At 42.7% G+C, this 72089-nt stretch overlaps 1 protein-coding gene across 2 annotated transcripts; it reads left to right on the forward strand.

Annotated features, from left to right (window-relative positions):
- Nucleotides 1–21152: 21152 nt before the first annotated feature.
- Nucleotides 21153–53371, forward strand: SIAH2 (siah E3 ubiquitin protein ligase 2). Of its 2 annotated transcripts, XM_078147492.1 has the most exons (3): nt 21153–22194; nt 50850–50930; nt 52726–53371. In XM_078147492.1, exons 1-3 carry the CDS (start codon nt 21715–21717, stop codon nt 53281–53283), a joined length of 1119 nt encoding a protein of 372 aa, XP_078003618.1. In that variant the 5' UTR covers nt 21153–21714; the 3' UTR covers nt 53284–53371. The 2 variants fall into 2 exon arrangements, with proteins under 2 accessions (XP_078003618.1, XP_020836544.1); XM_020980885.2 differs by lacking the exon at nt 50850–50930 and having other exon boundaries at nt 21163–22194.
- Nucleotides 53372–72089: the final 18718 nt, after the last annotated feature.

Here is a 72089-nt window from a genome sequence, read left to right on the forward strand (position 1 = left end):
GGACTCTCTTGAAAGGAATTAAATTCCTTTTCCCACAGGCTTTGGCTCCTTGCAACCCTTCCTCTTCTACCTTCCCCCTCTGGGGAGAAATTCCTTGTAGCTTAGACTTGGTTCATTTCTAGGGTCTTGCCTAATGGAGAAGTAGAAAGTCATTTAATGTATTGAATGAGTTCTGTGTTGGACGACAAGCCAAGAAGACCCAAGTTCAAATCCTGCCTCAGATACTGTGACCTGACCCTGGGCAAGTCACTTAAATTTTCACAGCCTCAGTTTCCTTATCTGAATAATGAGGATATTGATAGTACTTACAGGGTTATTGTGAGGATCAAATGAGCATATATAAAGCAAGTTATAAATCTCAACATGATATGGATATATGTGTAATATATATTTATTATCCATTATTTCCTCTACATAAAATAAATACTTAAAAACATACAAGACATACAAGTACACCTGTCAGAAAGACTTAATGCAGGATACACCAATTTATAACTACCATTTTGCTCTCCCAGGATGTTGAGACTTAAAACCATCACAATACAAAACATCGTATGGTACTGCTAAAATACATTTCATCTCAGCTCTGCATTGTCCAAACATCCCTCCTGATGCTGAGCCACTTTCCCTATTAGTGGTGCCCTCTAGACCACAGTAACTCTTTTTACCGCCTGTCAGCTCTAGCCAAGGTACCCAGACTCTGTATCAATCAATCAGTATTTAGTAAGCCCCTACAATGTGCCAGGCACTGTGCTAAGTGCTCTAAGTTGCTTTGCAGGCTGAACACATCCACCAGTCACAGCCTTAGGGAAGGAAACACCAAAGGCAGTCAGGGGATGGAAGATCCAGGATCAATTTGCATAGTCAAGCACCTGCCACCCAGGAGCAATTGCGGTGCTGCTGAGGGGAGGGGGGAAGGGTACCCATCCCACTTTCACTCACATCCCAGGAAGGAGTCTAGGAAAAGAGAGCAGTTTGCCACAGGGACAGACAAGGGAAGAACAAACAAGCCAGAAGCTATATCTCTTCTTTTTAAACTAATTCATCCCCTCGGTTCATCTTCTTCCCTTCAAAGCTGAGCCAAAGTGTGCGGTCCAGTGGAAGCAGCTCTGCCCATGCTCCACGGGGTGAGATCCCATTTAAACCTGCATTTGCTACCCAAGCATCATTAGTACAGTGGACAAGCGGAGGGGGTATGGCATTTCATATTCTTACTTCAGGAACAAAATGAGGTAGTTACAATACTGGTAACACACTTGAAGAAATCAGGGCTCAGGTCTAAAAAATACTGAGTAAAGGCAGTTTCTCTTTCCCTATCATCTTCCCATTGGCCTTATTATCCATTACTCCCCTTCGTGAGCTCTGCAGTCCAGCCAAGCCGCCATCTTGCTGTGGCTTATGCATAATACTGCCATGCCTTTGTATATGTCTATCCTCCACACCTGGAAGGTTTTCCCAGCCCATCTCCTCCTCTTAAAATCCTGAGCTTCCTTCAAAGCTTAACTCAAACTTCATATCAGACAGAAGGCTGTTCATGATTCCCCTCTTGCTCCCCCTAGTTGTTACTGTCAGAAAAATCACCTTGTAATTTTTGGTATATATCCTGTGTATATGTATCTATGTGGATTTATATATTTATATGAATGTATGTGAGTAGTTAGGATCATAGACATAGGTTTAAAAGTACCTTAACTCTAACCTTATTTTGCAAATGAGGAAACTAAGGCCCAGAAAGGGTTAACGGACTCACTCAAGGTATTGTGGCTGGGTAGCATAGTGGATAGAGTGCTGGACGTGGACTCCTGGGAGACTTGGAGCATGAGACATGAAGGCAAATTCTGCCTTCATGGGGATGACATGGGGATAATAACAGCACTTACCTTGTAATATGTAAAGTGCTCTGTAAACCTTAATGTACTATATAAATCCTGGCTATGAATAAATGTCTAAGCAGGATTCAAACCTGGGACTTCCTGACACCCAGTCCAGCACTCTACCCATTCTGCCATGCCTCCTCTCATGTGTTGTCTCTCCCTATAGAACATAAGCTCCTTCGGGGCAGAAAAATTTTCTTTTTTGTCTCATCTCTCCAGCATCTAGCATTGTTCCAGGTCCATAGTAGGTTGCATGAAGGAATCCCATCAGTTTTGTGCCTGATGCTGTAATTCATAGAGGAGCATGCATGGTTAAGATGGGAATAACCAGAGGTCTTGGGGGGTTTTTCCCCTGAGGCTGATGAAAATCTGGGGATGCATGAGGATATTTTTATCTTATCTGCAAAGCTGGCTTGGCTCACAACCTTGAAAGAGCCGGGAGAGGTTACAATAAGCCTTTCTCTTATAATACTAACCAATCCATTTGACGGGCTCAGTGTGCTCCCAGTAACTCCCAGTAGCTCTTCCGACTACACAGAGACCCTTTATTTCCATAAGTAATAAGATGTATAAGCAAAGCAACCATTATTGCAAGAATGAGAAAGAAGACAGGAGTCTCAGGAACACTCTTATGGTGTCAAAGTGAGAACAACCACCCCAGTGTTTGACTCCCAGGCCACTGAAACATACTTCCACTTGGGTACAGAGACCTGCATTTACCATTTAGAGCCCAGGAAGCCAGCTACCTCTGGAAGGTTTTAATATAGTGTATGGCATAAACCAGCAAATAACTTATTATCATCTTGGGCCAACTCATGGTTATTTTTAAACTAGGGGTTTTTGTGGTTTGTTCTCTTTTGACCATCCCCTCTTCCCTGTTAGTGGTTTCAGAAGATGCTAATGCAATATACTATGTTGCAGAATCATAGGATTTATAGCTGGAAGGGGACTTTGAAATCATCTATTCCAAGGGTATCTATCCAATATGGGTCTTACCCATGGGCCACTTGCAGCCCACAACACTTCCAAGTGTGGTCAAAGCTGATTCAAATGTAGTTCTTATCTGATTTTAATGTGTTGGTGTGTTGATGAAAGAAAGAAAGAAAGAAAGAAAGAAAGAAAGAAAGAAAGAAAGAAAGAAAGAAAGAAAGAAAGAAAGAAAGAAAGAAAGAAAGAAAGAGAGAAAGAAAGAAAGAAAGAAAGAGAGAGAAGAAGAAAGAAAGAAAGAAAGAAAGAAAGAAAGAAAGAAAGAAAGAAAGAAAGAAAGAAAGAAAGAAAGAAAAGAAAGAAGAAAGAAAGATGTGTGGTCTTCTAAGACCCTCAACATGTGGCTCACAGGAATCCTTAGGTATGGTTTAGCAGCCTCCATTTTTGTTCGGGTTTGACATCACTGATCTAGTCCGACTCATCCATTTTACAGCTAAGGATTAATAAGGGCCCAGAGAAGCAAAATAATTTGCAAAAGAAACACAAGTAGTTTATTTCTTTTAGGCCTGAGGCACATGTTTCCTTTTACTAAAAAACAAAACAAAACATCCCAAACAGGTGGTAGAATTTTCTTTACGGTAAACATTAAGTTTACAGCAGCTGGGTGCAGTGGATAGAGTGCCCACCTGGAGTCAAGAGGACCCGAGTTCAAATCCAGCCTCAGACACTGAGGTCATTGTGTGACCCTGAGCAACTGTTTACCTCAGTTTCCTCCTCGGTAAAATGAACTGGAGAAGGAAATGGAAAACCACTTTAGCATCTTTGCCAAGAAACACCTAAAAAGGGGCCACAAGTAATTGGACATGACTGAAAATGACTAAACAAATAAAAAAATTAAGTTTAGAAGAGAAAATGTGGGTAGATTGGAATTAGAATCCATGTTTTCTAATTCTGAAGTGTTCTTTTCACTAGATCATGCAACCTTAAATCAGCTAATATGAGACAGAGGGAGAGAGAGAGAGACAGAGAGAGAGACAGAGAGACAGAGACAGAGAGAGAGAGAGAGACAGAGAGAGAGAGAGACAGAGAGAGAGAGAGACAGAGATGGAGAAAAACAGAGAGACAGGGAGATAGAGAGAAGATACAAAAAACATTTTTTTATCCCATCTTGTTGCCAGGTCCTCCTTAACAAAGATTTCAATTCTCAGTGTAAGTTGTTGGGGGAAGAGGATTCTACTGTCCATGTATTTCTAATTAGGAGAATTGTGATTTTATCGGTGTGCATACTCCTTCCATTAATGCAGATGTAGCCCCTCACCCAGTGGAGATTTGATGAGGCACGATGATGGGCATTGCTCAGAATTCCCCTAAGTTTCTTAGGCTTTTGATTTTGTAAGAAAGTCCATTCATCAATAAGTCACTATGGCCAACTGCAAAGATGTCTTGGGGAGAAAAAAAGAGGACAGCAAGCTCTTCTTTTCTCCCATGCTTCTCCTATCAAATGGAAAGGAAACGATGTGTTTAGGAGGAAGGGAGGAGCAAGCAGAGCTGGTTATCTCACTCCAATCCATTCTCCATTCAGCTGTCAAGTTAACCTTCCCAAAGCACCCCCGTCCCCCCACACACACCCTTCCACTCTATTCAATTAACTCCAGTGGCTTCCTGTTACCTCCAGCATCAAATGTAAAGTCCTCTGTTTGGCATTCGAAGCTCTGCATAACCTAGCCCCTTCCTACCTTGCTTGTCTCCTTATACCTCATTCCCTTCCTCATGCTCTGAGATCCAGTGATGCAGGTGTCCCTGTGGTTCTTCTGTCAAATCTGGCCATTTTCATGGGCTATCCCCCAGGCCTGGAACTCTCTGCCTCCTCACCTATGCTTCCTGCCTTCCCTCAAATCTTAACTGAAGTCCCACCTTCTTCAAGAAGCCTCAGTCCTCCTTAATTTTAGTACTTTTTCACTGAGACTGTCCCCAATTTATACTGTATGTACTATGTTTGTACATGATTGCTTACTTATTCTCTCCCCATTTACTGAGTTCCTTGAGAGCCAGGACTATGGTTTACCTTTCTTTGTACGGCCAGTGCTTAGCACAGTACCTGGAACATAGTAGGCACTTAATCAATGCTAGCTAGCTGATTGATTATGCTTTTTAAAATTTCCATTTAAGTATATGTCCATTTATAATTATTTGGTCCAAGCCTATAAGTTCACAGTTTAAGACTGAGAGAGGAGGAATTAACAAAAAAAAAGAGGAAATTTCTTCAGCTCAAGCTGAAGTAGGGGTAGAAGCCTGATGAGAGAGAATTTTTGTAGTTTTAGTCATCTTTGAGCTTATTCCTACTCCAAACTGTTTTATGAACCTGGAGAGAGACTTACTTAACAAGGAAATGAGCTAGTAAGTCTTAGGGATGGAAGTTGGTGTGGATGGATGGGAGTTCAGTAAAGCAAGCTGCACATAGCAGCAATCGAAGTCCTACTTGGCTATGGAGATAACAATTATCTCTCCCCCTTTCTCAATGTCTTCTCAAGTCTATGTGTGTTGTTCTTGGCTGCCTACCCTGTCCTAAGAGTTAAGGGTTTACATTAAGGAAGTGATTACAACACTTTACTGAGGGAAATGGCTAAATCACGTGGATTTGTTTGTAGAAAACAGAGGAGTTTACCATAGTGCTAAAAAAATAAAATAAAATAAAAAAGATCTGGTCATTCCCACTATAACGTTTCAGAGCCCACATTTATGGATTGATGCAGATTCTACAAGAAAAAGGTAGAAACTCTGAAATACCCTCTGTCAGAAAAATTTAGCACCTAAAGGAAATATTAAAAGAGTGTACAGGTGGCCACAATGGTCCATCAGATGATCAGGAGCCATCAAAAATTAAGTCAGTCAAGTATCATTTATCAAGCACCTCCTATGTGTCGGGCACTATGCTAAGCACTACAGATACAAATAAAGGCTATTTTTAAAATCAGCCTGAATGGGTGGGGCAGGGCCAACAAAACTTTAATTGCTGCAATAGTTTTCTTTTCTTAAAAATATTCTTTTTCAATTTCTTTTCTCTGTTTCTGTGTGGCTTTTTATTATACATGAGGACATGGTTTTGCTTCTTAGAATCTTGTAGCTTGCAAGTGCATCTTGGCACATAGTAAGCACTTAATAAATGTTTATTTATTAATTGATTATCCTTCCTCTGGGAATATAAATGAATCAACATTTCTTAACATAAAAAATATACTCACACACATTTATACATCACTATATTAATAAGTAAGGCCTTCATCTCCTTGATATATTGGACATTATTACCCCTCCCTTATGAAATTTGAGTTAGTATTTCTCTTGTAAAATCCCAAGGTTGGGGTGAGACATAGGCACCTCTATATGACCTTCCATTCTTCAGTTGAGGCAATTATCTGAGACCTTTCTCCTGGAACAAGCCTTTTAATTGGCCTATATCTCTTAAGTATTAATTGTGTCTTTTTTGCTTTACCCCTAAAACCAACTAGTATGTACATAATAAATATTTGGAATGGTACATTGAGGTAACCAAGTTTTATTGAGAACTACATTGTAGCACTGCAGAGACAACGTTAATAAGAGGGTTGGCCTCAACGTCAGCCAAGTCCTGAGGTGTTCAAAGTCTAACTCCAACACACACCAACTGTGTGACCCTAGGAAAGTTATTGGTACCTATGTACCCCACAATGCAGGAAAATCCACAGGTATATAAATACCTTGTGGTACAAGAGATCAGGATAAATTGAGGCATCCTAGACTTAATCTATCAGTGTTTCCCTTACCTTCAATTACTCCCTGTTGGGCAATCCTTGCCAGGGAATGAGCTCTAGGGCTCTTCCTAGAAGGAAATCAAGGAAAAACAGCAGTCTTTAATCAAGAAAGTCTTGGCTTCCTTTGAGATTCCCCCATTTAAAATACTAAGCTAAGAGAGGGTAGGGTGTGGCTATTCACCCAGGTTTTTTTGGGGTCCACATCCAGAATCTCATTGGCATAGCAAAACCAAAGCCAAAGTCTGGATGAGGATCAGTAACTCAGAGAGTTTGAGTTTCTTCCTGAAGTCCTGAGAGGTTAAATGATTTGCCTAGGGTCATGCAAGGGATGTGTCAGAAGGACTGCCTTGAAGTCAGGCAGAGTTCAAACTCTGCCTCTATCATTTTCAAAAAAGTGTCTCTCTATTCACACACATTTTTTCTAAGAGTGAAGGGGTTACCTTATTAATCATAACAGAGGCAACACTGGACCTATAATTACATTGACATATGTAAACCAACCAATGCACCAGATGACACTTTTTCTGCAATGGACAATCTTGGAGAGTTGACTAGAGCACCTATCTGGTATGAATTAAAGGAACTTGGAGGTTCCACATCAATTTGGCAGAGATGATCACACATAAAAACAACAAGAACAAGAACAAAAAAGCAAAGGTGAAAATTGATGGCGGAACTATGGGAAAAACAGGTGCACTAATGCACTGTTGGACAGCTAGGTGGCATCATAGTGCACAGTGCGCTGGGCCTGGAGTCAGGAAAATTCATCTTCCTGAGTTCAAATTTGACCTTAGGCACTTACTAGCTGTGTGACCCTAGGTAAGTCACTTAACCTCTCTCTGCCTTAGTTTCCTCATCTGCAAAGTAAGCTGGAGAAGGAAATGGTAAACCACTCTAGTATCTCTGCCAAGAAAACCCCAAATGGAGCCGAGAAGAGTTGAACACAAATGAAATGAATAAACAACAATGCATTGTTGGTGGAGCTGTGAATTTGGTACACACATTCTGGAAAGCAATTTGGAACTATAACCACAAAGTCACTAAAATGTGCATACTTTTGGCTCAGTACTAAGCCTGTACCCTATGAGATGCCAGAGAAGAAAAGGACAAATATATAGAAAAGTATTTATACCATCTCTTCTTTTGGCATAGCAAAGACCTGGTAAGTAAGAAAATGTCCAACTAGGGAATGTCTGAACATGGAATGTTATTACAACTAAGAAATTTTGAAAGGGACAATTTCAGATAAACCTGCAAAGACTTTGAGAAATTGATGCAGAGTAAAGTGAGCAGAACCAGGAGAATAATTTATTCATGAGAAGAAATTTTGAATGATTTAAGAATTCTGTTCAATGTAATAGCCAACCATGATTGCAGAGAGCCAGTGAAAAACCTTGCTCCCTGTCTCATGACAGGAGGTGATAGAATCAAGCTGCAGGATAAAATATACATTTTCAGACATGGCTAATGTGAGAATTTGTTTTGCTTCACCATGCATATAGTTACAAGAGTTTTGTTTTTCTTTTCTTTCTTTTCACTGGGGAAGAAGACAGGGGCAAAAGAAGGGGTAAAAATTGTGTCAAAAAAAAGGAAAAAGAAAGGAAATAGAAAAGGGTCATGGAAATACTTTTTTAATGTACAGAGAAGCAAACAGAAGTCTAGAAAGAATCAGACAAAAATAAGAGCTTTCGAAGTTAAATGCTAAATTGGATATGTATTTAAAAAGAAAAGTTGTACATAAAGATTCACAATTTCATGGACAAGCCTCTTTTCTTTATTCTGCCAAGCATACTGAAAATGTTCATTTTATTTGGTGCTTAAGTTCTTTTTTCTTATTTAATATTTTATTTTTTCCCAGTTACATACAAAAACAATTTTAACATTCAGATTTTCAAATTTTGAGTTCCAAATTCTTTCCCTCTCTCCCTTCTCCCCTGTTCAGAAAGCAAGTGATTTGACATAGTGTTATATATGTACAGTCATGTAAAACATATTTCCACATTTCTTTGAAAGAAATCATAGACAAAGAAAAAAAAGAAAGAAAAATAAGGAAGATAAAGAAAAAATATCTGATCTACATTCAGGCTCTACCAGTTCTTTCTCTGGATATGGACAATACCTTTTATCTTAAGTCTCACAGAATTGTCTTGGATCATAGTTAAAATAGCTGAGTTATTCATAGAAGATCATACAATATTGCTGTTACTATGTACAAAGTTCTCCTGGTTCTGCTCATTTCACTTTGTATCAGTTCATGTAAGTCTTTCCAGGTTTTTCTGAGAGCATCCTACTTATCATTTCTTAAAGTACAGTATTATTCCATCACAATCATATACCACCACTTGTTCAGCCATTCCCCATTTGATGGACTTCCCTTCAATTTCCAATATTTTGCCATCACAAAAAAAAAACTGCTATAAATATTTTTGTACACATAGGTCCTTTTCCTTTTTTTTTTTTAATCTCTTTGGGATACAGACTTAGTAGTGGTATTGCTTGGTCAAAAGGGTATGCATGCTTCTACAGCCCCTGGGCATAGTTCCAAATTGCTCTCCGGAATGTTTGAATCAGTATACAACTTCACCAATAGTACATTAGTGTCTTAATTTTCCCACACCTCCTCTAACATTCGTCATTTTCCTTTTCTGTTATATTAGCCAATCAGACAGGTATGAGGTAATAGCTCAGAGATATTTTAATTTGCATTTCTCTCATCAATAGTGATTTAGAGCATTTTTATATGACTATAGTAACTTTGATTACTTTGCCTGAAGACTGCCTGTTTATATCCTTTGACCATTAATCAATTGAGGGATGGCTCTTATTTCTACAAATTTTACGTACCTTCCTATATGTTTGAGAAATGGTCTTTATCAGAGAAACTCATTGTATAAAAGGTTTTTTTCACAATAATTATTGCCAATTATGTATTTCCCTCCATCCTATTTTCCCCATTTATCATTCTCTCTCTCCTTTTACCCTATCCATTCTCAAAAGTGTTTCACCTCTGATTTTTACCTCACCCAAACTGCCCTCCCTTTTGTCAGCTTCCCTCCCCCACCCCTTCTGCTATCTGCTTCATTTCCTGCTTTCCTGTATGGAAAGGTAGATTTCTGCACTCACTGAGTGTGTATATTATTCCCTCTTTGAGACAATTCTGATGAGAGTAAGGTTCATGTGCTCCCTTCCCTGCTTCCCCATTTTCCCTTCCACTGTAAAATCTCTTTCAGGACTCTTTTGTCAGATAATTATTCCATTCTACCTTTCCCTTTCCCCTTCTCCTGGTGCATTCTTCTTTCTCATCCCTTAATTTCATTTTTCTAGATAATCATACCATCACATTCAACTCACACCATAGCCAGGTTGATCCCATGATCATAGAACTAGAGATCTAGAGGGGAGGGGAGCTCAGAGGTCATCTAGTCCAACTGTTTCTATTTATAGATGATGAATAGAAATCTCCAGAGAGATTACCAAGGTCATCCAGTAGGAACAGACCTCAGATTGAAACCCAGTTTCGCCAACTCCAAACCTTGTGCTCTCTTCTTAAATGCATTGCCCTTCTTTTTTATCTCTCTCTACCCCTCATTTAGTCATATTATTCTCTGGGTGAAAAAGCCTCCAATGGGTTCTTTTTGTAAATACAGGCTGCAATTCTTCAGCATGGCCTCCATGCTGCTCCATAGTTTCCAGATCCATATGGACCTTTGCCTAGACCACTGCTTTTGCCTTTATCACCCTCTGAACTAAATATTTAGTTGATGACAAGTGCTTCTCTCTCCAAACAGCATCAGGACTATTAAAAAAAGTATGCAGTGACATCCTTTTAAGTTTAATTTAAATTATTAACTCTCTCCATTATTAAGTCTGAAGAAAAATAAACAAAAAATCAAGCCTGATCTGTCTATCAATTTCTGAAGTGTAAATGCTCACAATGAAAATTTAACAATAGGTTCTAGAGATGGGTTTCCAACTGACTCCTGTACCTCCCTACCTTCCAGTGACATCAGCCTCCTTGCAGTGCCTTGAACAGGCCATTCCATTCATTGGCTGGTTTCCAAGGTTAGAAAGTTATCCCTCCTCACCTCTGCCTCCTGGCTATTCTGGCTCTTTTTTTTTCAAGTCCCAGCTAAAATCCCACCTTCTCCAAGAAACTTTACTTGATCCTCCTTATCACTGGCAAGAGTGATTTTTCCTGTAAGATTACCCTGTCTACACCTTGTTTGTACATGTTGTGGGTTGTCTCTCCCTTTAGACTGTGAGCTCCTTGAGAGAAGGAGTTATTTTTTGCCCTTCTTTGTATCTCCAGCATTTAGCACAGTGCCTGGCACATTACAGGTGTTTGCTTAGTAAATGGTGGAGTTCTTGACTTGATTTCAGTACATTGTTTAGTTTTCCCAGCATTTAGCCAGCAGAAAACTGTCTTTGCCACTACACCAATATTTTAACATAAGGACTTATAAAGCTCTAGCACTCTTTGGTTAGCTAAGTTTCTTTTAAGGAGGTGCTTTCCCGAAGGTGGTAAAAGTGTTTTTAACCAAACCTTCACTGCAGATCAAATTCAGACCTTCCTTGGGGCTTACAGGAGTTCAAGTGGGCAGTACTTTTGTGTTCCTTTGTGACACGTGACTTATTTTTACAATTCCAGTAGATTAGAGGTTTACTTCTTTCCTCTTACTCCCACCCTGCCCCTTATGACACATTTTTCCTTAGCTGGGTCTTCCCCTCCAGACTAACTTTTTAAAGTGTGGTTTGGAGGTTATAGTAAAAGGTTTTTTTTTATGTCAGAATGGGCTGTAAAAAAAAATCACAGATGAATACCTAATTGTACATTAACAAGAAGAGCAGATGAAATGCCACCATCTCCTAAGAAAATTTACTAATGACAATGATAGTAATGATGACGCTATTGCCATCTTGTAATGAGCAAGTCCTTGCCATGGTATATTGACAAACTGGGCAGGCAAATTTGTGTGCATTTGCAGAACAAAATGGGCTGCTTTTCCTTCTTTGGTTTAAAGATGACTCAGTAACTCAACAGAGTTTGGTCTGGTAAAACTTCTGATCGGGGAAAGCTCCTGGGGAATTTAGAAATGTCTGTATGACATCTTTCCTTATATGTCATGGTCTTTTTTCTTTAAAATATTTAAATGTTTATGTTTCTTGGGCAATTTCCCTCACATTCAACAATTTCTACAACATTTCATGCCCCATACGTGTTCAGTACATACCATGTGCTTATAGCCCCATGGTAGGTTCTCATAGGGGAGGGGGTGGGGACACAAGAAGAGAGATGGAATAGGGTTTCTACTTTCTGAGTTTAGAGCGTACTTGGGGAGACAAGATATACACACCCAAAATAGTTTATCACATACTTATTATTTAAGTGACAAAATGAGTGAAACAGATGGTGCATGCTATAGGAGTTCAAGGTAAGATCCCTGGGAGATGGGATTTGAGTTGGACCTTTGAAAATGGACATGTTTTGATCAGGAGAAAGGGTAAGGATGGTAGAGATGGGGGGGGCAGTCAGGGCTGGGGGGAAGTGGTTAGGATTCTGGGTCTCGAATAAAAAAATACTTGGAGGTAAATGTATAGTATTTTTTTAGGATAGCTTGGCTAAATCAAATGGCTGCTATCGGGGGCAGTAAGAAACAGTGTGGAATAGATATGGAGCTGTCAGACACTTTCCTGTCAAAAAAGAACTCTACTCCAGACCGAAAACCTAAAAGGATAAGGAGGAAGTACTAAAGACAGATGGCTTCAGGGCAGCATGCTGATGAGGTTATTAATCCCGGAGAAATGAGTTTTGCTACTTTACCATCTGCATATCCTTGAGTAAGTCACTTCCCTTTTTCTGGGCCTCAGTTTCCTCATCTATAAAATAAATGGATTGGGCAAGATGATTTCTAAGGTCCCTTCCATTTCTGGATTTGCTGATCCTAAACCTGAGTACCTCTTGCTATACTGCTTCACACAGCAATAGCTGTATCATGAAATCACACACCCTTGTGGACACACATCCTGGGTCAGCATAGAGGAGTGAGGGACAGAAACAAGAGAAAATATATCCTCATTAGGCAGGGATGTCTCCCAGGCAAACAGTCTCTGTTTTATCTTTTGGCAAAGAAAACCCATCTATCCACTAACAGCAAATCCCTAATCAGTGCTCTTGGGCCAGGGAAAAATCACCACCACACACAAATTAAAATAACAGCAACAACTAAATTTAGTTTTGGGGGTGTTTTTTGTTTGTTTAAGAGAGGAAAATAGAAGGCTTAGTTTGGTTTTTAAATTAAGAACAGAGAACATAAAATTATCTTCCATAAGCACAACAAATATCTTAAAATAAACTGTAATTTGCACATGGTCAGGGAAGGGAAGGAAAATGGAAAGGAAAAGGAGGAAGAGGGGAGAAAAGAGAATAAATCTTTTCTGAAAGGCTACCACAGAAAGGGAGAAACATCTGCAGAGAAAAAGGGGGAAGGAAATAAGACTTATCATAGCATCTACTATGCTAACCACTTCACAAATATCTCCTTTAATCTTAACTCCTTGACAGGAATACTGTTGTCCTCATTTTACAGTTGAAGAAACTGAGGCAAACAGAGGTTAAAGGACTTGCCCAGTATCACAAAGATCAAATTTGAACTCAGGTCTTCCTGACCAAGACCAGTACTCTATCTATTGTGCCACCTGGCTGCCTCAGAGAAAATGGAGCAGAAATATAGTTCAACAAGCATTTATTAGGTGCATACTGTGTTCAGAGGACTGTACTGGAGAGTACAAAGTTGAAAACTGGCAGTGTCCCTGCCCTCAAGGAGGTTAATTTCCCTAATGCCTACCCTGAATTAGATTATTAAGTCCTGAATATAAATAAACGTTGACAAGAGATAGCTTAAGATAGAACAAAGAAGCCCTCCAAAAAAAAGGAGAAAAACCTCACTTGGATCTGGAGGGGAGGTTGTAGAAGAGCATTGAAGAGAAGAATTTCAGTGGGGGCAGATGAGGAGAGATTGCATTCCAGGCCTGGAGAATGGCTGTTTAAATGCCCAGAGGTGCCTGAGAACAGGATGAGATGGGGAACAAGTAAATCCGGTTGGTCTGGAAGGTGGTCCAACTCCTAAAGTCTAAGTCTAAAGAAGTCTAGTATTAAAAATCATTTCAAATTAGATTGCGGAGGTTTGTAAATACCGAGCTGAGAATTTGTATTTTATCTTGATAGTAGCAAGGAGCCACCTTGGACTTAGGGACAGCTAGGAGGCACTGAAGTGGATAGAGTGCTGATCCTGGAGTCAGGAAGATTCATCTTTGAGTTCAAATCCAGTCTCAGACACTTACTAGCTGTGTGACCCTGTGCAAGTCACTTAACCCTGTTTGCCTCAGTTTTCTCATGCTTAAGATGAGCTGGAGAAGGAAATAGCAAACTACTCCAGTATCTCTGCCAAGAAAACCTCAAATGGGGTCACAAAGAGTTGGATACAACTGAATAATAATAAAGAGTTTAGAGGAGAGGGACCTCACCCAGATTCATTATGTAAATATGTAAGGGTGGTTTGGCAAAAGCAGAGGCTATAGGTGGGGATCACTCATGAGGTTACTACACTGATCCAGATGAGAGATGATTAGAATCTGTACTGGGAAGATGGCACTGTAAGAGACACTGTATGATTAGAACAATTTTGTAGTTGTTGTTTAGTCATTTTTCAGTTGTGTCTGACTCTTTTCTAAAAAAAAATTATTTTTGGTGAGGCAATTGGGGTTAAGTGACTTGCCTGGGGTCACACAGCTAGTGTCAAGTGTCTGAGGTCAGATTTGAACTCAGGTCCTCCTGACTCCAGGGCCAGTGATCTATCCATTTCACCACCTAGCTGCCCCGTGACTGACTCTTTATGACCCTATTTGGGGTTTTCTTGGCAACAATACTGGAGTGGTTTGTCATTACCTTCTCTAGTTCCTTCTACAGATGAAACTGAGATAAACAGGGATAAGTGACTTTCCCAGGGTCACACAGCTAGGAAATATCTAAGTCCAGATTTGAACTCAGGTCTTCCTAAATCCAGGCCTGGCACTCTATCCTAGCTAACCTAGCTGCCCCAGATTAGAATGAATAGAATTCAGCAACTAATTGATTGGCTTTTGGGGGAAGAGAGGAGAATGGTAAAGAAGATGAAAAAATGAAAGAAGAAAGAACTCTTGAGGCCCAGTGCTTGGGAAGAAAGTGGTGCCACCAACAGAAACAGAGGTTTGGAGGAGGGGTGGGTTGGGGCTAGGCATGGGGTGTAAACGAGTTCCATTTGGGGTAGATTGAGTTTGAGGTGCCAACAGGACATCCTGATGGAGAAGTCTAGCAAATAGGTGGAGATGTAGGACTTGAGCTCAGAACAGAGAATAGGGCTAGAATATCGATTTGGAAGCCTTCTGTGTAAAGGCTGCTGCCATGGGATCAGATGACTTCACCTAGAGAAAGAAAGGGGATGAAGAAAAAATGCACAGATAGAGAGAGAAGGGCTCTCTAAGCACATTCTGAAGAGTATGTGGAAATAAATGTCTCTTGGGCAGTGGGATTCTAGACTTGGAGCTAGAGGGAACCTTAGTCTAACCCTTTCATTATACAGATGAGGAAACTGAGGCTGAGAGAAGGCCAGCTGTTGAAGTTTCAGGGTGTATTGTAGGGGTTGTCATCTCAAGGAATTCAATCAGACCACCTCTAAATCCAAGTATAGGCATTTAATGGGAATGACACCTCCAATGCACTGAGTTCCAAGAGGAACCAGCAACTTAGTAAGGCAACACAGGAAAATTTATAGAGTAATGATGCTAATTATACAACAGAAGTTATGAATATTAAAAAGGCAGGAGGGGTTTGTCAAAGGATTAGGTATTGGGGGAGGGGTCCCAGTGGATCTGCAGTTACCCACAACGCATACAGAAAAACACACTGGGAGGGGTTTGTATGTATGATAATGATATTATAATAGGCTTCTCTACATCATAAGTTTATGCTAGGTCGTCTCTTTACTATTACTGCACAGGTGCCTAATTAGGGAAAGTATCCTCTATTGTCTTGGGGTCCACATTCTGCTCCTGGTGTCCTGGTGGTGCTGCTTTCTGATTGGCTGACTGTTGTGGTCCTGTCTGAGACTAGATGGATGTAGTTGTGGCTGAGTGGATAGACATGTGGGAAATATGAGGAATGGGTCTGGGGGCAGTGACTAGCTAGAAGCAGTGTCTGGGATCCTATCACATGGACCCACCTGCGGTTTCTGTGAGAAATATGAGTTCATGGGCATACTTGCTGTTCTAGTGAGCAGTGAGGCATATGTGAGGAAGTTAGGATATTGAGTGGAGGTGGGGTGGCAGTGGCTAGGTAGGGGCAATGGGCCTGCTATTCACCAAAGCCTATGATTGAGCCTGGGGACTTGTAGTGTGGTTAAAGCCAGGTTGTGTGGCTAAATCAGGACATGCCTGTTGTTCAGCGAGGCCCATAAGAAGTTAGAATATTGGGGCTAGGAGCTGCTTTATTAGGATTCCATCACGGTGATTCACACGCATGCAGGTTAACAAGTAGCAAAACCAGAATTCATTTCCAGATGACTCCAAATATCCCACACTCAGTCCCCTGAACCACAGGGGATTTCAAAGGGTCATCAGCACTTTAACTGCCATGGCTCCAAAGAAGGCTTAGAATGTATATTCCTTGCTGAACTAACATGACATAGAAGAGTACACTGGCCTGGGTCATAGCCTAAGCCCTGCCATTAACTGGGAGCCTCTTTGAGGTGACACGGTGGATAGAGCACTAGGCTTGGAATCAGGAAGACTCATCTTTCAGAGTTCAAATCTGGCCTTACTAGCTGTGTGATCCTGGGTAAGTCACTTAACCCTGTTTGCCTCAGTTTCCTCATCTGTAAAATGAGCTAGAGAAGGAAATGGCAAATCGCTCCAATATGTTTGCTAAGAAAACCTCAAATGGGATCTGGAAGAGTCAGACATGACTGCAATAAGTCAACAACATCTGGGTGAGCTGGGGACAGTCATTCCCTTATTGGCATAAAAATGATCCATTAGATTAGGCTAAGGCCCCATCTAGCTCTAATGGGAAGCAACGTGGGTCATTGGAAAGCATACTGGTTTTGCAGTCACAGGACCCAAGCCCCCATCCCTCAAGACCCTTGGGTAGCTTCCCCCTCCACAGGCCTCAGTTTCTTCATCTGTAAAATGATTGGATTGAACTAGGTGACCTCTGAGGGCCCTTGTGACCATAGGTCCTGTGCAGAGGGATATTGTGTATATACCATGTTTTTATCTATAAGGCATAATATGCTTTTCTCCCCCTCTTCCACCAAAATACCATTTTGTTTTGTCCCTCACTAATGAGGCATACAAGATACCAGCCTTCACGCTGTTGAATCTGACAAGGTCCCTCCCCTGCTCAAAAATCTTTGGTAGCTCTCTATTATCAACAGGATACAATATGGTAAACTCTCAGCTTGGTATTCACAGATCTCCACAATCTAGTTTCAACCTGCCTTTAATGCCTTCTTTCCTACCACTTTCCAGTCTAACTGGATTTATTAGCTGTTCTTCACCTCATCCTGCTCAGTACATCACAGTTGTCTTGTAAGAGTCCCCGTAACAGACTGTAAGCTCCCTGAGGGCAGAGAATGTGACTTGTCCAGACTCTCAGGGCTCAGCACATCCACTAAGAGGTGCTTGATGGATGTTTCTTGCACAGTGGGTCATTGCACTCCTGCCCAGCCACATTCAGTCCTGTGGCCACTGCTGGGGAGACTCTATGTCTGGCACTTAGGACTGTTATTACTCCCTTCTCTTGGATTTTTGTTTGCATTTTTCTTCAATGGAAGGTAAGCTTTCCTCAGGCAGAGATTCTCTCACTTTTATCTTTATATTGCCCTAGCTCAGCACAGTGTATATAAAAAGCATTTAATATATGCTTCTTTATCTACTAACCCCGAGCTCTTCCTATGAATGAGAAAGCCAAAACAATCCCCTCTGAGTTGCATCAGCAGTGGCCTGAGGAACAAGATCTTGGTTGTGCAAGGCAGATAGGTCCCACCCAGTAAACACTTATGAAGCTCCTACTGTATACACTGGGGTATGAGTGGGTATGAGTTTAGATAAGACAGTCCTGACTACAAGGGTCACAGTTATATTCTAGTTATTAGCAAAGCCAGATCAGAGCTCAGGTATCCCAGCTCCCAGAAGAGTACACAGGACAAGCACCAGCCCTGAAGTCAGGAGGACCTGAGTTCAAATCCAGCCTCAGACTAAACATTTGACAGTTACTAGCTGTGTGACCTTGGGCAAGTCACTTAGCCCCAATTGCCTAAAAAACAAACAAAAAACAAGAGTACATGGGACAATACCCTGCTTACTTTCCCCATGTCTTCTGACTCACCGTAGCCAAGAGAGAGAGCACCCTATTCAAAACAAAGGCAACTCCTCATCCAAGCCCCAAGGCCATGGGAATCCTTAGAAACTGATGCAGACACATCACACTCCCCCAGCATTTTCTCAGAGGCAAGACCCCTTGACGTTTTCCCAGAGGCCTTCCCACAATCTTTTGAGATCTTCAAGACTGACCTGTGAACTCCATACAGAGAATGCCAAGACTATCATATCTCCTTTTAGTTATCTGGGTTGGCTAGGTGGCACAGTGGATAGATTCAGAGGACCTGAGTTTGGAACCAGCCTCAGACACTTACTGTCTGTGGGACCTTGGGCAAGTCACTTTAACCGCTGTCTGCCTCAGTTTCCTCATCTGGAATATGGGGTAACAATAGCACCTACCTCCCAAAGTTGTGAGGATTAAATGAAATTATAATTCTAAAGTACTTAGCATAGTGAAATATTAGCTATCAATCCAAGGTTTCAACTCCTTGGTCCTTATTAGTGCATAGTATTTAGCCAATCAAGTGTCTGGTATGGGCCACCCTAAATCCAAGGTATCCTTGCCCTGGAGGAGCTAACCTTCTATGGCAGGGTTTTGGGTTTTTGGTTTGCTTGTTTTTGGGGGGTTTTTTGCGAGGCAATTGGGGTTAAGTGACTTGCTCAGGGTCACACAGCTAAGTGAGTATCATGTGTCTGAGGCCAGATTTGAACTAGGGTCCTCCTGACTCCAGGGCTGGTGCTCTATCCACTGCACCACCTACCTGCCCCCTATGACAGGGGTTTTTAACCTGCATCCATGGACCTTCAAGGGTCATGAACATATTTCAAGGGGACCATGAACTTGAATGAGAAAAAAATTACATCTTTATTTTCACTAACCTTGAACTAAATTTTAGCATTTCCTTCAATAACGAATGTAGGCAACCAACTACAGTAATGGTTGCAGGACCTGTGACTTTGCCACCAATAGAAATCACAGATATGTTCATATCACATTACATATTTGTTCTATTATCTCTTATGATATAATCTTATTATTTCTTATCTCATCTCAAAATATCATAATTACTTTGAGATTGCTGCTGTTATTAAACCTACTTGCCGGGTCACACATGATTTCAGTCTTCTTGTCTACAGATAATATTTCAACATAATTGGTTTTCTATTTAATCCTATGTCTTTTATTTTATGCATTTAAAAACATTCTTCTGAGATGGGATCCAGAGGATTCAGACTGCTAAAGGAATCCACGACACAAAAAAAGCTTAAGAATTTCTGCTCTGTTGAGATGGGGGAGGAGAAAGGAAAAGGGATACATATGTAATAAACATACAAGTGTAAACTGAATAAATATAAGATAATTTGGGGAGGGGAAAAGAAGCACTAACATGGGAGGAATCAGGAAAGGCCCCATTTAGAATGCAACACACGAACTGAACTTTGAAGGAAAGTAGGGATTCTATGAGGCAGAGGCCAGGAGGGAAGTTCCTTCCAAGCATGGTGGAGGTGGGGGGGGGGAGGGGGGCAGCCATTGCAAAGGCAGGAGCCTAGGAGATGGAATTCCATGTGATAAACATCAAGGCTGTCTATACGGTCTGTGAAGGGTAATAATGTATAATAAGGTTGGAAAGGAAGCTTAGAGCCAGGTTTGGAAGGACTTAAAATCAATGCCTAGCAGGTTTTGTTTTAGATCCCATAACTAACATCCTCAGAAGGTTATTGAACAAGGAGGTGACATAGTGGAAGACCTGTGCTTTAGGAATATCACTAGTGACATAGTAATGATAGCTTTTTCATAGTGATTTAAAATTTCCAGAGCACTCTGCATCCATAATCCTATTTGATCCTCACCACCACTGGGTGGTAAGAACCACAGAGGAGTTAAGGAACTTGACGGGTGGTCCCACAGCTTTTAAATATCCGGGGTGGGGTTTGAATGCAAGCAGGGGTTTGCTACAGCCTGGCTCTGAGACTAGTGAGAGCATTTACACCTGGGAAATAAGGAAATGCTACAAATGACTGACCTGTATCAATGACTTGATTTATTGTTTTCATTGTCTAGACTGAAAAAAAAAAACAAACGAGAATACGTTAATGCAGATTAAAGGTTTTTTTGGAGAGCTGGTTTTTAAAAATTTACCAGCTCACCCCTGAATGCAAGCCTTCTTTCCCCATGAGGCCCTGAACTCTGTCCAGTAGGCACCCAAAAAGCATTGGTTAACACTGAACAGAAGTGGCCTTTACCGGGTTGACAAACCAGCTGGTTTAAGAAGTGGAGGGTGGGGCTGCTGTTTCAGCTCCTTTCTCTGGCCCTAGCCTAGCAAAAGTGCCACTGCTCAGAAAACTGGTCAAATTGCAAAGAGCATTGCCAGTCCACACTGGATGGCCACGTGGTCCAGGGTCAGGGAGCTTGGTGACCTCATTACTTACACAGGCCGCGTTGTGCTTGCCAGCTGCGGGCTCATCTCCTCCACGGCCGCCAAAACCAGTTCCCACATGTGTAACTGACCTATCAGGAATGCTACTCCCCTCCCACAAACCTTCCACAGGGCAGCCGAGCCCTCTGACTACTGTCAAAGAAAACCTCCATCCCCCTTGACAGAGGGCCTAACGTTAGGGCTCCAGCACCCATCTTCCGTGCCCCCACGGAGCACACAAGGCACAGTCAATCGATAAGGATGATCTGGCGCAGATTATGTGCCCAGCATTGTGCCGAACCGTGGGGATACAAAAACAAAATCTGTTGGCACAGTATACAGTGCTCTTTCTGGTTTCTGGATGACTCTACCCATATTGCTACCCAGTGTGTTGGGCGTGGCTAAAAACAAGATCAGCTGTCTTGGGAGACTGAATCCCAGGGGGGCCAGCTTAGGCTGGGCTGTGTCAGGGCTCTCGCTCCCTCCCTCTAGAGCTTAGAAGCAGCTAAAACCGGGAGATGCGAAATCTCCACTCTGACAACCGACAGCTCGGCGGCTCCAAGCAGGGAAGCAGGGAAGCCGCTCAATGCCAAGGGCAGCTTCCAGGGGCAGCCAGGAAACTTGGCCAGCACAACAACCAGGGCCACTCCCTCCCTCATCAAGGCGGGGAACGCCTCAGTCCACGCCCCGCCGCGAAGCCGGGCGGAGTCGAGCTCTGTGGGCAATCTGCCCCTGCCAGTCCTCTCAGCGAAGTGGCTGGGCGGAATCACACACGTGTCCGTGGCGTCACGTCGCCTCGGTCTCTTGCGTCAGATAATGTTCCAGAAGCGGGTGGGCTGAGGCTCCACACACGGCTTTGGCTCCCGATCAGGCTGGAAGCGGGCAGGCAGGTGGTACTTGTCGTGGGGGGGAGGTGGATAGGCGGGGCACTGGCCGGCTGGAGAGAGAGGAAGGCGCGCCCCGGGTTCCGTTGGCCAGTGGGAGCAGCTGCGTTTGGAGACGCCTTTGGAGAGCTGAGACATCGCTGGGACCCCGAGACGTCGCAGGGACCCCGAGATATCGTTGGAACGCTGGAGGCGTCCAATCGGCGGTGGTGGTGGCTGGCAGAGACGGCTCCCCGGAGCTCCCCGCCTCTTGGCTCACCCCGGCTTGCTTCCCTGGAGCAGTGGGCGGTCCCGGGGCAGCCGTGGTTGGTGCTTCATACCGAGACACCCCAGCGGGAAGGGAGTGGGTTGATTTCTGTGCCTCGGCCGATCGGCGCCCACAGTTCGATGGTTGGTTCAGAACGCGATGAGCCGCCCGTCCTCCACCGGACCCGGTGCTAACAAACCCTGTGGCAAGCAGCAGCAACAGCAGCCTCTGCAGCAGCCCCAGCCTCCGCAGCAGCAGCCGCCACAGCAGCACGCCCAGTCCCAGGCTGCGCCCCCGGCCGCCGTCACCATCTCGGCTGCCGGAGCTGGCTCGTCCGCGGTGGCAGCCGCGGCCGCAGTGATCTCGGGCCCTGGCGGAGGAGGCGGCGGCGGCGGCGGCGGCGGCGGCGGCGGCGGGCCGGTCTCTCCCCAGCACCACGAGCTGACTTCGCTCTTCGAGTGCCCGGTCTGTTTTGACTATGTCCTGCCCCCGATCCTGCAGTGCCAGGCCGGGCACTTGGTCTGTAACCAATGCCGCCAGAAGCTGAGTTGCTGCCCGACGTGCCGGGGATCCCTGACCCCTAGCATCAGGAACCTGGCCATGGAAAAAGTGGCCTCTGCTGTGCTATTTCCCTGCAAGGTAAGTAAGCCCGAGGTGCTGCGTGCAAACTCTTACTGCCCTTCAGCTGCCGCGTATCTAGGGGCGAGTGCTTGCTCCAGATGGCTGTTAAGGAGAGGCAGGCCAATGACGACCATCACCTAGGTGGAAAGGAGTAGACAGAGCACGGAATTGGAGTCTGGAAGATCTGGGTTCAAATGTCACCATTAGCTGTGTGACCCTTGGCAAGTTGATTAATCGCTCGGAGCCCGTTTCCTCATCAGTAAAGTGGGATAGCTGAACCTCTAAAGTCCCTTCCAATTCGAGATCTATGATCTAAGGTACCCCTTTTATATTTTTATATGTTTCCCCTAAACAAGCCATGTGTACCACTCCCCCAGCCTCCAAACCAGGACACGGTAACGAGATTCCCCACATTCTTCCTTTACCTGCCTCATTCGCCATTGAAACACAAAATACTGTACAAACATATAACTTCCTCTTCCTCTCTCCACCCTCCCGGCCCGCTCCTGTTCCCTCCTGGGTTCTTTTGAGGAATTCACATAGTGATATATAGCCTCTTGTTGGCACTCTGGAGACTGCTAACAAAATAAAATTTGGATTGAGATGTTCCAAGATGCTTAGGAGGAAAGAAAGATGGTCCCTCATCCCAGGGTTTGATGGGAGTTGGCTAATTCTCCTTCCTTGATCTGGAGTTCACTTCCTAGGCCTGAAAATATCTCCTGTTCCCTCGCTCACTGATTCTTGGGAGAGCCCTCCTTAGTAGTTCGTGGAGGGCTTCTAAGGGCATTCTTAACTCCAAGGTGCATTCACTAACACGTTTCTCCCTCCTCCAACTTGAAGATGAGACCATCAGGAAAAAGTTGTTACGTGTCTTAGGTGAAGTGCTCTGAAATTAAATTTTCATGCAGTTATTTATTATTGAGAGAGGAGCCTAGAGATTGCTTTTTGGTATAACTTTGACATTTTCAGAATTGCTTCTATTAACCCATTAGTTTCTAGGCCTTATTACTTAGCTACAACTATTCTCATCATCTCATCATCCTATCATCATAGTAATAAAAAAAAATGACACCTAGCACTTTCAGCTTAGCAAAGGGCTTTCTATAAATTATGTCCTTTGAGTCCAGAACAGCCCTAAGAAGTAGGTACTACAGATGTTTTTAACCCCCATTGTACAGAATAGGAAACTCAGCTCGGAAAGGGTAGTGACAATGGATCCAAACTTGGAAACTTATGTCAACACTCATACTTTTGAATTTGGGGAGTGGAGAAACTAAGCATCCTCATGGGCCATTTCAGGAGTCATTTGTCCCTTGGCATTTCTTATTTTGTAGGACAAGTGCTTCTTTTAAATTGAAAATCCACTGGGGAATTAGAGCTGGGGAATTGTAGTCGGGTGAAAATGAGTGACTTAATTTGGTGTTATACTGTCACAGAGCAAGCTTAAAATAAAGCATTATGTAAGGGTTTGAAGCAAATCAGTATCACTTGAATTGTGAAACCTAATTCACCGCAATAAATTGCTCTTTACCCATCACACCATCCCACACAGGGAGTTAGAGACCATCTTTTTCACTTTGTGTTGTATCACACTTCTTTACATCCTCAGAGAAGCTCAGCTTAGCCACTAACCCTTCACTTTTTCATTCTAGCAATTCACTCTGTGAATTTCTCTTATAAATTACATTTGGAAAAACATTTTCTGGAGTTTTCTTAGAGCCACTTGATGAAACCCATGAGAATGATGTGACAGTATAGAAAGTAGAGATAAATATATGATGGAAACTCCATGCTGGATGGAAGAGAGTAAGGAGTAGATTTCACCTTCTCCTTGAAATAGCCAATGGAAAATACATGATTTAGACTGGAATGAACTTCAATTGCCAAACCTAAATTTAAGAAAAATATTCTCTAGTTATGAGACCTACCTATAAGTGTTGAGATAACTACTTCTCTTCCCCCCAAAAGAAATCTCCTTTGGTTTCAAAAAACTATTGTGATTGCACCAAAGAGGAAGGGAAAGGTAACGACATGTGAAATTTCTAGTGTAGTGTATTTAACATCATAAATTTCACTTTCAGGATAGGTTGCGCTGGCTAGTTCCTGTTCAGCCAAAAGAAGTTCTTCAAGGTGAAGTTGTCTTTGAAAAATGGATAAGAGTAGAATGGGGGAAGTCAACTTTCAGTTTAGGGATTTAGCAGCTTCTTGGAATAAGTTGTAGGGAGAGATGCAATGACTAGATGTATCATTTTGCAAGCCAAAATAAATGCGGTTTAAAATAAAAGAGATGCTCACTGCTCACCACTCACCTCAGTGGCCTCATACCAAGCTTTAGTAGACTCTAGCTTGGCGTCATTGTTTCTCTGGAAATGATTTATGGAATTGGTATCATTTCCCCCTAGCTTTGGTTGTCCTGAGGTCCAAACCGAAGCTTCCTCCTCTTCTTCCCAAGCCCTTCCCAAGAAGTTAGTTATTGGTAAGGGAACTGTCTTGCAGTTCTTTCTAAACATCTCTCTGTTTGGCCGGCTGAGTGACGGAAAGTAGGGTGAGGGAGAAAGGGAGAAGGCTCTAGATACAAATGGGTGAACTTAAGGCTCTAGATACAAATGGGTAAACTTAAGAAGGCTCTAGATACAAATGTGTGAATTTAAGAAGGGTCTAGATACAAATGTGTGAACTTGAAGAGGAAAAAGCATGTTTTACCGGCAGGACTGAGCTCTGGTCCCAACTTTACCATTAACTAAGTGATCCTGGCTCCGTCAATTCATCTCTCTTGACCTCGGTTTCCAAAAATGAGTGTGTATGAAAAGAATATTGGATTTGGAGTAAAAAAGTAAAACCTAGGTTTGACTTTAGGCTATATCATTTACTTCCTGTGTGATGCGGAGAAATCAGTCAACCAGCATTTAATTAAGTGTCTTAATGTGTGCCAGGTACTGTGCTTAGCACTAAGAATCTTGAATCATATTATCCTAAAAGGTAGCTCCCATCTTACCTTCTCAATCAGATCTGGCTTGAGGTTTGGACTATAGATGATCAGCACTTAACATTCTATAATAGGAAAAGGTAAACATATAGGAATTTGAAAGTTTGAGCATAATATCCTTATCTGTAAAATGGGGGCATTAGACTAGATGGCCCCAAAAATCTCAATCTCTGATTCTCTGGTCTTGGGAAAGGGAGGGACATAGAGCAAGAATTTATCACTAGCCTCCCAAAAGCATCTGATAATTTGAATGCTTGGAGAATTTCACTAAGTTGTTGAAAAATCATTTTCTAGAAAATTAGAAGAATTTTGTAGAGGAGTGTTAAAAATAACTCAATGTCAGAACTTTCCTATGGTCTCCTCCAGGCTCCCATCACTTCTCTTGGTTAAATCTTCATGTCAGACATACTTACTGACAAATCGCCATCTGACCTGGCTGTTGGATTATTAACAAAATGGTTTAAGTGAGACCCTTTGATTGAGGTGGAGAAGTAGCATTATTCAGGGCAAGTTCCCCTTTCCCATGGGGGGCAGAGGAAGAGATATTTGTCAGAGAAAGGTACATTTGTAAAAGGATTTTTAGTAAATCTAGGAGTTGCTCTGTGGTTGAAAAGTTTTGAGATAGTTGTTATATCTTATGGCAGCCTGTGTGTGTTGGAGTAGGTCAGAAAAAGGAGAATCAATTGCCTCTATCCTGTGCTGCTTTTAATTCAGATCAGCCACAAACAATCTGACTGACTCATAATTGGGTGGGGATTGTTTTGGGGACAACATTGGCTCATCTGTGCTGTCAATGATAGTCTTCAATGGGAATTCCCCCCCCCATGTTTGTATTTGTTATGGGTTCAAGTTTCTAACATCTCAATTCACTATGAGTTAAAAATCACTGGGAGCCCACAGCTTATGTGACCAGCAGCTGCTATTTATGGAGCTGTTATTTATGTTCATTAGGAAAAGCCAAGTTCAACCCAGATCATAGGATAACGCAAGACAACAGACCTGGTGAACTTTCAGGCTAGCCACTCTGACTCCCTCATTTGACAGATGAGAAAATGGAGACCATTTTCTAAGGGTTTCTAAGTGACTTGCCCAGGGACACATAGCCAGGAACTCAAGCCCAGCTCTTTTCTTCCTTCAAATTGAGCATCCAACCACTATACTGCCACCTGAATGAAAGAAAATTCAAGAGCTTACTCCTGGACTTTGGACCTTAGGAGAACCCAAAAGAGACCTCAGTGACCATCTAGCCCAACACCATCATTTTACAGATGAGGAAACTGAGGCCCAGAGAAATAAAGTGACTTACTTAACCAGGATCTCCAGGAGTATAAATTAGATCTTCTGACTCAGAAGCCAGAGTCCCTTCCACTACACCAGAAGATGTTTAGAATGATTCTTTCCATCATTTTCAGGATCATTCTCAGAACCTGAAAGTTCTCGTGTGCATTTGCCCCAGGATATGAAGTGCATTAGAACATCATGATCACCATCACTCATGATAATGATAATAGGTGACATTTATATAGCTCCTGCTATATACCAGGCACTCTGCCAAGCATTTTTACCAGTATTATCTCATTTAATCTTCACAACCACCTTAGGAAGTAGGCTCTATTGTTATCCCCATTTTACAGATGAGGAAACTGAGGCAAACAGAGGCTAAGTGACTTGCCCAGGGTCACAGGGCTAGTAGTGCCTGAAAACATGTTTTAGGCACATATTGGGAAAAGAATAAGGACCCTTAAGTTGAGAACTGGATTCCAGGCATGACTGGCCACCTCCTTTCTGTCAGGTAACTTTGCAGTGAAATTATTTTTCTTTGGATGGAAGCTCTATTAGAGTTAGTAGAAAGAGCCCTAGAAAAGGATTCAGGTGCCCTGAGTTCTAATTTAGACCCTGCCATGACCTAGTTGTGTGCCACTGGGCAAGTCATGCTTTGAAACTCAAGTTTCCTCCTCTGTAATGGGAGGCGATTGGGCTAGAGGTTTTATTTCAACAAATATTGATTGAGTACCTACTATGTGCAAGATGCTGATAGGTCCTGTAGTGCAGAGGTGTCAAAGACAGGCCTGATGGTTGCATACAGTCCCTGACGCTTCCAAGGCTGAACCAGATTAAAATGTAATTAATTGGGAAAATTTAACAAAATGAATAAAAATACAGTAAAGATTAGATAATGTTAATGTGTATGCAGCCCACATGGATCCTTATATTTGAGTTTGCCACCACTGGTACAATCTATGCAGAGAACAAGATGCAGTCATAGCCCTTAGGTATTTACAGTCTATATAGTCTCTCTCTCTCTCCATATATATATATATATATATATGTGTGTGTGTGTGTGTGTGTATAGATAGATATACACACACAGTCTATATAGTCTCTCTCTCTCCATATATATATATATATGTGTGTGTGTGTGTGTGTGCATAGATAGATGCACACACAGTCTATATAGTATACAGTATATACGAATATACAAATAAGCCACAATGAGATAATAAAAGGAATCCTCAAAGCCTTAGTTCAGTTTTAAAATATTTGGGGGACTCAGGAGATAGTCTCTATTTATAAAATGCTTTGCAAACCTTAAAGATGTATAAATGCTAGATATTATTATTAATAATGTGAAAGTCTGGGGGCAGCTAGGTGGCACAGTGGATAGAACACCAGCCCTGGAGTCAGGAGGGCCCGAGTTCAAATCCAACCTCATACACGTGATACTTACTAGCTGTGTGAGCATGGGCAAGTCACTTAACCCCTATTGCCTCAACAACAAAAGTGAAAGTCTGCTACAACAGTTATGACCAAGCACTTTGTTTGGGACTGGGAAGGTGGTGGGGAAGGGAAGGGGTCACCTTCCAACTGAGGGGAATCTGGGTAGCCTTCATAGAGTAGATGACTTTTCATCAGGGATTTGAAGAATGAGCAGGAATTAGGAAAGCAGAGCTTCACTGCCTTCCATCCTCAACAGATATTTATAGCCTAAGTGCTGTTTTTATTATCGTTCATCCGTTTCAGTCCTGTCCTACGCTTTGTGACCCATTTGGAGTTTTCTTGGCAAAGATACTGGAGTGGTTGGCCATTTCCTTCTCCAGCACTTTTTACAGATGAGGAAACTGAGGCAAACAAAGTTAAGTGACTTGCCCAGGGCCACACAGCTAATAAGTGTCTGAGGCTAGATATTGAACTCAGAAAGAGGAGTCTTCCTAATTCTAAGCCCAGCACTTAATGTGCTGCTGGGGGAGATATGAAGTAGATAACTGATACATAATAGCAGGTGGTTAAGGGAATTGGAAAGATGTGAAGTAAAGTCTGAGGTGGAACCAGGGAAGGCTTACTGAAAAAGGTGCCGTTTGAGTTGGGCTTTTATAGGATGAGAAGAACTTAGCAAAGGAAGTTGGAAGGGTGGGGAGAATGGAGAGAATATCAGGCCCAAGAGGAAAGCATAAATGAAAGCACATGGGGAGTACTATAAAAATACCATGTGTATGTTGGAAGCAGAGAAGAGTTCGATTGTCAGGAACATAGAATATACAGGGGGAGCAAAGTGAAGTATACTGGATGGTGGTAGTTAGGTGCCAGATTGTATAGGACCTTGAATCCCAGGCATAGGGGTTTGAACTTGACTCAGTAAGGAATAGGAGCCTACTGAAGATTTCTTGTTGGTTTTTTTTTTCATAGTTACATGACCAGGTCTGTGCATAAGATTATGAAGAATAGATTGGAAGAGGGAGGGAGTAGAATTGAGTGGGAGAAACCATTTAGGAGGCTATTGAATGTTCCAGGCAGATGGTAATAAGGATGGTGTTGGGGAAAATACAGATGAGCTATTACAGAGGTAGAATCAATGGGATGTTGTAACTGATTGACTATGAGAGAGAAGAGTCCAAGTGAGATTAGAAATAGATAAGGTTAATGAACAGGTTGGAGCAAGGAGGGTGGGAAGGGCATGCCAGGCAAGTATGAACTCATTCAAGGAGTTGGGAAAGTATGGGGAACAATAAATAACATAGGTTGGATGGAGTACAGGGTATGTGAGCTGGACAGGTAGCTTGGAGTCAAAGCATGATGGGAATCGAATGCCCGGCTAAAATGAGTGCTTTTGTTTTTTATATGGTGGAAGAGAAGGCCATACTAGAGCCCCAAGCACTGCTTTCTACCCGGGGAGAGCGGAAAGGGGGTGGAGTATCCATTACACCTAGGGACTGGTGCTGAGGGCTGGGTGTCAAGTTTTTGAGCCAAGTCTATGACACATGAGAGCTGTCCCTAATAATGATTCATCTGGGAGCCATTGTGTAGGCTGGAGTGGAGGTAGGGAGAGACTAGAGCAAGGGTTCTTAATGAGGATCCATGATCTTGTTATTAAATATATTTTGATAAATGTATTTAAATAGAATTGATTTCCTTTGTAATCCTATACATTTTATTTAAGTTATTTTAAAACATTATTCTAGGAAGGGGTCCATAGGCTTCATCAGGCTACAAATGAGTCCATCTAGACTTATTAGCTGGTGGCACAATGGAGGTAGAATCCTGGGCCTGGAGTCAGGAAGACCCAAGTTCGAATGTGACCTCAGATGCTCACACTTAGTAGCTTTGTGACCCTGGGCAAGTCATTTAATCTCTGCCTCAGTTTCCTCAGTTGAAAATGGGAATAGTAATAGCACCTACCTCCCAGGGTTGTTGTGAGGATCAAATGAGATAATATTTGTAAAAGTGCTGAGCACAGTGCCTGACACTTAGTAGGCACTATACAAATACTTATTCATTTCCTCTTCCCCTCTTGCATATCTCTCTCTCTCTCTCTCTCTCTCTCTCTCTCTCTCTTTCTTTCTGTCTCTCTCTCTCTCTCTCTCTCTCTCTCTCTCTCTCTCTCTCTCTCTGTCTCTCTCTCTCTCTCTCTCTCTCTCTCTCTCTCTCTCTCTCTCTCTCTCTCTCTCTCTCACACACACACACACACACACACACACACACAGAGTTTTAAGAACTCCTGAACTAGAGGTTAAGATATCAGTATGGAGGTGATTGCAGTAATATAGGCAAGAAGTGATGAGAGTTGTAGTTAGGGTGGAAGCAGTAGGAATGAAAACAAGAGCATAGGTGTGAAGGTCAACAGGCATTCGTTAAGAGCCTACTTACAATGTGCCAGGGACTGGGGATACAAAAGAAGGCAGAAACAGCCCCTGCCCTCTGGGAGCTCCATTCTAATGGAGGAGACAATATTCAAATAACAAGATAGACACAAGGCCCATTGTTAAGTTAATTGGAGAGAAAAAGTACTAGCCATAGAAAATGTTTTTTGAAGATGGAGATTTTACTAGCTGTGTGACCCTGGGCAAGTCACTTAACCCTGATTGCCTCACAAAAAAAAAAGAAAGAAAGAAAGATGGAGATTTTAGCTGGGAGTGGAATCCAGGAAGCTAGGAGGTAAGACAAAGTGGGAGAGGATTCTAGGCATGAGAGACAACCAGTGAAAATGATACAATGGAGAATGTTGTGTGCAAAGATGAGGGCCAAAATAGAAATAGCAAGATTAATTGATTATCTGTGGCCCTCTAGAGAAGTGAAAGAAGACCTGGTAGTTTTGAGGTAGAGGAGCATGAAGAAGCAGGTTTTGGAGGGGGAAGGTGAGTTGAGTTTTGGTTATGTTGTTAGCCTGCTGAAAAGAAGATCTGGCTGTCTTAGGAACTTTTTTCTGTTTGGCCTCAGGATAGAAACAGGAGCTTAATAAATGTTTGTTAAATTGAATTGAGTCCTACCTCCAGCAGTCAGCCAGAGTTCAGTAACTTCTACCCATCATTCCTCTCTTCAAAGTACTGAGGATATAGAGATCAATAAAGGGAAATGGTTCTTGCCCTCCAAGAACTTCCATTCTGGGAAAAGGGGCAGAAAGGAATGTGTACCACACGCACCCAGGAGAGAGTGAAGTAACAACTGAGAATGACTTGTTCAAGTAGGAGTGCCCTAGCTTAGCCTCCAAGAAAGCTAGGAATTAATTCTAATTGACTAGAGTAAAGAGATAGCAGATTCCAGGCATTAGGGGGAGGGAGGATCTGGGAGATAGATAGAGGATAAATTCATGGAATGGCTAATCTTTCAGGTTGGCTGGTCCTTACTGTGCCAGAGGGAAAATAATATGAAATGAATGTGAAAGAGCTAAATTGGTAATAAAGTAGAGAGCAGTTGAAGGACTGACAGAAGTTGAATTGACATGTTCATTTCAGCAAACATTTAACCTATCACATAAGAGCTGGGATAAGAGCATTTTAGAAACTGAAGCCTATGTAAAATGTAAAAGTATTGTATCATGTAATTACCAGTTATTCTGTCAGGTCAGCTTGCTGCTGGCTTTTTTTTTTTTAGGTTGTGTCAGGTGCTTTCCTGGCATTGGAATATTTGATTTCTTGGGCATTTATTAAGCCTATTCTTTGGGCTGATGTGATACTTAGGTGTTGGGGATATTGTACAAAGTCAAAAATGAAAGAACAGCCCAGGTCCTCAAGGAGTTTCCATTTTACTGGTGAAAAGTAACACTGTCCTTGTTCTTGAGTTTGTGATCTAAAACAAATATACGGATACATATGAGGACCCATGGTTTGTGGCAAAGGACTGACAAGCCAAGTCACCCAGCTTTCAGGGAGATCACACCCTGGCAAGGAATGGAACATCTTGACCTTAATGGCTCTTCAAATTTTTGGGTGTCATGGGTGCCTTAGTTTTGGGAATACCAGTTATGGACTCCTTATCGAAACGAGCTTTTTGAATGCATAAAATAAAACACATAGGATTACAGAGGAAATGAATTCGACTGAAATGGAGTTCTCAAGCTCCATGTTCTTGAGCCTTAAAAAGAGGTTGGCCCTAAGGTAGGCAGGGATTGAGCCCTGCAGGGGCTGTGGCTGATCACTCCTGTGGTCAAAGTTGTTTCCTGGGGAAGAGTGCATTTATAGTTGACTGGGTTTTTGTTTTCTTTTCTTTTCTTTTTTGGCTAGGCAGTGGGGTTAAGTGACTTGCCCAGGGTCGCACAGCTAGTAGGTGTCAGGTGTCTGAGTCACATTTGAAATCAGGTCCTCCTGAATCCAGGGCCGGTGTTCTATTCACTACGCCACCTAGCTGCCCCAATAGTTAACTGTTAATGAAAAGGAGAGTGCTTTCACTGAGAGCCACAACCCTACTAACTTAGACATTTAGTAGAATGTAAGCTTCCTGAAGACAGGGACCACTTTTGTTTTTGTGTATCCTGGACTGAATGCCTCAGCACCTGGCATATAGGTGCCTAATGCATGTTTACTGGGTTGAATTGAGTAGAACAAAACATGATTGATTACAGTTTTATACTAATATAATTATATTAATATTCCCAATACAAAAATATCTTATGGAGCTATAATGGCATGAAAATACCTGACTTAGGAACAACATAAGGATTTTTACAATCACCTTTTAAAAACTGAAGTCAGGTTAAAAATGAATATTTAGCCTAGTAGTTCTCTAGCTTTTTTTTTTTCCCCTCACAGCATAGTACACCTCAGTACTTAATGAAGTGAGACACTGTTTAAGTTGTCAGCACAACTAAGTTGCAGCTTCTCAAGTTAGGAGAATTCTGACTCAAAAGAAATCACATATTTTAAAAAATAGCTCTCTGTGGTTTTATCCGAAACAGTCTTTTTTATCTCCACTCCCACCCTGCCATAGCTCCCTTTTCCCCAATAGAACGAAAGCTTCTGTGAGGCAAGGACGATTTTGTTTTGTTTTGTCTTTGTATCTTCCGCATCTAGCATGATATCTTATGTAGTGATGGCTTAATAAATGCCTGTTGGATTAAATTGAATAGATTAATCCCTAAATCACTTTCAAGCAGGAAGGGACCTTGGAAATCCTATCATCCAAATCCTGTATTTTACAGCTGAATCCTTGAGTTACAGAGTGACTTAGCCAAGGTCACTTCTTTCATAGAGGGCACATTTTTGAGGGGGGGGGCAATCACCAAAGTGTCTAGTTTCTACTCAGTTGCAGTAGAAAGATCAGTCAACTGGAGAGTGATTGAGGAATTAAGGTGTTGTACTTTTTTCTGACCCTCTAACCCTTTTGTTCAGCCTTGTTGCTGAAAATCTTTTGAAGATGCTTTTCTTCTTTTTAAGTGGAGTCAATATGCTAAACACGACTCTATGAGTGCTCAGAGGACCATGTAAATTGCAATGTTTCAGGATCATCAGTCAATTAACACACATTTCCTAAGCACTTGGTTCTAATTCCAGGCACTGGACAAAACCCTGAGGAATAAAAGAAAGGCACAAACAATTTTGCCTCTCCAAGAGCTTACTGAGAAGGGGACAAGGTGGCTCCCCCCCCCCTTGCATAAAAGATAGAAAAAGATAGAAAGGTAACCTTTGAGGAGAGGACTCTGGCTACTAGAGTCGAGCAGCTGGGAGGACTGGCCTCCTGCAGAAGGTGGGCATTGAGGTAAGACTTTCAGGAAGCCAGGAGTGGAAAGGTGAGGAGGGAGACCATCCTAGGCATGAGGGCCAAGCAGTTAAGCCACGGAGGTGGGAAATGGAGCGCCCTGTGCAAGGGATGTGCAATATGCTTCCCATGTATAGGAGCTAAGAATTAACTCAGAGCTCTTGATTCCTCTTTAGTTGAAGCATTTTTATTACTTTTACAAGGGAAAAGCTAGATTGTCGACACACTAACCCAGTGTCACAGCCAAACTCTTCATCTGAGATGAGTATTGCAGAACAATTTATAATATTTTGTGGAAAAAAATCAAATGAGAATGGTGGGAAGTGTGAGGAGACCGATGAGTATGTGATACACAGTTAAGCTCTGTGGCAGTGACTGTTTTGGAATATTCTGAGAAAGTTAAAATATTAAATGATTAAATTAAAATATAAAATGATTAGAAGTTGAGTGGATACTTGTCCATTCTGAGCAACAGCAAGGTTTCCCATGGGGTGAGATGGGGGGAGTGTTACATTATCATAGTCTCTCTGGAAGCAATAACTAGCTGACCCACCTTCCTTTCTTATAATGAATGACAAGCTCTCTAAGGGCTTAGCTAACACAGGCCTGGAGCCCTGATGCAGAAGGTGTGGGAGATTGCCCTCCAGCCGTACTGACCAGACGACATTGATTTTTGACAATATCTCTGACATGCCTGCTTACTTGATTTGAAGGCTCAAAGGATGGTACAACAGATTTGGCATCCAAAGGATGCCCTGGATTTGACATCTACAGAGGACCTGGGTCCAATTCCCAACTCTGTTCCTTCCTACCTGTGTGTCTTTGGGCAAGGTACTCTGGGTCTCAGGTTCAAATTGGACAAGAAAATTTGAAATAATAGCTCTATTTGTGATTTGCCTCTTTTGAAAAAAAAAAGGTAAAACAGAGAGGTAGATTCTGTTTTTTGGGGTTTCTGGGTAGTAAAATTCTAGTTAATTGAACTTTTAAAGTCTGGAGACCTGCCTAGCCTTGCCAACTGGCTCCACAAAATCATGAAGTTGGACAAAACAATGGTATTAGTTCAGAGGGAACAGTGTCAGAAATTCAAGATGGGTTCCCTGGGCAGCCAAAATTCAGGCTATAAAGGCTTAAAAGGCAAAAGATGAGGTGGAATTTTACCCAAGTGGAAGCTCTTTTCTCTTCCTCCTTCCCTCCTCTCTTCTCTCCTCTCTCTCCATTCCTCTCCTCTTCTCCTCCTCCCCTGTCTGCCCCTCCCTTCCTGTCCATGTTTTTCCCTCTCCCCTCCATCAAAAGGAAGAGAGGGTCATCTCCCTTGAACTCCACAAGGAGTCAGGTTTTTTGATCGACATTGTGTGCTCCCTAGCAATCAGAGAGCAGAGAGGTCCAAGGGCAAGCCTGGAATAAAGTGCTATTTGTAACTAGGTGGCCACGGTGACTTGTGATCCAGAACCAAAGGAAACATTTGCTATTTTAGAGTTAGTGAGAAGGATAACTAGTCTCAGCAGGAAAAAAAAAATGCTTGGTGCAAACAGCATTGAAATCTCTCAGAAACTGCAAGATAGCAGTTTATCTGTGGCCAGTAGAGATTAGACTAGGTATTTCCGGACTTTATTTTGGTACAGTTCAAAGAACACTGGATTGGGAGTGGGAGTAGTATCCCAGTTCAGCTGCTTACTACCTGTACAACCTTCGGTCAGTCACTTTTTCTCTTGGCCTCAGTTTCACCATCTGCAAAAAGAGGGAGCTAGTACTAGATGATCTCTTAAGTTGTCCATTAAGGTCCCTTCCAGCTCTAAATCTGTGGTGCTCTACCAGTATTAGCGATAAGAATCCAAGCCAATCCAACAAGCTTTTATCTACTAGCTCCCCGGCACTGGGGATCCCAAGACTGAAAGTAAAGTCATTCCTGCCCTCAGTGAGCTTCCATTCTTTCTTTGCCTCATGGTTTTTTAATTAAATTTTCTTTAAAAAAAAATCAAACTTTTTTCCTCCCTCCCACTTCCCCCTCAATGCCTACTCCAACCCCCCCCCCAGCCAAAAGAGCCTTTTCTGGAATTATGATTAACCATTGTCTTCAGAGTTCTTAAGTCTTTCAGAACTGTTTGCTTGTTTTACAATATCAGTGTTCAGTTCATTCAAAGAGTTTGTATGCTGATGGTATAGACAACATGTACATGTATTCAGTTCGGTCATCTTCAGTTACGTCCAACTCTTTGTAACCCCATATGGGGTTTTCTTGGCAGAGATACTGGAGTGGTTTGCCATTTCCTTCTCTAGCTCATTTTACAGTTGAGGAAACTGAGTCAAACAAGGTTAAGTGACTTACCTAGGGTCATACAGCCAGTAAGTATCTCAGGCCAGATTTGAACTCACGAAGATGAGTCTTCCTGCTCAGGCCTGGACTGTGTCACCTAAGTTGTGCCATGTGTACATATATTGGGATGTACAAAACATACAGTCTAACCTTTAGGGGTGTGGCAGGCAAGGTGTCCTTCAGAAGTTTGAGCTGAGTCTGAATCAAGCCAGAGATTGCCAAGCGACAAAGGTGAGGAGGGAGTCATCCAAAGGTTGGAGTGAGGAAGAGCAGGAGGGTTAGTTTGAATGTATATGTGCATAGAGGGGAATGATGTGTAATGAGACTGGAAATAGGAGGTAGAAGCGCCTTGAAAAGTACTATTCAAATACAAATCTAATCCTTCAGACACTCTCTAGCTGTTTGACCCTGGGAAAGTCACTTCACCTCTGTTGCCTTAGTTTCCTCATCTGTAAAATGGGAATAATAAAAGCACCTACTTCCCAGGGTTATTGTGAGGATAAAATGATACAATTATAAAGTGTTGAGCATAGTGCCTGGCACACAGTAGGTGCTATGTAAATCTTAACCATTATTATATACAACATAAATATATGCCCATAAATACAGTAAGAGCTCATTGCACTGTAAAATGCCTGGGGACTTAGATTTAGGCCAAATATATTTACCTAGTTAATAAGAGTTTCTTTTTTCACTCTTCCACCCCCTGACACCAGCCTTCATAATGTGGTTCTACCTTTAAGACTGGTGTGAGAATAAACCTAAGAAATTTCCCCCCACCCACATGTGTCTCTTTGAGGAGATCAGAATGTACTTCTTCAAAAAACCCTGTATGGGAGGGAGTAGCTGGAAATCCATTGGCAAAACTCCATCAGCTTTGTTCTCATTGCCCTCCCTGCCCTCCCCACCCCCTTCCCCCAGCCCCAAGTCCCTTCACAACTGGGTAGCCATCATACCTGTCCTCTCCATACTCAGGAAGAGTGTATGAAGTGATCTCTAAGCTAGGTATCATTCATTTACGGGATAAGGGTCTGTCCCCCTCGACTCAGAGCTGCCTTGGGCCAAAGGTGGGAGAGAATTCCATTTTTATTCACCATATATAGGCTTGCCTCTGTTATGCTTAACACAGTGGCAAACATATAGCAAGTACTTAATAACAGCTTGTTGCCCTGCCTTACACTTTGAGACTTGAACACTGAGGGTTTAAACTGAGTATACAGGACTCCTATTTTTGGATTGGGAGGACGAGGAGGAAGAGGAAGAGGAGGAAGTCATTGGTTTTCATCTTAACTCTGGCTCTTACTCTAAAAATGAGGATTTTCCAAGAAGAAGCTGTGATCCAGCAAGTAAGAGGACAGGTCTCTGTCAGGACCCAGACATCAACTTGAAGAAAAACAGCCTCTCTTTTTAACTTTCCATTCATTTTTCTCATATCTAACTTTCTTTTGTCTCCTTGTTTCATATTTTATTAATCCTTCAAAAGAAAAATAATAGTAAACATTCCTAGTCTGATTGCTTCCTTAATGCTTTGATCTTAACTTCCTTCCTTCTCTGGCCTGGTAGGAGGCCCTCTGCCCTCCTCATCTTGTTGCTTGATCTACCCACATTCCTGCCCTGGGGGATGCCTATCCAGCTTCTCACTGCACTGGCTTTAGTAGGCCTGGTCATACTCCTTCCTCATCCTATGCCTTGCCTCATGCCCCAGGGTGGCATTTGGGCCTTGCCTGCCCTTCTGCCATTGCCAGTGAACACTTGGACCTTCCATGCTTGAGAGTTCTGCCCAGATACCAAATGGATCTCCGAAGACCTGACTGTCTTAGTAATTCCTGGGTGGATTCTGGGTTTTTATTTTGTTCTGTTTTTGCTGGATAGACGGCCTAATGTAATTAGAGAATTTGGGGAGTTCATATCAGTCAACACATGTTCTTTAAGCACCAATTGAATGACAGATCCTATGCTAGGTACTGGGGACATAGTGATAAAAACAGTTAAGTCCCTGCCCTGAAGCAGCTTATGTTCTAGGAGAGGACAGGGAGAGATATGAGAGACAGAGAAACAGAGAGAGAGTGTGTGTGTGGCATGTATGTGTCTGTGTTTTGTTTCATTTTGGGGGTGCCTGCAGTGATGACTTCTGGTGTCACCGTGCTGAATCAAAAGTGCTAGAAGGGTGGAAGTGGGAATGCAGTCTTTGGACCTAAATCGGATAGTTGATTTGTCGTGTAGGTGGTGGCCTGACGTAATGAAAGTATACTCAGTGTAGGAGAAACACTGCTATCGTCTGAAATAAGATGGTAGCATGGCATTTTTTGATCCATGGACTTTTTTCTGTGGTGCCCCAGACTTTGAGTCCTACCTCACATAGGGCTTCTATGCTACATGACCATTGGGAACTCCCTTGATTTCCCTGCGACTCAGTTTTTTCACCTGTAAAATGGAGACAGTAGCGCTTACCACTTTAAAATCCCATATAAATGTCAGCTTTTATTCTGTTGAGAGGTAGTGCAGCATGATGGATAGAGTTGGCCTTGAACCCAGGAAGAGCCGAGTGCAAGCCCTGCCTTTGACATGTACTGGCTGTGTGACCCTGGGCAAGTACTTCTGCATGCAGCTGAGAAAAGAAATTGCAGAGAAGATCCCCATCTGCATTGGTAGAGGGGATTTCCTCACCGATGAGTACCAGTTCTCATTCTTCGCTATCTCTTCTATTACATGGGAAATGGAGGTGGTGACGGTGGTTTGGCCCTGCCTCCAAGAGCCATTATTCATGCTGGCTTTTTCCAGGTGATTTTGTTGTCTTAAATATCACTCAGAAGGGATCTTCCAGAACTGGTTCTTCAGGCTGATGTGGGACTGCCTTGATCACTGGCTCCTCTGCCTGGGGGCCCAGTCAGGAAGCAACCTCAGTTGGGAGCTTTGGCGATAAACCACAGCCACAGAGCCGGTCGGGCTTTTGAAAGCCAGGCACTGTCTTCACCCTAGCCAGGAGTTCTCAGGTATCCATGATGTCGTTGTCCCCCTCCCCCAATCTTGGCAGCCAAGCCAACTTTCCTTCCCTAAGGAAATCATCTATAATGTGCTGCTTTTCAGCTTTTTCCCTCTGGCCAGTTGGGCAAAGGGGAAGGAATGGCTTTCCCAACATTCACAGTCACAGTCTACCCAGAGCTCTGAAAGGGAATTTTCTTGCCAGAAGTACTTTGAGAAAGTCAAGTTCAATTCAGTGCAATTTAACAAACTTTTATTAAAGGCTCAAAAGAGGTACTAGTTGTATAGCACTTAGCATAATGCCTGGCACATAGTAGGCACTACATGAACATGGATTCCTCTTCCCTCCTCTAAATGCTTGCTATGAGCAAGATGTATTGTTCAAGATGCCCAGGACACAAAAGGGGGGGGGAGTGAATTCCAGTCCCTACCCTCAAGAAGCTTCCATTCTATTGTGGGGACGATTTATCAACAGGGAAATATAAGGAAGGAATATCCTAACAGGTAAGGCAGGGTATCAAGACTCCCCTAAGAGGTGACCCTGGGATGAGCCTTGAGAAAAACAAAGGATTGTAAGAGATGAAGATGGAGGGAGTGAATTTTAGTTGTGATCTCTAAAGACGAAGAACTGGGAGAAGGAATGCAGAGTTTGAGGGGCCAGCTGGTAGATCAGTTTGGTAGAATGGATAATGTGTGAAGGTGAATAAGGTAAAACAGGCTAGAGTTAGACTGTGAAGGGCTGTGAATGGCAGGCTGAAGGAATTTGTGGTTTGTCCTAGAGGCAATAGGGAGCCATTGATGACCCTTGAGCAGACAAGGCACCCTTATGGCTTTGGAAGATTAATTTTGGTCATGTGGTAAATGGCTTGGAGAAGGGGGAGACAAGAAGTAGAAAACAATAATTCAGAGGAAAGATGCTGAAGAACCTGGCATAGAGTGGTAAATGTGTAGCAATTTGGTTTTTCCCCCTGACTTGTCCTCCCTGTTGGAAGAACATTCTGCTTTCTTCAGCAACATTCTCAGTTCATCTTCAGTAAAATTGTTACTTCCTTGTCGACTGTTATCTCACATATGTTCTCACCCAGCCTTGGAAAGCCATGGGATGGAGAAGTCCCCAGTTGGGCCTCCCAGCATCAAGATGTATAAAAATACTTTGTATTCCTTAGAGGAAGCGCATGAGATAAATGAATTACTCATTGTTACATTTGTCCTATCAGGGAGTTCTGGCTTTCTGGGAGTTTGGAGACAGTCAGTGTGAAAGGGTAGCTGCAACGAAGCCCCTCATGTATTTATAAGCCAACAGTGAGCTACAAATCAATGTTTCAGGCTCGGAGAAGGTGACTGGAAGACTCCAAGTTTAAATGGTTTGCCCAGAGTGTGGTAGCTGATCAGAAGAAGCAAGAGAGCCCTCGCGACATCAGTGCTCCTTACCTAGGTCTGCTTTTTACCCTACAGACTCATTGTCCTTCCCAGAGGATAACAGGTTTGTTTCTCTTTAGAGCTACTAAAAGCTGGAGCTATAAGCAATTTCATTTGTTTGTTTGTTTGTTTTCCCCCAGTAAATAAATGAGCTGAGGCAGCTTGGTATAGTAAATTAGAATTTCCTAAGGAGGTGTGAGTTGAAGTAGAGCCTTTGCTAGTTCTGGCAGTGGGACTCTGGGGCAGGCTGCTTCTCCACTCCGCTAACCAGCAGCTCTCTAAAAGCTATAATTGGCACAAGAGTGGCAGGTATGCAATGGGAGAGGGAATTTTCTCACTAGGAATCCTTAACCCAATGAAATGATGAGTCTAGATCAAAAATTAAATGAAAGGAAAATTCTTAATCCAAGATTATAAAATCCTTTGTCTGATAACTTTCTTAAAGGCTTCTTCACAAGTTCTGTAAAGATAATACCTAAATAGCTATGAAAAAAAAATCTAATCTCACAATAAGAAATCTATTCTAGGACTGCCTAGATTGAGATTGAAATTGACCCTCCTTGCTTCACCATTTATGACAGATTGCAAGAGTTCTAGCTAAGCTAGTGATTAATATGAACAGGAATTACTGCTTGAGGGTTTTGGATTTTTGTATCTAGTAGTGAAGGATCATGTAAAGATGGAGGAAAGGTGCTATTGGGGGGCAGGGGTTGCCTTGAATACCCAGCCAACAAGTTTGGACTTTATGCTATAGGCATTTGAAGGGGAGTGAGGGAGAGAATTCAGGCTGAGCCAGCCATTGGATTCTTTGGTATGTTTTTTCTGATTGAGAGTGGCATTGAACAGGAGATGAATTCATTTCTTTTTTTATTTAAAATAAGTTAACAAATACCAATGCAGAAATGATGATTTTACTTTGTATTTCAGAAGCGCTTTTCATTTGAGGATTTCACACAGCTACTTTATAAAAAGTGAGTTACTAAACCTAATTTATTTCCTTACAAATGAGCAGACAATATCTTTTCTTCTTCTTGTAAATAAGCAGCAAGACAGTTTATTGGAAGCAGAGAAATTGAAAGAAAGAGAGAGGACATGAGTTGACCACAGTCTACCATAGCACCCTTGACTCCCAGTTTCAGTTGAGAGTAGAGATACAAAAGCCCTCAGAGGCTCTGCTCCAGTGCCCTCATTACAGGGTTGTAGTAGATAGAGCACTGGGACTGGCCTCAGGAAGACCTGACTTCAAATTCGGCTTCAGGCACTTATTAGTTGTATGACCCAGGACAAGTCACTGAACTTCTGTGTGCCTCAGTTTCCTCAACTGTAAAATGGGGGATGATAATAACAACACTTCCCTCCCAAGGCTGTTATCAGAATCAGACGAGATCATAACTATAAAAGGTATTTAGCATAGTGGTCAGAACATAGTAGGTGCTATATAAATGTTCACTATTATTATACAAATGATGAAACTGAGGATGGAGGCCGTGTGACTTGTCCCAAGTCAGCTGGGATTTGAACCCAAATCCTCCGACTCCATTGTCAGTATTTTGTCCCCGGGATATCCTCCAGAAAGGATTCTCTTAAAATATTCCCATCTCCACGTAATTAATGGACAATGAGAAGTGCTTCTGTTTACTAGAGATGCTTACAATTTGCAGTATCAACTTTGTGTCCACATACAAGAGTCCTACAGTAACTTTAAAGCTTAGATTTCAACCTACAGTAGGGAAAGAAATTGGGTCAGTTCCTACATTGAGCAAAGGCCTTGAAATGTACATGGCATTAGGGTATGATCTATTTTCAAGGAAGAAGGATGTGTTTGTGCACAACTCACTGTGCCATTGCAACATGCAGAGTTTCTAAAGGCATATAAGGTGACATCTTGTCACGTCCTCTGCCCCTCTGTTTCTCCTGGCTTTTTCATCATGGGCACCTGGTTTCTCATCATGAAGAGGTCAGGGAATATAAATATTCTTCCCTAGGAAATATCCCATTATTTGTGCCCTTATTCCTTGAAATTCCCTTCTTTCTGGATCACAGTCAGTCAACAAACATTTATTAGATGCCTGCTGTGTACCAGACCCTGTGCCAAATACAGGAAATACAAAGTTAGGGGAGGAAACCCTCAATCCATGCTCTCAAGGAATTTATAATCTAATGGGGGGGGGGTGACAACATGCAAAATACTTATTTACAGATAAGATATATATATATATATATATATTATATATATTATATATGTGTGTGTGTATATATATGCGCAGGGTAAATTAGGGATAACAGAGGGAGAACACTAACATTGAAGGGAGGTTGGGGGAAGCTTTTTGAAGAAAGTAGGATTTTAGCCAGGACCTGAAAGAAGCCAGGGTTTGACTCCAGGCTCTCTTACATACCTGTGTGACCTTGGATAAGTCACTTAGTTTTTCTAGGCCTCATTTTCATCTGGAAAATGAAAGGGATTGGATTAGATACTGTCTAATGTCCTTTCTACCTCCCAAATGCTGTAGCCCAACTTATTCACTTTCTGAAGTGTATAATCAGGTGCCAGCCAGTAAGTGACTCAATTCAAGTTACAGCCTCTCCCTCCTCCCTGGTCTCCTTTGTCTTCTACAATGGTCATCTGTATTTATCACTTAATAACCACTTCTCAGGTGTTGTCCTGAAGCTGTCCCAAGCCTTCCGCTGAGATTCTTTTAAAACAAAAAGTACTTCATGGTATCAAAGAGGTTAAGCAAGAGTGAGTAGAATAACCCCAGTGTCTTAGAAACCTGGGTTTTCTCTTCCATCTGAGGAGATGAGGAGAGCGGTCAGCCCAGATGGAAGCTCCACGTATGTGATTCCTTATAGGAAGCTCCATATGTGACAGCTTCATATATGACGGGAGACAATCGTAAGCTCCCATTAGTCTTGAGCTGGAAAGGGGCCTTAGAGGCCATCTAGACCAATGTTTTTTAAACTTTTTCCACTCATAACTCCTTTTCACCCAAGAAATTTTTATTCAACCTTAGGTATGTAAGTGTATAAAATAAGTATACAAATTTACTGATAAATCATAAAAAAATTTATTGTAAGACAATTCTTTGGTGTACACATAATTTTACCATTTATTAAAGACAATAGTCTTGAATCTGAGCCAAGGTGTTTCTGGCAGCATTTTTTGGCTTTGGTGTAATGGCACGTGCAGTGTAAAGTGCCCACGGGGTGTGTTCAGGACCAAGGCTGCAGTGAAGTCAGGCACAATGCAGCATGAGGAAGTGCTGCCACAAATGCCTCGGACTCATCACATGTGTGATTTTGAATTGATTTTGGTCGTTGCCCATTCAGAAACCTTTTATTGGTGCTAAGTTCTTCACGAGCCCCACGTTAAGTTTTGTGACCTGTATGGGGTTGAGACCCACAGTTTAAGAAGTACTGATCTAGACCAAGTGTTCTCACTTTACAGAGGAGGACCTGAGACCCAGACAGGTGAAGAGATTTGCCCAGGGACATATGGGTAATAGATAACAGTGTCAGGATATGAAGAGGTCCTCTCATGTTCATCTCCCAGGGTTCTTTCCAGGATGCCATGCAGTTAACATGAAATAGTCTTGCCTAGGACAAGGGTAAGAGGTGTGAACTTGGAATTTGGGAGGAGAATGGAAGAGTCAGGTTAAACATAAGGTTTTTTTCTTTCTTTCAGTTGTAGGCAATGGGATTAAGTGACTTGCCCAGGGTCACACAGCTAGTAAGTGTTATGTGTCTGAGGCCGCATTTGAACTCAGGTCCTCCTGAATCCAGGGCCAGTACTCTATCCACTGCACCACCTAACTGCCCCCTAAGCCTTTTTTTCTTGAAGATATTGTTTTAAGCTATGTTTTATCCAAACCTCAAGAGCTTAGGATGATAGAGTTAGTGCCAGAATGGACTTGGAAGGTTATCTAGACTGGTAGGGTCAAACTCAACTAGAAACAGGGCCACTAAACATACAGAGTTTACATTTTAATCTGGTTCAAGCACTCCTCAGAAGTGTTGGTGGGGAGGGGAAGGCATGTGGCCATCTCTGATCTAGAACAGCTGCCTCATTTTACTGACAAGGATATTTAGTCCAGAAGAGGACTGACTGCCTAGAATATAAATGTCAGAACCCAGATTTGAAGCCAGATTTATGGCACTTCAGGCTTTGTAAAGTACTTTACACCTCATTTGAGCTATACAGCAGCCCTGAAAAGTATTATCTCCATTGTACATGAGGAAATGGAGGCACAGAGTGGGCAAGTGACTTGTCCGTGGTCACACAGCTACCAACCAGAGGTAGAGTTGAAACTCCGAGACCAACTCTTATATTTTTTGACTGCATGTTAGTAAGTGGGTATGCCCTGCTCCTCCAGAGTAGACATGGTTTCTTTCTTTTTAATCTGTATATCCACCATCTAACACTGAACAGGTCCTTAATAAATACGTGTTGATTTATGTAAGTATATTGACTTTGTACCAGTGACCTGGCTGCTAGAGATTGTATTGTTGGAGGTTGACCTGGCTTCCTCTCCAACCTGAGATCCATACTGACTTGGGTAATGCTGACCAAGTCCCCTCCTGACTTTCGGCTAGTGCACTGGGCAGCTCCCTAAGACTCTAAATTGAGATGTCAGGAGGGGTGCTAATTGGCATTGGTAGAGGGAGCTCCCTGTCCCAATGAAATTGGCCAAAACACTTGAACAAAAATCCTAGATGCTGTCACCTGAATCTTCACCAACTCCCATCCTAAGCCAATCAAAGAAAAAAAGAAAAGGTTGTTTTTAGTTTTCATAAGCTGGGGTGGGGGCTAGATAACCAGGTGTGCCAGTTATAATTTAATCTTATTGGAAACCTTCATGGTTAGGTTTAATTTTGAGCTGGAACTCTCAATCAGAATGAAAATCTAAATGGCTTTTTAAAAACTTTCTCCCAAATTTAAAATATTTCAAAAACTTTATCACTGTGATTGAGGAGGAGCAGCAGGGATGGGGCTGGGGAGAGCACTGGAGGAAGGGAGAAGATCTGGGCTCATTCAGGGGGCCACCGCTTGACAGTTATGTGCCTTGGGGCTAAGGACTTAACCTCAGCCTCTGCACATGTAAGACTAGGTCTATCAGCCCTGCCTTCTCTAGGTAGGATGAAATGACATAGTGGATGCAAGAGCATTTTGCAGATTCTTGTTGCCACCCAGGTGCTTCATGTTATTCTCCTTACCAGCCAATTAAAAGATACTTCAAGCAACACCAGAAAGCCTGGAACAGAGAGCCCCAGTTAGGCCAGGAGGCTCTGGAAGGGCCTTCCCTGCAAACAGCAATTCATGGAGCCTGCCAAACAGCTTGTCTTCCATTGTGCCTGGTCTCTCTGGTGAAGGTGTTGTTGTCAAGGTTACATGGAAGCCAGGTTCTCCTAACCTCCATATGGAATAAATAAATAAATCATAGTAATAAATAAAAAATAAAAAAAATCCCCTAACCTACACAACAATAAAAAGAAAGGAAAACCTAGACAATTAGGAGCCCTTATAAACTGTTAACTCAGGGAAAGAGCCAAGAATTTTTGTAGGAGTATAAAAATACTCCCTGTCTTGTTTGATGGGCTCCTGAAATACTGTTAATAGTAACAAGAATCAGAAACCTGATACAATGGGATCCCTGGGAGCATTTCATAGGCCCATAGAAGGACCCTGAGTGGCCATCTGGTCTAACCCCCTCATTTTACAGATGAGGGGACTGAGTCTCAGGGAGGCTTGTACCTTGACCAAAGTCACATAGGCAGCAAGTGGCAGAGCCAGCATTTGAGCCTAGATGTCTGACACCAAATCTGGTTTGTAGATTTAGAGCTGGAAGGAGTTAGAGGCCATCTGGCTCAATCTCCACTCAGATCATAAGCAGTGGTTACTACCAGCAGCTGGCGTGATGTGCGATGCAGTGGTAAAGAAAAAGGGGAAGGGGAACTGGAGAAAGAAAAGTCGGGCTAGGCAAGTCTCAGACTGATGCTCATAAGACTACTTTATGAATCAGGGGTTACAAGATTATATAGAAAACAGCTTTGTACCATGAGAAATGATCTACAAGCACTAATTAATAACATAAACAATCTAAGCAGCTAAAGATCCTCATTTTCTCATGAGAAAGTAGTTCTAATGCCAAATTTCATATCTATTATTTCCCTGCCCAGGTCTTAGTATTGTCTGCCCGAGTCAGCCACCTGGTCTCAAGGCTGGGCATGAGTAAGAACTTAGAATCAACAAACCATAACAAACTGAGTGAGGGCAAGAGTCATGGGAGCATTTATCCCGAGGCAAGCCTCTATACATACTGACCCCTAAAGTCTATAAGGACGTAGAGATTTTCCATAAGGACTCGGTCTCCCACAGGTTACCTTGTAGTTCCTCTCCTGATCAGGACAGGCTGGAGCCCCACGATTTAATTGATCTAGGGAGCCCCCTCTACCAGTGTAGGTTAGCACTTTCCCTGTTGACTTTCTAAGACTTGTCTTAGAAAATTGCCCAGGACTCTGAAGGTTTAAGGGACTAGCCCAGGGTCACACAGCCAGCATGGGCCAAAGGTAGAACTTGAACCCAGGTCTTCTCTATATCCAGGCTCTCTTCATCTGTTGTGCCAAGCTGCCCATCAGCCTCTAGTCCTGAAGGAAGGAAGCAAATAAGTATTTATTAATCACTGTGTGCCAGGCACTGTGCTGAGTTTTACAATTATCATCTCATTTGATCTTAACAACCCTAATGAGGTAGGTACTGTTATTATCCACCTATTTTACAGTTGAGCAAACTGAGGCAAAGAGCGGCTAAGTGACTTACCCAGGGTCAGGCAGCTAGTAGGTGTCTGAGGTAGGATTCGAACTCAGATCTTCCTGACTCCAGGTCCAGTACTCTTTTTAATGCACCACTTACTTAGCTGCCTGATGAAATTATTACAGTAAAGGAAACATTCTACTTCTGGATTGGTAGGCAACTTTTGCCTTATGTTGAGGTAAAGTTTGCCTTTTTATCAGAGACCATCTCATCTAACCCCCTCATTTTACAAATGAGGACATGGAGCTGCATGGAAATGAAAGGACTTGCCTACAGTCCCACAGGTGGGAATTTGAACTCAGGACCTCTGACTCCAGAGCCAATGTTCTTTTCCCTCTATCACACTGCCCACTGTCTGACAGCCCTGCAGATATATGGAGACCACCATGGCCTATAGTGGTTCAGACAAGCACTCAGTTGTGTCAGCTGTTCTAAGGTGGTGTGGCTTCTTTCTAGTCCCTTCATCAGCCTGGTTATGCTTCAACTTAACACTGTCTTTTCTTCCACCTGGCATCTTAAAGTGTTATCAAGCAGCCTGTAGACCATTGTGAAGGGCAAACTCTTCCCAGTTGTCTTGGGTTAAAAGGCAGAAGGAACTTGTACCAGAAAGGAGACCTTGACCCTGGAAAAGGATAGCTACTGTCTCTCAAGAAGGGCCCCCAAAATGTCAAAGAAGCAAACAGGAAAAGGCCCATCTAGGAAAGTGAAAGTGGACCCCCAAAGGTATGGCTGTGGTGCTTCAATTCACGAAAGCTCCGTGGGAGGAGCTGTCTAGCCCAAGTTATGTGATGACTTTTCTATTTGGGTAACTGGCTTTTTTTCTCTTTTGTTTCCAGGGTCGTTGGGGTGGGGGAAGACATAGTAGGCTGCTTCCGTTAATTTCGTTTTCAACAATCATTTCCATTAGCTTTTGAGTTTCAAATTTTTCTCCACCTCCCTTCCTGCTTCCGTCGACAAGAGGGCATGCAATCTGATATAGACTCTACATATACATTCCTATTAAACATATTTTCACATTAGTCATGTTGTCAAGAAGAATTAGAACCAATAGTGGGAACCACAAGAAAGAAGAAACAAAAGAGAAGGAAAAAAAAGAGCAAATACTATGCTTCAATCTGCATTCAAACTCTATACTTCTTTCTCTGGATGTGAATAGCATTTTCCATCATGAGACTTTTGGAGATGCCTTAGATCTTTGCATTGCTGAGAAGAGCTAAGTCTATCAAAGTTACTCATTGCACAGTGTGGCTGTTAACTGTGTACAACGTTCTCCTGGTTCTGCTCACTTCATTCAGCATCAGACCATACAAGTCTTTCCAGGTTTTTCTGAAGTCTGCTTGCTCATCATTTCTTATAGCACAGTAGTATTCGATTACATTCATATATCACAACTTGCTCAGCCATTCCCCAATTGATGGGCATCCTCTCAATTTCCAATTCTTTGCCACCACAGAAAGAGCTGCTATAAATATTTTTGTACATGTGGGTCCTTTTCCCATTTTTGTTCCATTGATTTTTTTAAGAGGGAGCCAAAATCCTTGTTATAGCTACTCATATAGGCTTACACAAGGGGAGACTCTGGGTTTGGTGTTAATGAATGGCATGTTTTTAAAAACAAATCACAGAGTAGTTTGTAGGTTTGAGGCAGGGGAGGGAGAAAGGAAAACACCACCACCACCTTCTTTCTAGATCATCAGCCAAAAGACAGCTCCTTCCTAAGATTCTTCCTGGTTGGTTGGGAATAAACAGCTTATTTAGAAAAATCTTTCCAATGAAACTGGAGGGATTATGTCAGCCAAAGAACCTGCCAGGCAAATGTCCTGAATCATGTGCCCTTTTTAACCAGCTGGTGGTTTGTGTTTTTAAACTATCTGAAGGTTATAGAGAACAAGATTCCCTACACACACCCTTTCTCCCCTTTCTCTCTTCTGTAGGTCTCTGCCCCTCTCTCCCTTTCTGTCTCTCCACCCCCCTTCTTTCCTTTTTTTTTAAAGGCAATTGGGGTTAAATGACTTGCCCAGGGTCACACAGGTAGTAAGTGTCAAGTGTTTGGTCTGAGGCTGGATTTGAACTCAGGTCCTCCTGACTTCAGGGCCGGTGCTGTATCCACTGCACCACCTAGCTGCCCCATAGCCCCTCTCTTTCCTACCCCGGTCTCTCCCTCTCCAAGGTTTGCATCTTTCTCAGTATAAAGTTTGAATATCTTTATGTGATGACAAGGTTGATTCATTGGGGGACAGATCTGTCACAGCCTTTGTTTCTCTTACCCAGCTTTTTAAAGAATAGGACTAGAAAAGGAATGTAGGAGTTGCATAATATTTTCTAGGGGAGGGAGTGGTTTTTGGAAAAGTCATCTGAAGATTGTAATCAATTTTGTAATCAGGAGAAACATGGATTGGGAGGAAGGTGTGTATTGTGTAAGCCATCCTACTCTACCTGAGGACTTGAATTCCTTGAAGATGAGACATGTCTGTTTCCTGTTGTCATTCTCTTTTTCTCCAAAGCCCTTGCCCTCTTCCAGACTCCCCCACTGCAGTGAAGGGCACCATCATCCTCTCACTCACCCAGGTTGCCAGCTCCAGTGGCATCCTCAGCTCTTTACTCCCACTCAATGCCACTTATCCCATCCTTGGCCAGACCCAGTCATTCCTACTTTCACAACATCTGTCTCCTCTATGTTCCTTTCTCTCTTTTCCTACAACCACTGCCCTGGTTCAGGCCCGCCTCACCTTTCACCTGGACTGTTGCAATAGTCTTTGCACTAGTCTCTCTGCTTTGAGTCTTTTCCCACTCCAGTTTGTCCTCCGCTCAGCTGCCAAAGTGGTTTTGTTAAAGCATGACCCCAAATCCCACTGACTCCCTACTTTCTCCTGGATCAAATACAAAGTCCATTGTTGGACATTTAAAGCTCTTCATATCCTGGCCTCTTTCTTCCTTTCTAGTCTTCTTATGCTCTACACACTCTGCCATCCAGTTGCACTGGCCCATTTGGAACTCCTTAAACGCAACCCCCCACAGTGCAGCTCCACGTCCAGGTCGTCCATATCACAGCGCCATGCCAGGCTGTCTGCCATGCCTGGAATGCCCTCCTTCCTTACCCCTGGTTTTATTTTCCATAGCGTCCTTTAAGACTTGGCTCAGATCCTACCTTCTGCTGGTAGGACCTTTTGTTGGCCCCTCCCAGCCCCTAACGTCTTCCCATCTGAGCTTCTTTTCCATCTACTTTTTCTGTAGTGTATGTATATGTTAACTTAGCTAAGTACATGTTGTCTCCCCCATCAGAATGGAAGCTTCTTAAGGTCAGGCTTTGGTTTTACCCTTCTTTGAACTGCCAGTAGGGTACCTGGCACATAGTGTAAGTACTTCATTAATGCTCGTTGCACTGATTGACTGTGATTCTGGCTGGTTGGTTGTTCATCTTTAGTTTTCAAAGAGCACCAGTGACATCATGGAGTGATGTCTGGACTTATACGTGATCTGGATAGTTCTGGGCCTTGGACTAGGTCAGCCAAATTGCAGCTCACTTCACTGCCTTTGTAGCAGCCCTGGATATATTCTTTCCTCATCTCTGCCTCTGAGAGCCCATAGATGGCTTAATGTTCAAGTGCTACCTTCTGTGTGAATTTTTTTTAATTCCCTGCCCCCTCCATGCCAGCTAGCCAATTACCTTACATATGTCTCTCTTCCTTTCCCATTAGGACATAACCTCTGAGGAGTGGGACCATATACCTCTCCCCTTTGTATTCCTGTTCCTTAACCCAGTACCGCTGTCTCATATAGTAGGTGCTTAAATGTTTGCTAACTGGTTACTTGTGTGTGCGTGCTTGTGTATGTGTATATATGTGTGTGTACATCAGAGGGGAGCTAGGTGGAGGCAAAGAATAGAGTGTCGGGCGTGGCATCAGGAAAACTTGAATTCAAATCTGGCCTTAGATACTTACTGTGACCCTGGGCAAGTCATTTAACTCCATTTGCCTCAGTTTTTTCATCTATCAAATGAGCTGGAGAAAGAAATAACAAACTATTCCAGTGTCTTGGCCAATAAAACCCTAAATGGGTTCACGAAGAGTTGGACGTGACTGAAAAAACTACTGAACTGAACAAATGTACATCAGAGGCACTCACTTAGTGAATGTGGTGATGAAATGAAGAGCTTGTTTCTCCCCTTGGCGGCACAATGATGCTTTTCATGGATAGCATGTGCATGTGTGGGTTATATACATTTACTAAAAGTAGCTCTCCCCTTTTCCATCCAGGAGGTTTTTGGTGAGGAGCTGGAGGACTGGGAGTGATAGAGAAGAATGAGTATTCTAAGGGGTGTTTGGGGTCTCTTAGGTTACAACAGAGACCTAGATCCAGGAAGGGGCATCAGTCAGGTCATCTCTTTTCCTCATGCCCAAGGGGCTAAGTGCTCAAAACCTACTTTGAAGTGAAAAGGGACCCCAGTTCCTGCATATTCTAGTAATCACAAAGGATTCAGAATCATTCTTGTAATTTCCCCACCTCAGATTTCTCATAACTGTTGGGAACCCCATTCCTTTGCACTTAGTATATCTGCTTGGTGTTGGGGTTATCTATCAGTATGTGTTATCCACCCCTACTCCCACTAGAGTATAAGTTTCTTAAGGGCAGATACCCTCTTATTTGTCTTTGTCTCTCCTTTGCTTACAACAGAGACTTGCATATCTGATAAGTGTTTGTTGAATTGAATTTTTTTAGTCTATATTTCCTTAGTATTTATAAATAACAAGGATTAATCGTGGCATTCTTATCTGGGGTTAGATTTTGGTAATGGACAACTTATGGCATGGCATTGTTTCAAAAACATTGATGCTTCAAAAAACATTGCTGTCATTTGTTACTATCACCACCTAGAGCAAAAAAGAAGAGTTAAGCAAAACAAAACTGGCCATATCAGAAAGCATGTTCCTCATTCTGCACCTGTAGTCCCCCACCTCCTCTCCAACAAGAGATGGTTGTTTTCATCTTTTTCTTCTGAAGCCAAGATCAGCCATTATATTCCTCTGGGTTTTCATCAGCCTAGTATCCTCCTGTGATATGTGACATTCATTAACAAATTGTTAGCAGCACCAAGCATAGATGATCAATTCAAATTCAATTTTGTAGCGTTCACCATTAATTTAAGACTTTCAGGAGCAGGAACTACCGGTCTCATTTGATCACAGCTTGGAATAATGAAGATCTCTCTCTCTGTCTCTCTCTCTCTCTCTCCCTCTCTCTCTCTCTCTCTCTCTCTCTCTCTCTCTCTCTCTCTCTCTCTCTCTCTCTCTCTCATCTCTCTCCCTCACAAAAATAGTAAGGAGCAAAGTTGGGATTTGAACTCAGGCCTTCTGGTTACACATCCAGTGCTCTTTCCACTACACCACAGGGATGCCCTTATATCAATCAACTAACAAGTATTAAGCACCTGCTGGGTCCTGTGCTGGATGCTGGGAATACAAGTAAAAAGAATGAGACACTCCCTATATCACACTCCCAACTTCCACATAGAAATGCCAAAGTAGAAATTTGGAGATTGCTGAATGGCTTATGCACATGTTTTTGTCTTTCTAGTACGCCACCACGGGGTGTTCCTTGACTCTTCACCATACGGAAAAGCCGGAACATGAAGACATCTGTGAATACCGCCCATACTCCTGTCCTTGCCCCGGTGCCTCGTGTAAATGGCAGGGCTCACTGGAAGCCGTGATGTCCCACCTCATGCATGCTCACAAGAGCATCACCACCCTTCAAGGGGAAGACATCGTCTTCCTTGCTACAGACATTAACTTGCCTGGGGCCGTCGATTGGGTGATGATGCAGTCCTGCTTCGGCCATCACTTCATGCTGGTGCTGGAGAAACAAGAGAAATATGAGGGCCACCAACAGTTCTTTGCCATCGTGCTCCTCATTGGGACCCGGAAGCAAGCAGAGAACTTTGCTTATCGACTAGAGCTAAATGGCAACCGGCGGAGACTGACCTGGGAAGCCACCCCCCGTTCCATCCATGATGGGGTGGCTGCTGCCATCTTGAACAGCGACTGCCTTGTTTTTGATACAGCTATAGCACATCTCTTTGCCGATAATGGAAACCTCGGAATCAATGTGACCATTTCAACATGTTGTCCATGATGTGTTTTTGTAGCGTTAGCAAGCTGTAGAGTTGTCAGGGCATCATACTTTTACACTTTAATAAAATGGTGTTGTTTTTAAAATTGTACTTAAACATGTCTTCATCTGTCAGAAGCTAAGATTAACTGATGTTTTATACCATTGCCTCTTCACTGCCCAGCTCCTGCCCTTCCCCCACTTTACACCCTCTTATGAGTCAGCCCAGACCCAAACACTTAACTCATAAACTGGGACATATGGGTCTGACTTGTTCACAGTTTGAAGGAAACTTTTAGAGCCTCAGGAGAAATTCCCACAAAAAAGAATGAAGGGAACTTGGATTTATTTAATTCTCAAACACCTTTTTGACAAGTCTTGGGTTCTCTTCTACCTCTTTTTATCCCTCCACCTCGCTCTCCTTCTCCTTCTCTCTGTCCTTTCCTGTCTCAGCTTCTCTCCCTTGCCTTTCTCTTCTTTTTCCTCTCCCCTCTTTACCTCTCTCTTCTATTCCCCTTTCCTCTCTCCTCTTCTCTTCCTTCCTCTCTTCTTTCTCCTCTCCTGTCCTCTCTTTTCCCCCTTCTCTTCCTCTCTCACTTCTCTCTCCTTACCTCTCTCTTCTCCCATCCTCTTCCCCATCTCCTCTCTCACTTCTCTTTTTTCTCTTCCCCCTTTCCTTTTTCTTCCTCTCCCCTCCTTTCTTTCCCCCCTCCTCTCTCTCTTCTCACTGGCTTCCCTTTCTCTTCCTCTCCTTCTTCCTCTCCCCTAGGGGTAGGAGAATCCCTTGCCTCTCCGCTTAGAGTGTGTTTATCAGTTTTAACAGGAGCCAAGAGATATTCTCAGGAGATTCCCTCCAATTTACTCTCCATTTGGCCTTTAGGGAAGGAGGGGAAATCATTTCGAGCTTTAATCATGGAAAGGAATCAGAGTCTTTCAGCCTGCTTCAAACTGACCCTTGTCTGAGTTGGTTGGTTTTTTTTTTTTAACTTGGGGAATAAAACCAGACAAAGTGCACAAGGAAGCTTCGAGCCCCTGGGTGCTGTGAGGGAGCTGCCCTAGGAAGCAGGAAGGCCTAGCACTAATCTTCCTTGGCCCACAATTAATTGTTAATCACACCCTAGTCTAGACATTTTCCACGTGGCTTCCTTCCCTTGGAGACAAACACGATTTGTTATTGTAATCGTTTCTTGCTATTTAAGTTTTGTGGCCATATCCACTTTAGTTTTCTAATAAATGTTTTGCAGAAACTGCTGTGCTAGATTCTTTCCCTCATTTTAAATACTTGGTTTCTCCCTATTGAGGGTTTTTTCCTTTCCTGAGGGCTCCTTTCTTCTGAGGTTGGAGAGCACTGGATTGGGAAGCAGAGGAAGTGAGTCCAAGACCTTGTTCTGCTTCTTGCTTTCTCAATGACCTTGAGCAAGTGACTTCACCTCTGAGTCTCAGTTTCCTCCTCTGTAAAATGGTACATTGGACTAGATGAGCTTTAGATTCCCTTTCAGCCCCAGGACAATGGGTTTGTGTGATCCCAAGAGGAGGGTCTGGTCTGTTAGGATTTTTACTGATCCAGTCTCTAACCTGAGAATGCTCAGAGCCTGCTAGAGACAAGAGTGCCAGAAATCAAGTAGTTTAATCGGTCACTTTCAGAGTGAGGAATGCTCTCCTAGTTGAAGTAAAAGCACAGGTTATATATTGAAATCACGGCTGGGGAAGGGGCGGGGGAAAGGTGGATTACAAACAATCATTTAGTGTTTTCCCTCTAGAAACCACAAATCCCACAACATGATTCTGGAGTCAAGTCTTTAGGGGTTGTGATCACCTCCCTAGGGCACAGAATCAGAGTTCTGTGAAGGGAACAGGTTTGATTCACTTCACTTAAGGTCCAGCGTTTGTGAGCTTGTGCTCAAGCTGCATTGTGAGCTCTGACTCCCAAGCCAGAGAGGCAGCTCTTGAGAAAACTATATATCAGTATATCCATTACACATATCATTATCGATTAACATAAAAATCATAATTCCCATCTCAGATCCCTATGCCCACCACAGGCACCCCCTGGAAGGATTTCCTTTTTCTATACAGCTGCAGAGTATAGTACACAGGATAAGAAAGGATGGATGGGTTGCAATATGTATCTTTGATGTTATCACAGTGTATCTTCTCAAACCTATTCCTCTTCTAAACTTCCCTCTCTTAGTTTAAGGCACTGCCATCCTGTGAGCCTCTTTGGTTGTTAATTTCAGCCCAACATCTGTGTCATCGTCCACTCCTTATCCCCTCACACTGGACACATCCAATCAGTTGCCAAATCTTTGTTCCCCCTCCTCCTCATCTCTTATCTGTCACCTGGAGGCTCAGGTAGCCACTGCCCCATCTAGAGCTGTCATCCTGGACCATTGAGTAGTGTGTCTCTTGGTTTTCCTGCCTCAAGGCTCTCCCCTTCATTTCATTCTCCATACCCTGATGCTGCAAAGAGATCCCTAAAATGCAAGCCTGATCATGTCAGTGCCTTGTTCAGGAAACTCCAGTGCCTCCTTACTGACCAACATCAAATATTATTTCATATTTATCTCCTCCCCTTTTAAATTTCAATTTTGGGGTAAGCTTTATAATATGCATCATTATTAACAGTTATATATATAATTTATAACTAAGTATATACATTAGGGGTACATGCTCAAAAATGTTTTACTGATAAAGGTGAATATGATCAAAAAGGTTTGGAGACTGATGGGGTGCTGGGGTGCTTGTACTTGGACCCCACTTCCAAGATCGTATTTCTCTGTAGCCTCAAAAACACTATCCCTGACAGTTTCCCTCCAGTCCAAAAACCCAATCCCTGGCAGTTACTGATAAGTGGGCCCAGTGAGGCAAACTATCTCTCCCTGTTACAAGAACAAACTGACCTCTGTAGAATTTCCCTTGTACTATCTTGTATCAACAAAGCTATCATGTACTGATGCCCAGTTATCATATGATCCAGAGGTCAAGTTATAGACATCAGTTCCTGAAACTATCTTGTTATGGACATAAAAGAACAAAAATATACTCTTTAGGAAACCTCTCTCCCTCTGGTTTCTAGTAGTGAATGACATAATTGTATGTTATCACCTAATTAGCATACTTGGCACATAATCCACTACTTTTCCTATATAAGCTTTAGCATCATTCCCGTTAGGTTGCAAGTTCCCTCGGGAGCTCTGACCACCATGGCAGAATTCCTTAAGGACCTATGCCCGCTGTATATGCCACCTTGACTTAGAGAATGCCTGAGTCTGTGAATTCATTCCAGATGACCCTGTCCTATGCTCCAGTCCTTGAGGGTCCTAAATCTCTCACACCTCAACAAGACCACTTCCTTTGAGATCATTTACTCTACCCTCCTCCTCACTTTACAGATGAGAAAACAGGCCCAAGGAGGTTAACTGAATTTACTCAAGGTCACCCAGGTAGTAGGTAGCAGAACTCAGATCCAGACTTGGGTCCTCTGGTCCCAAAGCCAGTACCCTTTCCACTGTAATAATAACAATAATGTTGTTCAATCATTTTAGTGGTGTCCAATTCTTTGCCAAGAAAACCCCAAATGTGACCACAAAGATGCTGGAGTTATTTGCCATGTCCTTCTCTAGCTCATTTAACAGATGGGGAAACTGAGGCAAACAGGGTTAAATGACTTGACCTAGTAAGTGTCTGAGGCCACATCTAAACTCATGAAGATGAGTCTTCCTTGTTCCAAGCCCAGTGCTCGGTGCTCTTTTCTCTATGACTACAGTGATCTATCCTCTACCACCTGTCCAACAACAACAGTAATAGCTGATATTTATATAGTGACTAGTGTGTACCAGGCACTGCGCTCAGCACTTTACAATTCTCATTTGATCCTTACAACAACCCTGGGAGGTAGGTGCTATTATATTGACATTTTACAGATGAGGAAACTGAGGCAAATGGATTAAATGACTTGCCCTGGGTCACCCAAGTAGGTCTGAAGCTGGATGTGAACTCCATTCCTGACTCCAAGCCCAGCACACTATTTACTGTGCTACCTAGTTGCTTCTGTGTGCCACTGTATATGCTGCCTTCAGAAGATGAACTACTTCCAAAAGGATTTCTTAGGTAAAGGTTAACAGGGGTGGGGAACCTGGGGCCTGGAGGCCACATATGGCTGAAGTTTGGATTCAGTCAAAGGGCCTAGAGGGCCATATGTGGCCTCTAAGCCCCAGGTTCCCCACCCCCTGGAACTTTAAAACTACAAAATAGTGCCCAATGTAGAATAGGTACTCGATAAGCTTTCGAATCAATTAAGACCATGATTCCTGCTTCAAAATCTTTGTAGAGAATGCATGAAAAATGCATAATTCAATGCCACATCAAGGTTCCAAGAGCTGAGATTAGACCTTATTGCATAGTTATCATAGAGGGGATCAGTTAGTAATACTATAAATAGATCTGTCCAAAGAATGGGTTTCCTATACAAAATCTGCGGCCTTTGAGAATGGAAATTTCCCATCCCAGAGGAACTAGGGTCATGTGAGGTGGGTTAGGTGGGCCCAGATTGGATCCCCATTTGGGGGTCATTCTTTTAGAACAATGACCAGTCGTTGACTTTGACTATTGGAAGTGGGAATTGGTGGGCCCGAGTTTTCATCCAGGCTCAACTACTTGTCCTCACAGGGCATTGTTTCCTCGTTTATTAATGGAAGGAGTTAACTTTCTAGGACTTGCTGAATTACACCATTCCAGATTCCAGTTATAGCCATCACAGGATCACAGACTTAGAACTGGAATGGATCATAGAAGTGATCTGCTTCAACCCTTCATTTTACAGATGAGAAAAACTGAGTCCCATAGAGGGAAGTGAGTTGCCCAAGGACACATGTAATAAGTAGCAGTCCCAGGATTTGAAATTCCGATTCCAAGTCTACAGTGCTTTTCCCATCGCACCATCCTCTGCCTCTCTATGATCTGATTCTTCTCAAAGAAAAAAGTCTTGAAGGAGAGGACCTACATTTATTTCTTTACCAATTAATAACCTCCAGGAAGTAATGGAACAGAAAGCTTCTTTAGCTGTGGAGGCAGGAAGACCCTAGGTCCTAATCTCACCTCAGGAACTTAATATTTAAGAGCAAGGTACTCAACCAACTTGGTTTCCTCATCTGTAAAATGGGCATCAACTACCTCATAGGGTGGTTGGGAGAATCAAATGAGATAATACGTGAAACTTTGCAAACCTTACAAACACTCCATCAATGTTACTATCTTTGATTTTCCTAAACCAGTTAGTTTATACCTAAAAGAACTCTGTAATTCCTTATCTTAAGAGAAAGTGGACCACAAAATAAGGCTCATTGCTCTACATATCAAGTTAAAAATAGTTTTGAAGATGCCAGAGATTTTCAGCTTATATTTTTCTCTTCTCTAGCTTAGTTCAAGGTTGTAATTAAATAAAAATCACATGTATCAAGAAATACTGTGGGCCCTCCTGCCAGCTTCCAAATGCAAGGATTCCTCTGAGCTGTCCTGGAGGGTTGGGTGAGGGTGGAGTGGAATGGGGGGGATGTACTTCCTTCCTCAACCCCTCCAGTGGTCTGCAAGTTATAAGTTCATGAATTCCTACATAAGCCTGTGTACAGGCTAGGGATACCTCCTGTTTGTACCTTCCTTCTGTCAATCAACAAGCAGAAAGTGAGACCACCAAAAGGAAAGAAGCCACTCAGTGTTGATCATTGTGTCCATTAGAGGTGAAATGTAAAACAACAGCCTTCCCCAAGAAACTATCGCAAATGTTGCAACAAAGCTAAAATAATAGCCCCTCAACCACTGATACCAACAGCGAAATGTGAGAGGTGAATTCTGTTCTAATCATTCTGTGATTCTTTATTGCTTAGCATTACAGGTTTCTATGTGGGAATAAGGCTATCTGTTCCATACCTGGAAGGGGAAAAAAACCCTCTGGAATTGTAGAATTTGCAGAGATTTTCAGAATTTCCCAAGGCCAGAGATGTCAAACACTCAGCCCAAAGCTGTACGCAGCCAATGATACTCACAAGAGCTGCCAAACTAGATTTAAATGTTATTGGAGAGTATTTTCCAAATTAAATAAAAATATAATAGAATATAGATAATGTTAATGCGGTCATCTATCTTGACATGTGGCCCACAGGGATCCCTATGTATGGTTTCATGGCACTTCACTTTCTATTTGAGTTTGACAGCATTGCTGTAAGGCCATGCACTGCCTTCTGATAGGGCCATACCCATACCATCTGGCAAAAATAAGTGGGGCCATGCTTTTAAAGTCCTTCTTTTCAAGGAATGCTACATCTCATCTCCCATAAGCCTTGGCATGATGAGAGTAGGTCATTGAAAAGGGTCAGCGGAGTTTCCACTGTTGACTTTGGTCCCTATCCTCACAGAAATTTCAATGCGTCTTAGCTTAGAGGCCTACCAGGAAAAGGTTTAAGATTAATCACTGGATCTGGGTCTAATTCTTATGGACTTGGCTTTAGAAAGTGATGTTTTAGCCAGGTGTAGTGGCACACACCTGAAGTCCCTGTTGTTGGATAAGCTGAGGCTAGGAGATTGCTTTCCAGAGTCTATGGTCAGGTAAGGAGGGGTGAACCACACCAGATCAGAAAAATGGAATGGATCCACCTCCAGAGAGAGGAAAGATTAACTGTGAGTGAAGATTGAAACAGACCTTTTTCACTTTATTTTCCTTGCTTTTTTTTTTTATTGCAACATGGCTAGTATGGAAATGTTTTGTATGTCTCTACATGTATAACTGATATGTTGCTTATCTTCTCAATAGTGGGAGAGGGGCTAGAAGGAAGGAGAGAATTTGGAACTCAATTTTTTTTAAATGAATGTTAAACAAATAAATGAAGTATTTTTTTTAAATGGGGCAGGCTAAAGCCTCAGTACAAGGATTTGGATCCAAGATCTGCATACTCCCAGCCTAGATGAGGTTGGGAGACCTGGTATTGAAAGAGTGGGGAGAAAAAGGAAGTAAATTTTTACATTTGTAGTATTCTCATTGGCAGGAAATTCTTCCTCATATCAATCAATCAATAAGAATTTATTAAGCATTTACTGTGTGCCATAAACTGTGATAAATATTGAGGATATAAAGGGAAAAAATAACAGCTTCTGCTCCAAAGAAGCTTATAGTATATTTAAAAAGAATATGCAATGGAAAGAACACTGGCCTTGGTCTCAGAACACCCAGGTGCTAGTTAGGAAATTTTCAAATACTCATAAGTCATCCTGTCTAACCATCCTCTCTAGAGGAATCCCCTTGACCCAGGAGAGCATCCCTGTCTGACAAGTGGTCTTGTACCCTCTGCTTGAAGACTTCTAGAATTGGGGACCCCACTCCCTCCTGCAACAGCCAGTACATCTCTGAGCATTCTAATGGTCTTACACAAGCCTGGCTCTGCTCCTCCCTCCCCACTCCTGGGGCCAAACAGTACCATCCCTCCTCCATACAACAGCCTTTCACATAATTTCAGAGTGAACCACGAGTCCCCTAAGAATCTCTCTTCTTAGAAACACAAATAAAAAGTTGGGCAACCTGATGAGGCCACAGAGTAAGTGCTTGGGAAGCGTCTGCTGAATTAAAATGAGCACCTTTTCTAATAATCTGTGTGGCTCAAGTAACTGACATTTACATGACAGCTTTAAGGGTTGTGAAGTACTTCATATGCCTCTCATTTAAGCCTCAATATTCCAACTGTGTTTATTACAGCCATTTTACACATAAGGAAACTGAGACTCAGAGGGGTCAAGTGACTTGCTTAATAAAGAAACGAATTCAAATTTATATAGCATACATTATCTCATCTGAGCCCCACAAAAACCCTGTGTGGTAAATGCTATTATTGTCCCCATTTTATAGATGGCAAAAATGAGGCACAGAGGTGTTAAGTGACTTGCCCAGGGTCACATAGTTCGAATGTCAAAAATAAGATTTGAGTCTTCTTGGCTCCCAGCCCCCCACCCTACCTATGATATCATAGAGCCTTCCTTCCTGTCCTAGGAGAGATGTTCCTACCTCTTACAGGTATTGAGGCACTATAATTAATGCTATGTCATTTGCATCTAGAAAATGAAGATTTTGAAAATAAAAATGTGAAGCTTTTAAATTAAATTTAAATTTACAAAACGATGAGATCTGGTGACCACCTTGGGTAAGTAACTTAACCTTTCTAGGCTTACATGCGGAAAGCAAGGGTTGAACGAGATGGTCCCTAAAGTGTCCTTCTGGCTCCTACAGACAGCCATTCACTTCCCTGCTTGCCTCATCTAGTTACTATGTTTCTTTCACTACTGTTCATGTGGTGGGTTGGGATTCTTTAAAAAGCAACTTATGATTTTTCTGTTTTTCACACTCAGGTTACGTGATTCCCTTTTGGCCTTTGCAGGACTTATCCTTGGGAACTGCAAGACAACAAATCTGTCTTAGTCAAGGTTTGTCAGTTGAGTCACCATTAGGTTGGACTCCAGATTCCCAAGGTTCAAAGCTGGGAGTGGTGCCCAGGATAAAAGGCAGGTTGACTTCATCATTGGTCTGACTTGCTTGGCCTAAGGCTTTGACCTTTCTGATTCACCTGGTGGGAGGTTCAAAAAGATGCTTGCTCATGAGTCCTGGGGTTGGGATCTACTCTTTCTCCATGTTCTTAAATGCACACAGATCAGCTGCTGATTTGAAACTGTTTCTTGGCATCCTGCTTTTCTCCTGTCTTTAGTTCCCAGGATTATAGGATCATTGAGTCAAAGCTAGAAAGGACTTTAGAGGTCATCAAATTGGTCAGTTCAATTCATGACCCTTGGTATCAACAATAGAAACACCACCTCCTAAATTTTCAGAATAATTACACTGTGTTTTATATATTAAGCTAAAGACAAAAGCTGGCTGCTAAACGGTGCTTGATTTCACATTTGGCTTAAGAGGCAGTGTGGTATAATGGGAAGAACACTAGATTTGGAGTCAGCAGGGACTGGCTTTGACTACCCTTGATGCATCGGACCTCTCCAAACCTAACTTTTTCATGTTGGGGACATGGGGACAATAATATCCGAATTACCTACTAAACAGAGGTGTGGTAGGGATCAAATGGGGACAATGTATGTGTAATGTAAATCTTAGTACTACATAAATGTCATTCTTTAAGCACCTTTAATACAAGTGCTTCTTTAATATACAAGGTATTATTTTAGGCCTTAGATCAATTTATAGGGTTCGAAATATGTATGAGGAGGGAATATTGTAGGGAGCTCAACCAGGGGTTCTCTAGGCCATCTGAAGTAAGCCCAGGACCAGATCAGAATCATTGGGCCTACCCCAGTCTACCAGATCCCTTCCTATAATACGTCTACTTAGGAATGTCTAAAAGCCCAAGAAAGTTGACCTGAAGCCCACCACCACAGAGAGAGTGTGTCTTGTGACCATTGGGTCACTCACTCTGCTTATAGTGAAAGCCTATATGTGCCCTCTGAGAGGGCTTCCAAGGGAAAGACAGAAATGCCCACCTAACCCTTCTTAATGCTTACCTGTCAACAAGGAAAAGAAGGAGGGCTACTATTGTGGCCTGAAATAGCTCTGCCACAGTGGGACACAGAGAGCCAGATATTCATCCTGTGAAACCAGACAATCCTTTTCCACGTTAGGGAGTAAAAGAATTTCTAGTGGGTGCCCAAGGATATTGCTTTCCCCTCTACTCTAGCTTGTATCAGGAGCTCTCATGTTGGGAGTGTTTGGGAATTCTCTATCTCAATAATCTTTTGCTCAAACACATTGGAAATTAACCCATGAGGTTCAGACATCTTGCTTAGAACCAAAAGATTTAGAGTTGGAGAGAAAGATCATGTAGTTCGAGTCCCAATTTTATGGGTGAGGAAATAAACGGACAAGAGGCAAAGCAGCTTTCCTGCGATCAAGTAAGTAACAGCGCTGGGATTCAAGTGCATGTTCTCCACCTTCCAGTCCAGGTTCTTATCAAATCACTCTGCTCTATATTTCTACTAACATAGGGCAGCACAATTCTCGACAAGTTTATCAGTTGGGATAGACATGATAGTGTTAAATGGGGAAAGGCAGCTTAGCCTGGGAGTGGGGACCCAAAATTCTGTCATTCTTGCCTGTTTCCCCCAGATGCTGACACTCCTCAAATATTAAGAGACTTAACTTTAACACAATATAGAAAATAATCCTTCTGAAGTAAGGCTTGGCCTCATCCCCTTGTCCTTTTTGCTTTTTTTTTCCCTCCTTTTGGCAGCAAGAATGTCTGTTTGGAGATATTCAAAGCCTCATTCCCTAGACTCCCTTTGAGCGCTTATGTGACCTTAGAAGTTACTTAATCTTGGGTTTCTTCCCCTTGTTTGTGTCATGGACACCTTTGGTGGTCTGGTGAAGCCCATGGACCCATGCTCAGAGCCATGTTTTTAAATGAATAATATAAAATACACAGGATTACAAAGGAAATCAATTATATTGGAATGCAGTTATCAGAATACGAATAAAACCAAGTTCATGGATCCCAGGTTACGAACACCTGATCTAGTCCATCTCCCTCATTTCATAGATAAAGAAATTGAGGTCTGGAGACATAAAGTGATTTGCTTAAGGTCAACCAGCTAGTCCACAGGCATGATTGGAACCCAGGCCCTCTGACTTTCTTCTACTCCACCATACTGCTAGATACCCCCTCCCAAAAAGGACCCATGTGTTCAGCAAAGCACTGGGGAAGTTAGATTTTCCAGGCTTCTATCAAACATGTCAGTATACAGACTGGCTTCTGTGTAGGAGTCCACTAGAAAGACAATCAAATGATAGAGTCAGAGGAGTTGAGAACAGGAAGGGACTGAGTTCTGTCTGCTGGGCTCATGGGAGCTCATCCTTTGATCAAGGTGCCATGTGATAGATCTTTGGGGCAGCAGTGGGCAAACCTGTCCAGGACACATGGACGCAGCCTGCCCCGGGGAAACAAAATGATTCAATCACTTTTTCACAAAAGGTACTGCCTGAGACTATTTACCTGAGGGAATAAAATCAATGGCTCAACTTGGCTATACAGAATTGGATCTAATCCTTAGAGGGTTAGATCAGCCTACAAACTGAATGATGAATATTATTAGCATGCTCAATGAAAGAATATTAGCTCTGGAGTCCAGGGAGCTGGGCTGAAATCCCACCTCAACACTTACTACCTAAACCTTAGAAAAGTCAGTCAACCTCTCTGGGCCTCAGTTTCCTTATCTGTAAAATGAAAGGGTTTGGCTAGATGTCCTTCCCAATCTAGATCTATGATCTTATTGTCCTACGAGATCTTCCACCAGAGACTTTAGCGCTGCTTTGGAACAGGAATCGCTACAAAATAAACTGGTTTGTGTGTGATCAAGGCAATTGCTTCTACTCTGATTTTCCTATAGCATCATGGGTCCAGTTCTAGTTTCCCTCTTTTATGTGGTAGACTTGACAAAGAATGTGAGTCAGTGGAAGAAAGCTGAGTCCCCTCTTTTTTTGCCCATCTTCCAAGTCGTTAATAGAACCACAGACAATTTGAAAGGGAAGGAACAATTCATCTCTCTAACCCCACCAACCCCTGCCTTGACCATCAGAGAGGACTACCCTGTCTGGCTGCTATATGAGTGGCACACCTTCACCTCCACTCCTCTATCCACACCTTGCTCATTGATAGGGCTTGAGACTAGGCCTGTTATTTCACAGGTCTGGGGAGCTCCCAGATGAAGGAGTTCCCTCTATCAATGCACCTTCCAGCCTCAAAGATCTGCCCGAGGCACTGAGAGGTTAAGGGATGGTGCCAGGTTCATACAGCCAGTACAGGACAGAGCCAGGAGGACCTGAACCCAGTTCGTCCTGGCCAGCTCTCTCTCTACTCCCCCTACACTGCCTCTCACTTGTATTATTTCCAATGTGTCCTACATACAGTTTGTTTGTACCTCATTTGTGTATATTGTCTCCCCCATTAGACTGAGAGCTCTTCCAGAGCAGGGACTGACTGTTAAACTTGCTTTGTAGCCCAAGAACTTAGCACAGTGCCTGGCACATAGTAGGTGCTTAATAAATGTTTATTGACTGAGTTGCTCAGGAGTTGATAATGAAATCAACATTACTTTTCCAGCTCTAAACCTGCTGACAACTTACTACACGTGACTCACTCAAAATCCCAGTGCTTCTAATTTGTAGTCTGCCCAGGGAGCCTTTTCCTTCCCAGACTCCTACTCCCTACTGCTCCATTCCCATCTGCATCAGCTCTGTTCCCAGTGTCTCTCTCCTGGTCTTTCCTACCCTTCAGTCATATCCTCTGGGACCTCTGCTCTATTCTTAATAGACCAGTTTCATGTTAGACCTATGGTGTCCTCCTTTCAGAAGTTACATCTTACATGTGTGTGCATGTGCTTGATGTAATTTGTAAATATATTTTTAAATGTATAAACACATGTCTCTCCTCCCCTTACTCCACGTAGTATATACTTAGGAAACGCTTGGTCAATTGAACAGAATTATGTCATCTAGTTTCATCCCTTCTTTGTACAGGTGAGACAGCAACTGAATGTATCAGGAAAAGCTTCAGACGTGGAATCAGAAATGACCAGTTCCAATCCTGGCTGACACTCATTAGCTTCATGACTCCGGGCAAACCACTTTGCCTCAGCTTCCTCATCTATAAAATATAGACATAATAAGAGCTGTGTGGTGGTGGTGGGGTTGTTGTGTGGGTTCAGTGAGATAAGGTGTGTAGTGTGCTTTATGAACACTTATGGTATTTAAGTAAGTGTCAACTATTATTATGAGGAAACCACAGAGCCCCTGATATGAGGTGATTTTCCCAAAGTCACTCAGCTGGCTGGTAGCAGCTAGGCTTTAAGTTGGATGAATCATCTTCTCAGGGGCTACCTTTGTCTAGGAAAGGCAATAACACCTTTCCAGACTGCTCTGTTGGGAATATTTAGAAGACAAACCAGATAAAGACTACAGTGAACCTTGAGATTCCTGAGAAAAGTGTCCTATTAGTCTCTGAGGTATTACTTTGATCCCAAAGCCCTTTCCAACACATTTTTTTTCAGCCCAAAGCTCTGTGCAGACTGCCAACTGCCCAGCAGTTAGTCAGATGGGAAATTAAAAATATAAGCACCAAGCAAACACCATCTATGCCACGCTGAGCTGTGACCAGAAGTGTAAGATGGATGTGGATAGGAATAAATTCGTTTATAGGAGTAGTCACCAATTTGCTGCTGGAAAATGGATAGAATTGCCTTCATCATAGAGAAGGGGGTGGGGGAGGAGGGTGGAAAGAAGAGAGAGAAGTGTCTCAATTGACCTCTTGGCAATTTTTTTTTACATTCCTTCCTTCCCTTTTCTCCTAGCACCCTGTTTCCCCTTATTTCCCTCCCTGACCCCTGAGATTTTCACTTCCTCAAAATATGAACTGGTATAAAAGCAGCAGCTTTGGGTATGATGATATCAAGTAGGACAAGTGTAGAAACCAATCCAGTCCCTTTCCTCCACCCTGCACTGCCACGCCCCATCCCTATACAGATGGTAATGCATTGACATGGAAATTCGCCCAGTCATCTTGCAACCACAATGTGCATGCAACCTGCAACCTTTTCAAAAGATGCTGTTACCAAATATAGTATTTACTGTTAATTCAGCACGGGGTCTTTCAAGCATAACAAGGGGTGTGTGTGTGTGTGTGTGTGTGTGTGTGTGTGTGTGTGTGTGTGTGAGTGTGTTCATACATACACATATATAAAATGGCAAAATTTAAGGTTGGAAGACCTGAGTTCTAATACCACCTGTACTTCTTACTATCTATGGGACCCTTGGGCAAATCACCTCAATCTCTCTGTGCCTCTGTTTCCTCATCTGTAAAATAGGAATGGCACTATCAGGCCTGTCTTCCTCTGGAGTAGTTGGAAGGATCAAATGAGAATCATGTTTGTGAATCACACTGAAAAGCATAAGCCACTAAAAATTAATCCTAGGAGTTCTCATTATATGTGTCCTGGTCAACCGTGGCAACATCTTTGAAGACAGTATAAACAATGATCATATTTCTTTCTCCTAGTACAAAGTGCTAAAGTCCTTTTGTGATGCTTCATGGTGGTGTGGGGCGGTGAATCCAAATTACTGAAGGATACATCAGTGGAGTGTAAGCTCTGGCCGGTCTCATCAAGCTGAAAAATATGGAATGGGGGATAATTAGGATGTCCCTGACCGACTCAGCTAGGTTAGAAGAAGCTCATCCCTTCCAAGGGCTAAGTCAATGTCCCATAGAATGTTGAAAAAGGAAAGTAAGAATTTGTCAGTTCTTGAGATGGGGGCAGGGTATCCAAGTCAACAAACATTTATTAAGCACCCACTCCATGTAAACCCAGCATTATACTGAGCACTGGGGATACAAAGAAAGGCAAAAAGCAGTCCCTGTGGCCAATAAGCCTCCAGTCCAGTGGGGGATCCAACATGTTAACCACTATGTACAAACAAGATATAGAGAGGAAAAACTCAAGGTAATCTCAGAGGGAAGGCACTGGCCGGAAGAGGGATCAGAAAAGTGGGATTTTAGCTGAGACCCAAAGGAGTTTAGGGAAGGCAGGAGGGAAAGCCTTCCAGGAATGAGGGACAGCCAGTGAAAGTGCCAAGAATCAGGAGATGGAGTGTCTTGTGGGAGACAAATGTCCCAGCAAGGAGGCCTTGAATTAAAGGGTATATGGAGGGCAGTAAGATTCCAGAAGACTGCAAAGGAAGGAAGGGACCAGGCTGTGAAGGACTTTAAAAGCCAAGCAGAAGTTTTTACATATGATCCTGGAGGTGACAAACTAGAATTCATCGAGCAGGGCAATGATGTTCATCAGACCTGTGCTTTGGGAAGATCCATTTGGCAGATGAGTAGAGGATGGACTGGAGTGGGAAGAGGCTTGAGTCAGGGAGACCACCTAGGAGGTTATTGCAGTAGTCTGGCCATGAGGTGCTGGCCATGTGCATAGGGAGACAGAGACATACGCAAGAGATGTGGAGAGAGAAGCAAGATTTAGCAACAGATTAGATTTATGGGGCGAGTGAAAATGAGGCGTCAAGGATGAGAGGTTACAAAGCCTGAGTGACTGGGACCGAGAATGGTGGTGCCTTTGACAGTAATAGGGAAGTTAGGATGGGGGTGGGGAGAGAAGATAAGCAGATAATCAGCTCTATTTTGGTCATGTGGAGTTTAAGGTGTCTGTTGGATATCCAGTTCAAGATGTTCAACAGGCAGTTACTGATGCAGGACTGGAGGTCAAGAGAGAGGTTAGGGCTGATCTGAGAATTATCTGCTTAGAGATAACCATTGAACCCATGAGAGTTGATAAGATCACCAAGTGAAATAGTAGAGAGGGAGCAGAGAAAAAGGTCCAGGACAGAGTCTTGAGGAAGACTCACAGTTAGGAGTGGCATGGAAGAAGAGCCAGCAAAGGAGATGAAGAAGTAGACAGACGGGCCAGAATCATGGAGAGCTGTGGTAAGAAAGCCTCCGGAGAAGAGAGTATCCAGGGCAAGAGGGTGATCAAACAGTGTCAAAGGTTAGAGAGGAGTAAAGAAGGGTGCAAGTCAAGTAGAGTTCATTAGATTTGGTGATTAAGATATCATTCGTAACTGGGCAGGGAGAAATTTCCTTTGAATGATGAGGTAGGAAGCCAGACTGCAGAGAATCAAGAAGAGTGTTATAGGAAAAGAGATGAAGGTACCAAATGTGGACGGCTTTCTCAAGGCTTTCTCATTTAGCTGCAAGAGAGAGGAGAGCTATAGGACAACATGGTCAGACCAAGTGAGGGGTTTTGGTTTTGTTTTCTTAGGGATGGAGAAATTACGGGTGTGTTTGTTGGCAGTGGGAAGGGATCCAGTAGATGACAGGGTTATGTTGAAGATTAGTGAGAGTGAGGATAATAGAGGGGATGATCTTCTGCAGAAGAGAGGATAGAATGGGATCAAGGGTATACGTAGAGAGAGAGGTTTGCCTTGGCAAGGAGAAGGAGAAAGGCTACTTCTTGGAGTGAGAGAGAAGAGAATCAGGGAAGACATCTGAATGACGGAAGAATGCTGCCATGTGGTTAGCCAAAAATCCCCAAGTTAGTGCCCTATGTTCCAAAACTACTACTCTGCCCCACATCTCCCCCCACTTCCCTTCCCACCACCACCATCAATTCCCCTTGCTTCCAGGATGGGTATCATTGGATAAGCAAGCTGCCAAACTCCATTATTGCACTGCACTCAAAAAGGCTATATTTCTACTCCACTGTGTAAGCTTCTCGCTCCCGCTCTTGGCTTTTTGGTTCTTCTCCAGCTGCCATTACAGCAACTTTTGAGTGTGAAAAATCCAGCTTTTCTCTTGCCACTTGTTTTATCAGAGGAAGGAAATGTTTATTTGTCACTTTAGCCTCCTAAAGAATTCTAAAATTCCAGAATTCCACCTTCCCCAGAGCATCTGTCTTTCTCAAACTCATGGGCCGGCACCGAAGGTTCAAGTTTAATCATGACGAACTTTTGTTGTTCAGTTGTGTTTGAGTTTTCGTGACCTCATTTGGGGTTTTCTCGGCAAAGATACTAGAACAGTTTGCCATCTCCTCCTCCAGCTCATTTTACAGATAAAGAACTACAACTTGCTCAGGGTCACGCCTACAGACAAATTATTTTCTGTTCATGCTCCCACCTAGAGTCTCCCTTTGGAACCACTGAATTCAACTTATCTTAAATGACTCTAGGTCTCTCCACAAAAGGAATGCAGTACCAAGTCTAGAATTCAGACTAACAATATATCATATAAAGGACAAACTTTTTCCTCCAGTGGACACAAAACAAAAAGCACACTCACACAAGTCCATGAACAGTCAAGACAGCTTTCCTCCTCTTCCCAGCAGGCCTCCAAGGTTGCTAGATAGCCAAGGAACTTTTGGGAAGCCTCACCTCTTCCAGGGATCTATAGAGTCGTCCAGACTGATAGCACTGATCTAGCTGGTGGATCTCCCTTGAAAGGCACTACCTTTTCCCATGAAATTCCCCGTAACTCTAGTTCTAATTGAAAGCTAGATCCAGATTTGCCCTCCCACATTGGGGTGCAGGAATAACAATGATCAGTTCTCCTGGAGAAAAGGGAAGAGGGCTAGGAGCCCAAAACTCTTTTCTCACTAATTTCCTGGATCACCCTTCCCCTCTCTGCATCTACTCAAGTGCCCTTAAAATACTTAGTTTACTTATATTTTTAAATGTCCTACTTATGAGTATAATTTAACTGAATGATTTTCCATTTATGATCAATTAAAACAAACAATGATTATGCAGATTATTACATACTTAGAGTACCACTGCTATTCATGTTTTAAATGAGAACCTGGACATGTTTGCTCTGTCTTCATAGATGCTCATATAACATTGTCATCTGCCTACAACTACTAAAATTATAAGGTATGACAACATACAGGGAAAATGATGACATTCAAAGCATATCTCATATCTTATTTTAATTTTTTTTCAAATAGGCTTCATTGATGCCTGCGGGAATTGAATGAACCACAGTGACTCAATTCTGGATCTAGCTCAGTTCTCTTTCTATTCAATTATGGTTCAATTTCTGTCTTGTAAGAAAACTTCATTCAATCATGGGAATTGTGAGAAAACTTTTTTTGCATAGTTTGAACCTATCCCTGCATGGCTGGGAAGATAGAACACCTTTTACCTGCTTAGAGACTCTTAACTAAGGACCAAGGTTGTGCTGACCAGAAACCCAGTCAGACTGGAAGATGGATACAAGGAGCTTTTTCACAATTATGTATCTCACACAACCCATATGGCTTAGGAGAAAACTGGCCATGAGCTAGTTAATCAGTTACTGTTTCCTTGTTCCTTTGATTAAATACAGACACAGTTGGAAGAAGTGAGACACCTCTTTTTCTGATTTCAGGGAATTACATCTGTTTACTCTCACCCTCCCAACTCGGAAATCCCCTAACCTTTCCTTCAATTAGAAATTAGATTACCTAATCTTGTATCCTGGTTTATATGCTGTTAATTTGCTTTTAATGCATAAAAACATCTGTATCCCCCTGTGTTCAGGGTCCAATGCCAAGCCAAGGAGACCTGGTCCCAATTTGCTATGCAGCTGGAGTACACTGCTTAATAAATCGATATGCTAAGAAGCTCAAACCTATGTGTATCATAGCGAGTCACTGAAGGTTATTGAGCAAAGAAGTCACATGATCAGAGCTTTGCTTTAGGAACATCCACTTGGTCATTGTGTGAAGTAGGGAGAATGGAGAGAGGAGAGACTTGAGTTATGAAAACCCATTAGGAAGCTATTGCAAACGTCCTGGCAAGAAATGATAAGGACCCAAGTTAGAGTGGTGGCCCTGTGAGTAGAAAGAAGGTGACAGGACAGAGAGATATGGAGGTAGAATTACAAGCCTTGGCAACTGAGAAGTGAGAGTGTCTGAGGAGGCAGCCAGGTGGCACAGCAGATAGAGTGTTTGACCTGGAATTGGGAAGACACAAGTTCAAATCCTGTCTCAGACACTTCCTAGCTATGTGACTTGAGCAAGCCCCCTTAACCTGTCTGCCTCAGTTTTCTCATCTGTAAAATGAATATAACAATAATGACACCTACCTCCTAGGGTTGTTTTGAGGATTAAATAAGATAATATTTGTAAAGTACTTTACAATCCTTAAAATGCTACATAAATGCTACCAATTGTTATTATTAAGAGGAATTGAAGGTAACTCCAAGGTTATGAGCCTGAGAATGACTGAAGGATGATGATGCCCTCAACTGAAAATAGGAAGTTCA

Source organism: Phascolarctos cinereus, unplaced genomic scaffold (genome assembly GCF_003287225.1).
Source record: "Phascolarctos cinereus isolate Bilbo 61053 unplaced genomic scaffold, phaCin_HiC Scaffold_7;HRSCAF=346, whole genome shotgun sequence".
In the NCBI taxonomy this organism is placed as follows: domain Eukaryota; kingdom Metazoa; phylum Chordata; class Mammalia; order Diprotodontia; family Phascolarctidae; genus Phascolarctos; species Phascolarctos cinereus.

Excerpts from the sequence above, each read along its gene's own strand:
- SIAH2 (XM_078147492.1), top strand. The coding sequence starts at position 21,715 with ATGAGCCGCCCGTCCTCCACCGGACCCGGTGCTAACAAACCCTGTGGC. Across the intron at positions 22,195-50,849 it reads CTGTGCTATTTCCCTGCAAG|GACATAACCTCTGAGGAGTG; the intron begins GTAAGTAAGCCC and ends CTTTCCCATTAG. Across the intron at positions 50,931-52,725 it reads CAGTACCGCTGTCTCATATA|TACGCCACCACGGGGTGTTC; the intron begins GTAGGTGCTTAA and ends TTGTCTTTCTAG.